Source organism: Haematobia irritans, chromosome 1 (assembly GCF_050003625.1).
Source record: "Haematobia irritans isolate KBUSLIRL chromosome 1, ASM5000362v1, whole genome shotgun sequence".
Lineage (NCBI taxonomy): Eukaryota > Metazoa > Arthropoda > Insecta > Diptera > Muscidae > Haematobia > Haematobia irritans.
The window spans coordinates 150,060,958-150,133,046 of record NC_134397.1 but is presented as its reverse complement, the minus strand read 5'-3'; the positions used below and the strand labels follow the sequence as shown (position 1 = coordinate 150,133,046).

General features: G+C 30.4%; 2 protein-coding genes across 3 annotated transcripts in view; one reads left to right on the top strand and one right to left on the bottom strand.

The window, feature by feature from the left end:
• Positions 1-12,398: 12,398 nt before the first annotated feature.
• LOC142232471 (uncharacterized) lies at positions 12,399-55,081 on the bottom strand. Its single transcript, XM_075303267.1, has 3 exons — positions 54,984-55,081; positions 49,652-50,180; positions 12,399-13,825 (listed from the first exon to the last, which is right to left on the bottom strand). The coding sequence occupies exons 1-2, from the start codon at positions 55,079-55,081 to the stop codon at positions 49,787-49,789; spliced, it is 492 nt and encodes a 163-aa protein (XP_075159382.1). The 3' UTR covers positions 12,399-13,825; positions 49,652-49,786.
• A 10,872-nt stretch (positions 55,082-65,953) lies between these two features.
• stops (SOCS domain-containing protein stops) overlaps positions 65,954-72,089 on the top strand; it is a 160,151-nt gene continuing 154,015 nt past the window's right edge. For both annotated transcript variants that reach the window (XM_075291888.1, XM_075291887.1), the window contains exons 1-3: positions 65,954-66,101; positions 66,183-66,271; positions 68,643-68,742. In XM_075291888.1, coding sequence (XP_075148003.1) covers positions 65,972-66,101; positions 66,183-66,271; positions 68,643-68,742 — 319 coding nt within the window. In that variant the 5' untranslated portion in view covers positions 65,954-65,971. The remainder of the gene's footprint in view (positions 66,102-66,182; positions 66,272-68,642; positions 68,743-72,089) is intronic.

Here is a 72,089-nt window from a genome sequence, read left to right as displayed (position 1 = left end):
TTGTCAAAATTTTGTGAAAATTTTATTTCCATGGAAAATTTTGTCAAAATTTTATTTATATAGAAAATTTTGTAAAAATTGTATTTCTATAGAAAATTTTGTCAAAATTTTATTTCTATAGAAAATTTTGTAAAAATTTTATTTGTATAGAAAATTTTGGCAAAATTTTATTTCCATGGAAAATTTTGTCAAAATTTTATTTCTATAGAAAATTTTGTCAAAATTTTATTTCTATAGAAAATTTTGTCAAAATTTTATTTCTATAGACAATTTTGTCAAAATTTTATTTCTATAGAAAATTTTACCGAAATTTTATTTCGTTTTGTTTTGTTATTGTTAGTTTTGTTCTTTAATCATTGTTGTTGTTTTTTTGATTGCAGCTTAAAACCATGCATTGACTAAACTACAAGTGTAGCTTAACCAACAGAGGAAAATAATGTTTGTCAAATTTATTTGGGAAAAGCCCTATAGTCTGCAAGATGGTTGGATGGGAGCCACCGTGGTACAATGGTTAGTATGCCCGCCTTGCATACACAAGGTCGTGGGTTCGATTCCTGCTACGACCGAACACCAAAAAGTTTTTCAGCTGTGTATTATCCCACCTCAGTAATGCTGGTGACATTACTGAGGGTTTCAAAGCTTCTCTAAGTGCTTTCACGGGAATGTGGAACGCCGTTCGGACTCGGCTATATTGAGCTTAACATGGAATCGGGCAGCCCTCAGTGATAAGAGAGAAGTTCACCACTGTGGTATCACAATGGACTGAATAGCCTAAGTGAGCCTGATACATCGCGCTGCCACATAACCTAACCTAACTAAGATGGTTGGATGGACACACGTTTCGGAATTACCACATTCCTCATCAGCATCCTCTACTTAGAGCAAAACTATCAACAAATTATCAGAATAAATTCAGGCAGTTCATTAAACCCAACAATGACACACACTTGAACCTCCGAAAATAGGTTTTACATGATAGCCGGCTTAAGCCGAAATAAATTCGTACAAACATATCTCTTTTCCGTTGCCACCGTCAAATCATCGATTTGAGTGCAGTTGGCTGGGTTTATATAGAAAATTTTATTTCTATAGAAAATTTTTCAAAATTTTATTTCTATAGAAAATTTTGTCAAAATTTTATTTCTCTAGAAGAATTTGTCAAAAATTTTTTTCAATATAAAATTCTGTCAAAATTTTATTTCTATCGACAATTTTGTCAAAATTTTATTTCTATAGAAAATTTTGTCAAAATTTTATTTCTTTAGAAAATTTTGTTTAAATTTAATTTCTATAGAAAATTTTGTCAAAATTTTATTTCTATAGAAAATATTGTCAAAATTTTATTTCTATAGAAAATATTGTCAAAATTTTATTTCTATAGAAAATTTTTCAAAATTTTATTTCTCTAGCAGAATTTGGCAAAATTTTATTTCCATAGAAAATTCTGTCAAAATTTTATTTCTATCGACAATTTTGTCAAAATTTTATTTCTATCGACAATTTTGTCAATATTTTATTTCTATAGAAAATTTTATCAAAATTTTATTTCTATAGAAAATTTTGTCAATATTTTAATTCTTTAGAAAATTTTGTCAAAATTTTATTTCTATAGAAAATTTTGTCAAAATTTTATTTCTATAGAAAATTTTGTCATAATTTTATGTCTTTAGAAAATTTTGTTAAAATGTTATTTTTGTAGAAAATTGTTTCAATTTTGTTTCTCTTAGTTGGAGAGGACTATTTTGCAAAATCTACCAAAACATCAAGAATTTGATCAATCTACCAAAGAGTAAAAAATCTACCATTTGAAGTAGAATTTTACACACTGTGGCAACCGTGTTCATAATTGTATATAACCCTCATATGAAGCGATCCCCAAATTTTAATTCTGGCTCTCTAATTACCGCGCAAAAATTCATATCGGTTCATAATTATTTGTAGTCCGGTCAAGAACTGAATTATATACGTATCTCTAATCGACCTTGTTTTTCTAATATATACCCCGTATGGACTAACTTACAATTTAGGAGACGATGTTAAGAAGTCTTAAGTTACCGCAAGCCAAGTAATTTAATTGTGGATGACAATCTTTAGTAGAAGTTTTCTGAAGGGTACAAATGATTCGGCCTGGCCAAACTTACGGACGTATATAATTTTTAAATAAACATTTAATTCAAACAATCAATATTTTAATCAAACTAAAAATTAATTGGAACAATTATTTGGTTCAAATTTTTTTTGTGTGTACACTTACTGAGATATAAGTTTAAAATATATTTTGGCCTTTTTCCAATCTGTTTCCTCTACTTTTGATATTTCAATCCTGCAAAAAAAAATCAATTCACATGAACTAATTAATAAAACGCATATTTGAGTAATAAGTGTCATTTGCATTTATTGAAATAAGATAGGTTCTTTTGTTGGTTTACATCTTTTATTTAGTTTATTATTTTATTTATTTTGTTCTTTTTTTTAACATACATGTTCTTTGTTGGCTCTTAGCAGTGTTTATAATTTTCTTTTTTTTTCTTTTCCTCCTATTTGGTCTATACATAAATATTTGTTTTTCTGCTTATTTTATTTATTTTTATTTTTTGGATGCGTGTTGTTTTATTTGTTCATTCTATTTATTTTTGTGGTTTGAATTTCATACTGACAGGAGTAGAAAAACAATACACAATTTAAAGCTAAATAATTTATTTATCTATGTAGTATGTATAGAGGAAACTCTCGTTTTTTTCTATTTCTTATATATTTTGTGAAAAAAGGGAATGGGAAAAAGAAAAAAATGATAATAAAATGAGGAAACGGAAATATGTTTCTTAATTTCTTCGTATTGCTTTCGACGAGTCTTGGACTTAAGCCAAACAATAAGGGTTGTTAGCTTGAAGTCATTTCTTGGAGTTTTTGAATGAGTGAATGAGAATGAATCATATGCAGAAATGTTTATGTCATGGACTGTTGAATGTGTTCATAGAAATAAATGGAAATGAACATTAAACGGAATCTTGAAATCTGTTATCAGAATAACAGAAAATATTTAATATTTTTTTGTATAATTCCTTCAAATTATTTCTATAGGAAATTTTGTCAAAATTTTATTTCTATGAAAATTTTTTCAAAACTTTTTTTCTATAGAAAATTCTGTCAAAATTTTATTTCTATAGAAAATTCTGTCAAAATTTTATTTCTATAGAAATTATTGTCAAAATTTTATTTCTATAGAAAACTTTGTCAAAATTTTATTTCTATATAACAAATTTTACCAAGATTTTATTTCTATAGAAACTGTTGCCCAAATTTTATTTCTATAGAAAATTCTGTCAAAATTTTATTTCTATATAAAAAATATTACCAAGATTTTATTTCTATATAAAAAAATTTTACCAAAATTTTATTTCTATAGAAAATTTTGTCAAAATTTTTTTTCTATAGAAACTGTTGCCAAAATTTTATTTCTATAGAAAATTTTGTAAAAATTTTATTTCTATGAAAATTTTTTTAAAACTTTTTTTCTAGAGAAAATTCTGTCAAAATTTTATTTCTATAGAAAATTCTGTCAAAATTATATTTCTATAGAAAACTTTGTCAAAATTTTATTTCTATAGAAAATTTTGTCAAAATTTTATTTCTATAGAAACTGGTGCCAAAATTTTATTTTTATAGAAAATTCTGTCAAAATTTTATTTCTATAGAAAATTTTGTCAGAATTTTATTTCTATAGAAACTGTTGCCAAAATTTTATTTTTATAGAAAATTCTGTCAAAATTTTATTTATGTAGAAAATTCTGTCAAAATTTTATTTCTATAGAAAATTCTGTCTAAATTTTATTTCTATAGAAAATTTTGTCAAAATTTTATTTCTATAGAAAATTTTGTCAAAATTTTATTTCTATTTAAAAAATGTTACCAAAATTTTATTTCTATATAAAAAAAATTACCAAAATTTTATTTCTATAGAAAATTTTGTCAAAATTTTATTTCTCTAGAAAATATTTAATATAGAAAATATTTTTTTGTATAATTCCTTCAAATTATCTTCGAGGGAAAAGGTACATTTTTTTGAACCACCTACATTGAAATGTTTAAAGACAGATATAAGTAGAAGTGTCATCAACCATATTGGGAAGTTTGACAACTGCTGAAAGAAATGATTTAGAATAGCTTAGATCATGGTAAAATTTAGAATTTCTCCGATATTACAAAGTTTTCTTCACTTTTTTGTGTTAAATGAATCGTGTTGCACTAACAACATTTTTGCAATTTTGAAATCCAAATTTTTTCTTCAGACATCAGGCGGATTATCACGGCTCCTCTTTTCCACCTAACCAGTGTTGTTGTAGAAAATAGTACGGTCGCAATAACTAAAAATGTAAAATTGTCACGCGTTATTGCTCAAAATCTGAACGTGAATTGGATATGTTTCAGTAGTTAAAAAGAAAAAAAAAACTAAAAAAAAACATCCGACAAAATCATAAAATCTAGACTGAAATACTGTATAAGTCAGCGGAATTGGTTGTTGGAAGATTGGAAAAAGGGTGCCCAGCACAAAAAAAAGGTTGTTCCGCAAACATTTCCTTTAAAGCACATCCCGTAATCCCCCATCAATTTTTTCCACATCTGATGCAGTCCTTTTGGACAAGTCTTAAAAAGTACGGAATTAGTCCGTTTTAGGTGAAAATTTAAGTTTTGGACAACTAAATTTCGCATAAAAGTATAGAAAATCAGTAAAAAGAAATTAAAAAAAAAAAAAACAAAAAAATCCATACCCGCTGGGATAGTTTCAAATCCCGTTTGACTTTTTCTTCTTTTGAGAAGAAATATATTTATACAAAAATATGTGACGAAAAAGTAAAATAAAAAATATCTATAACATAAACGGACGGACGGACGGACGGACGGACAGGCTCAGATCGACTTAGAATTTCACCACGACCCAGAATATATATACTTTATGGAGTCTTAGAGCAATATTTCGATGTGTTACAAACGGAATGACAAAGTTAATAAGCCCCCCATCCTATGGTGGAGGGTATAAAAAATCTTTTTTGTGTGTGCGGGCTATATCAAGACGTGGATCGATATACACCATATTCGCCGTACTTATGTGTCCTCCAAAAATACCTCCAGATTTTGAATTTCAGGCAAATTGGATTAAAATTGCGATGTCTAGCAGCCCAAGAAATCAAAGGAGGAGATCGGGCTATATGGGACGTATATCAGAATGTGGACCAAATCACACTATATTCGGCACACTTATTTATGCACCAAAAATACCACTAAATTTTGAAATTCAAGTAAATCGGATTTGGGATGTCTAGAAGCTCAAGAGCCTAAATCGGGTGGTCGGTTAGTAGGGGGGCTATTTCAAAATCTGGACCGATATAGCCCATCTTCGAACGTGACCTGCCTGCAGTCGAGTTTATGTAAAATTTCAGCACGATAGCATCATTATTGACGGACATGATTATATCATAGCATGGCAGGGATGGTAATGGCAGGTAATCGCCATAACTGCCGATGGTTGCTCCCCACACAGCACAGAAAAAATTTTCACGAAAATTTTTCCAATTAAAATCTTAATTCAGTTTTAAAAAATATTCAATTTAAAATTTACTTTAATTAATTTAATTTAATGCAACAAATTTTTTAATTGAAGCAAAAATTAAACACAAAAATTAATAGAATCAATTAATTAATTTTAATTGGATCAATTAATTGTTTAATTGACTTTAAATTAATTTTTTTATTGATATTATCATTTCTATAATTGAAGACATTTAAATTAAAAAGTTAATTGGATCAATTAATTTCGTTATTTAATCAAAAAAAAAAAACTTTTTTGTGTGTGGGGGCTTTATAAAGACGTGGATCGATACACACCATATTCGCCGTCTAGAAGCCCAAGAAGTCAAATGAGGAGGCCGGAACGTCACGTTCGAAGAAGGGCTATATCGGTCCAGAGTAAAATTCATCCGATTCGGTTGAAATTTGGTATATATATATATATATATATATATATATATATATATATATATATATATATATATATATATATATATATATATATATATATATATATATATATATATATATATATATATATATATATATATATATATATATATATATATATATATATATATATATATATATATATATATATATATATATATATATATATATATAATTTTATTGCTATAGAAAATTTTTTAAAAATTTTTTCAAAATTTTATTTCTATAGAAAATTTTGTCAAAATTTTATTGCTATAGAAAATTTTGTCAACATTTTATTTCTATAGAAAATTTTGTCAAGATTTTATTTCTACAGAAATTTTTTTCAAAATTTTATTTCTATAGAAAATTTTGTCAAAATTTTATTTCTATAGAAAATTTTTTCAAATTTTATTTCTATAGAAAATTTTTTCAAATTTTATTTCTATAGAAAATTTTTTCAAATTTTATTTCTATAGAAAATTTTTTCAAAATTTTATTTCTATAGAAAATTTTGTCAAAATTTTATTTCTATAGAAAATTTTGTCAACATTTTATTGCTATAGAAAATTTTGTCAAAATTTTATTTCTATAGAAAATGTTGTCAAAATTTTATTTCTATAGAAAATTTTGTCAAAATTTTATTTCTATAGAAAATTTTTTCAAAATTTTCTTTCTATAGAAAATTTTGTCAAAATTTTATTTCTATAGAAAATTTTTTCAAAATTTTATTTCTATAGAAAAATTTGTCAAAATTTTATTTCTATAGAAAAATTTGTCAAAATTTTATTTCTATAGAAAATTTTGTCAATTTTTTTTTATAGAAAATTATGTCAACATTTTATTTCTATAGAAAATTTTGTCGAACTGAATTATATACGTCTTTAATCGGCTTTTTTTTTTGTTTAATATATCCCCCGTATGGACTACCTTGCAATTTAGAAGACGGTGTTAAGGATCGTTTAAGATACCTTGCCATTGGCAAGTGTTACCGCAACCCAAGTAATTCGATTATGGATGACAATCCATGGTGAAGGGTACATAAGATTCGGCCTGGCCGAACTTACGGCCGTATATACTTGTTCACATATCAGTTTGGGGCTTTATACCTTATAATATTAGGTACCCTTTAGCGAAAACAGAGCGCAGTGAATTTTTTATATGTATGAAAAACTATACGTTCTAAGGGTTTGCGAATGTGGAATTTATTCTTTGAAATGAGGTTTTTTTGCCATCCATTTCATTTCAAAGCCATAATATTAATTTTTTTATCGGTATATGAAATGATCTGAAACTATTTCGCATAACTAAAATTTTGCACATTGTTTTTTGTGTGTTTTTGTTAATGTTTTAATGTTATTATATTTTAATAGATTAAGAGGTGATTACTTAAAATACTATAAAGCTATTATCAGTTTCAGTTACTTAATATGAATTAAGTGTTAGAGGGATTTCCAAGTAAATTTTTTATGTATATTTTTTTTTGTAATATTTTTCATTTGTCCGTTTGTTTGGTATATTTCTCTTAAATTATGTTAGATTAATGTAGCTTAAATTTCTATAGATTATATATTTTATTATGTTTTTTTTTGGTTTTTGTTTGGGGGAGTTCAGCAAGAGTTATAGAGTTTTAGTTCTTGTAAAATATTTCAAGTATTGGTTAAGCTAACAGAATGTTCATATCTAAATTTATATATATAGATTTTGTGTATACATACATATATGTATACGTATATAAATATATATGTATATGAAATTTAAATTGTATTTTGTTATTTAGAGATTGTTTCATTGGTCTGTGGTAGTTACAAGAGTTGTTTTCAATTCGAGTGGTACGTTTTTTTGTTTGTATGGTAGATTATTTTTTATCTTTTTTCGTGGTTTATAATATATGTATATATAGTTAAGTTTGGTTGTTGTTGTAGATGTTAGTTTCTATTTGCTTTTATTTAATTTATTCTACTTTATATTTTTATATATTTGTTTTTATTTTTTTTCGCTATATAAAGTGCCCTCCTGTTCGCTGGTTATTAACGTGTTAATAATATTTTGCCATAGTGTAGTTTTCTGCATTAGTTTTACTTTTACATATACATTATTAATGCTTTTTTATGTATTGGTAAAGATTATGGTTTGTAGATTGCATCACTTCATAGTTGTTAATTTTGTTCTTGTAGTGGTTGTGCTTAATTTTTAATATTTCTATTTATTATAGTTCCTACTTAGTATTTTTATTATTATGATTTTGTTTTTTAAATTATTTTTCTTATAATAAAAAATTAGAGTTTTTCTATATTCTGCTGCTAGAGAACTATGAAGTGGTCAAGGACTTATTGTAAAATTATGTAAATTAAAACTTTAATTCGGCTTAGGACATTAAACAGTACATTGAATGTTTGGAAACGAAAAAATGTGAATACATTCAATTGGAGTCTATGTAAAAAGATGGTCGAAAACAAAAATAAATAAATAACAGAACACAAAAAAAAAAAACAAAAAACAAGTATATACAGCCAAAACACAGAAAAAAAATATCACGAAAATTTTTCCAATTAAAATTTTAATTGAGTTTTAAAAAATATTCCATTAAAAATGTAATTGATTCAACAATTGTTTTTTTATTGAAAAATCAATCACAAACATTAATAGTATCAATTAATTTTTTAATTGGATCAATTAATTTTTTAATTGACCTTCAACTAATTTTTTAATTTATACTATCATTTCTGTGATTGAAGACATTTCAATTAAAAAATTAATTGGATCAATTAATTTCGTGATTGAACCAGAAAAAAAAATTTTTTTGTGGGAAGTTCGATCGAGCCAAATCTTAAATACCCACCACCATGAATCAAATAAAAAATTTCCTCTGAAAACTAAAATCTAAAAGAATCTTAAACATCGAACGTTATTTAATTATATACGAGCATAATTAAATAACGCTTTTATTTGAAATCTAAATTCTATAGATTTTACCCCGAATGAATACGAGAATTAAAATCTCGAAATGTTACATTCAATATCGGGTAATTTGGATTACCACCTTATGTCCCCTAAAAAGGGAAATCGGAAAAACGGTCTATATTAAGACTTGAAAAAAATGAACTTATAAAAACTAAATTCGACACCGGTTTTTGTGGGCCTAAAATATTTCTAGATTTTAAATTTGAAGTACGCTTTATATATATGGAAATTGATATTTTATATTTTTGAGTTTTAAAAGTTTCTCTAAGTGGTTTTAATGTAATGTGAATCGCCCTTCGGACTCGGCTATAAAAAAGAATTCCCTTGTCTTTCAGCTAAACATGGAATTGACAGCTCTCAGTAATAAGAGGACTTCACCTCTATGGTAGCAAAATGGACTGAATTGTCTACACCCTCAATAAAAATCCTTTAATTACTTTCTTTTTTTAAATAAAATCTCTTCATAAATTGTTAATGTTGTTCTTTCTTCTTTTCGAAAAATTTGGACTTATAGACACTCGATCCAGAAATATTCTACAAAATTTTGAAGAAAATTTTGACAAAAAACTAAAAGAATCTTATTCTGCAGGTTTTGATTTAATTAATTAGAAACTTTTGTAATAATTTTATTTCTTTAGAAAATGTTGTCAACATTTTATTTCTATAGAAAATTTTGTCAAAATGTTATTTCTATAGAAAATTGTGTCAAAATTTTATTTCTATATAAAATTTTGTCAAAATTTTATTTTTACAGAAAATTTTGTCAAAATGTTATTTCTATAAAAATTTTTTCAAAATTTTATTTCTATAGAAAAGTTTGTCAAACTTTTGTTTCTATAGAAAATTTTGTCAAAATTTTATTTCTAAAGAAAATTTTATCAAATTTTTATTTATATGGAAATATTTGTCAAAATTTAATTTCTATAGAAAATTTTGTCAAAATTTTATTTCTATAGAAAATTTTGTCAAAATTTCATTTCTATAAAAAATTTTGTCAAAATTTTATTTCTATAGAAAATTTTGTCAAAATTTTGTTTCTATAGAAAATTTTATCTCTATAGAAAATTTAACAAATTTTTATTTATGTGGAAATGTTTGTCAAAATTTTATTTCTATTGAAAATTTTGTCCAAATTTTATTTCTATAGAAAATTTTGTCAAAATTTTATTTCTATAGAAAATTTTGTATAAATTTTATTTTTATAGAAAATTTTGTCAAAATTTTATTTATATAGAAAATTTTGTCAAAATATTATTTCTATAGAAAATTCTCTATTCAACCGTCGAACGGAACGGACGTGTTTTTCAATAGCGGATAAATTCATCGTAATAGGTACCTACTAAGAATTTCAAGTGTGGTGGGATATTAAGCCACCATGCAGCGAAATTCCAAGTCATCCACTGGGTTGCTAACTTCAGGACCCAGTGGACGGGTATCGACTGGAGTTATAAATCTGGGCAATGACCAAGAGTTAGGCCCAATTAGTCGACCTGTAGACGGGTCGACAGGTGACGACACTATGACAAGTCGAACTTTTTCTAAGGTAACGACATAAAAAGGAGGTATTCCCTCACGAAAGAGTTTCAAGGAACGCAGAAATGCTTTGTTTATCCTAAAGAAGTTAGGATCAGTCGACCCAAGCACGCTGTCGGCTAAACAAAGCGATTCCTTAAAATGGGCTCAAGGAATTCTTGAGACTGGAAAAAGGGAACGATCGCCGGATGAGCTGCCATCCTCCAAAAGGGATCAAAGATCGTTTGCCTCAGTTGCTAAAGACAGCCTTGTGATGGCTATCATTAATAAAGGAGCATTGGACGGTATGGTTCCAAAGCAAAAATGGGGGAAATTGAGAATGCTCTGTCTGTCGTCTACTCACAGGTGCTGCAAAAGTTTCCCGGACCAGATCCTCGACACCAAGAGGCTGGTTGGTATCAAGGACGATTTAAGCTAGTCGAATTTGAGGACCAGAGGTCTATAGAATGTTTTAAAGCTGCTCTGATACTAATTGGTGAAGTTTGGGAAGGAGCTGCTCTAGAGTTAGTCGAGAAGAAAGACATACCGGCTAGACCTAGAGCACATGCGTGGATACCTGCAAACCCTTCTGACCCTGAATCTATTTTAAATAGACTGAAACGATGCAATCCAGATCTTCCAACAGCTAATTGGAAGGTTGGCCGTTTGGATGAAGTGGATGGACCAAGACGGCATGCAGTGTTTATATTAAACACTCAGTCTTTGCCACATCTAGCAAAGTCCCAGGGCCGTGTATGTTATGGCTTTCATTATATCCAAATGAAGGTATATAAAAACGATCAGCTAAAGGATTCAGAAATGGACAATCCTCTGTCTGAATCAGAAGTAAGCGGATCCTCTTGCGAAGTCGAGGGAGATACCAAAGATGAAGACATGGATAGACACCGTATGCGAGAGGAGGTTTCTATTGCCTCAGAACTCACCAAAGTTGAACCTATGGTTATTGCGAGAGTCACCGAGATCTCTGAAGAGAACATTCTTGATGACTCGATTGAAGCGGCTGATGTGACGGTTGTTGAAAATCTCGATGGTCTTACGGATCCTCCAGATAAATCTTCATCATTGTAAGGCTGCATGCGCTGCCTTAAAAGTTCTCCTGATGAAAGGGGACATAGATATAGTTCTTATTCAAGAACCATATGTTTATAGAAACAAAATATGTGAATGAAATGTTGTCAAAATTTTATTTCTATAGAATCTATTCTATTTTTGACAAAAGATTCTATAGAAATAACATTTTGACAACATTTTCTATAGAAATAAAATTTTGACAAACGTTTCTATAGAAATAGAATTTGGACAACATTTTCTATAGAAATATAATTTTGACAAAATTTTTTATAGAAATGAAATTTTGAAAAAAATTTCTATAGAAATACATTTTTGACAAAATTTTCTATAGAAATACAATTTTGTCAAAATTTTATTTCTATAGAAAATTTTGTCAATATTTTATTTCTATAGAAAATATTGTCAAAATTTTATTTTTATAGAAAATTTTGTCAAAATTGTATTTCTATGGAAAATTTTGTCAAAATTGTATTTCTATAGAAATTTTTTTCAAAATTTCATTTCTATAAAAAATTTTGTCAAAATTTTATTTCTATAGAATCTTTTGTGAAAAAATGTTGTAACAAACGAATTTTTTTAGTGATAAAAGTTTAAAATTTTCGAAGAAATTCAAAAAACTTTAACAAAAGAAAAAAGTTTTCGGTAGACGTTTTCTAAACGTTTTTTTTTTCGTGGAGTTGCTCATTAAATATAAAGAGGCAGTAACTAATCGAACTAATATTCCTTAATCTAGTAAAAAATGAGTTGTATATTAATTGAAATTTGCCATTTCTATTCATTATTCTGCACTCCAAATATTTCTGTAGTCATTATAATACCACTGTGGTAGTGATAGGTTAGGTTAGGTGGCAGTCCGATGTATCAGGCTCACTTAGACTATTCAGTCCATTGTGATATCACATTGGTGAACTTCTCTCTTATCACTGAGTGCTGCCCGATTCCATGTTAAGCTCAATGACTAGGCACCTCCTTTTTATAGCCGACTCCGAACTGCGTTCCACATTGCAGTGAAACCACTTAGAGAAGCTTTGAAACCCTCAGAAATGTCACCAGCATTACTGGGGTGGGATAATCCACCGCTGAAAAAATTTTTGGTGTTCGGTCGAAGCAGGAATCGAACCCACGACCTTGTGTATGTTATAGTGATGGATACACAAAAAATATGCCTTTGTAAATTTAATATTGGACGGTGTGAAAATTTAAAATCATCTTAAATTATATTCCCCAAAAAATGAGTAAAAAATATATGTAATAAATATTTACTATTTCCTATATGTCTTGGTATTCGTAATGGGCCAATATAAAGAAAGTCACATAACAAAGTATAAAAAGTATATTAAAATCCGTTTTTTGTTTCTAATAAACTCAACTCGTTAAGTTTTTCATGAAGTGTTGACTATTAAAATACTATTTTCGTGTCATGTTGATTGTGAAGAACTTTTGCACTTCACAAAGTTCCTTTATGTGTATGTTGTGTCTGTGTGTTGGGAATAATAGTAATAGCTACTCTAGTGGTTATTGGTTCGATTCAATCTAAAGTTATTTACAGTGGTTTTTGCTTTTATTTTTATTTTTCTTTTCTTTTTTGTTGTTAAAAGTGTACTTTTATTTTTGGTCTATAGAATTACAGTTTATGGTTATTAGTTTTTCTTTTGTTACTACTACCAAGGAAACCTTTACATTAAAATAGAAATCACAAGGAGTTCAAATAAGGAACAAGTATGAGGAAGCATTACTTTTAAATGGACTGGAATGGAAGGTATACCAAACAAAAGGGAGGCTTATAATCTAGGAAATTGTAAAGAGAGAATAAGGACAAATAGAGAGAGGAAATAAGATATGTTTTTTATCTGTGTGAAATGAGTGGGAGTGTTTGTTTAGCACGTGAAATCTCATTTCCTTCTAAGTATTTGCATACACCCAAACACACACACTTAAATATCATCTGACTTCCGCTCCGCTAGTCTGCGGTGTATGAGCAAGAGTTTATAAAGGTTCTCATTTCATTTATAAGCATAACAGATGATATGCTTCATGGTTTTGTTGTTAGTGCAAGGTACGGGGGATGGGTGTGGTATGGATTTTGGTTTGCAAAAGGCAGTTATGTTCTGTTTGAAAAATTATTATGGTTTCTTTTTTATGATTATTTTTTTTTTTTGTTATTCTTGTTGCTGTTAATATAAGCTTAATTTCTAATTTACTTTTGCTCATTTTCATATTTTCTTCTTGTGGTTGTTACGAAATCCTCTTTTATGCGTTCGATCTGTTTGCATGTGGGGAAAAAAGAAAGAAAAAGAGAAAAAGGAAATACGTTTTTTTTATTTATTTAAATTTCACTCAGGCATATTCTCTTGATCCATAATGTTATAAATTAATATCTTTAAATATATATGAGTATATGTAGGTGTATAAGGTGCATTTGTGTGCTTTTGGATTATTTCTATGGTTTATGATTTGGGGAAGCAGTGGTGGCATAATAGAATTAAGATAATATAAATTGTTCACACTTTTATTGAAGGCACTTCAGTTTCAAGTTTTTATACCCTCCACACGGACGAAAAAGACAGTTTTCATATGTTTGGATGTAAAAATTATATGTTTCGAACTCAAAATTTTTAAATGTAAGCCTATAATTTTCATAAACTAGCATAACATGTTTGAGACATATATGTTAATATGTCAGAACATATTATTTTGGGACATAAAATGTTTGTGAATATAATATGCTTAGATGCAAACATGTATTAATTTGGAAACAGCCCATAAACATATATGTGTTTAGAAAGAGAGACCTAGAGAGTATGTTGCAAGTAAAATAATGGAAGTAACCAATTGACGCCTTAAAAATATATCCACACAAAGAAAATTTCATTAAAATTTTTTTCTACCAGTGTATGTCCTAAGGTGAAACATAATATGTTTGAACAATACAAACAATATTTTGTTTGGACCAATCCTGAAAATATATATGCTTGAAACAAAATGTGTTTGGGGTATATGTTACAGTAGCGATTTTTTTTGAGGGTACACCATAGGATGGGAAGTATATTAAATTTGTCATTCCATTTGTAACACATCGAAATATTGCTCTAAGACCCCATAAAGTATATATGGATGCCCTCATTCCAGAGTGCGCTAAGTCGACTTAGCATGTTTTGATGGAGTTCGCTGTTTTTTATTCGGATTGATGTGAATTGCATCCTGTCAAAAGTTCGAATTTATTGGACATTTCTATCAAAAGTTATGGTTAATATTGTACTTAGCCTGTGACTAAAATTTAAAAAAAAATGTCCAACCCAAAAAGGGCAAAAAAGTTTGTTCGGTCTAAAGTGGTCTAAGTCATTTTTAGCTATGTTCTATTATCACTAATTTGAGTTCGTACATACACAGAAAAAAATTTCACGAAAATTTTTCCAATTAAAATTTTAATTGAGTTTTAAAAAATATTCAATTAAAAATTTAATTGATTCAACAAATTTTTTAATTGAAACAAAAATAAATAGTATCAATTAATTGTTTAATTGGATCAAGTAATTTTTTAATTGGCCTTCAATTCATTTTTTAATTGATACTATCATTTCTGTGATTGAAGACATTTCAATTAAAAAATTAATTGGATCAATTAATTTCGTGATTGAACCAGAAACAAATTTTTTTGTGTGTACTAAAAAAAAAATTATAAAAAATATGATTTTAAGACCGAAAATAAGGGAATTTCTATCCTATACGGGTTTTGAGAAATTTCAAAAAACAAAACTTGTTTCCTGTAAAGTTCACTTTTTAGACTTAGCGCACTTTGGAATGTAGACATCGATATATTCTGGGTGATGGTGAAATTCTGAGTCGATCTAAGCATGTCCGTCCGTCTGTTTAAATCACGCTAACTTCCTAACGAAACAAGCTATCATCTTGAGACTTGGCAAAAGTAGTTGTTATTGATGTAGGTCAGATGGTATTGCAAATGGGCCATATAGGTTCACGTTTACGTATAGCCCCCATATAAACGGACCCCCAAATTTGGCTTGCGGAGCCTCTAAGAGAAACATATTTCATCCGATTTGGCTAAAATTTAGTACATGGTATTAGTATATGGTCTTTAACAACTCAGCAAAAATTGGTCCACATCGGTTCATAATTATATATAGCCCCCATATAAACCGATCCCCAGATTTGGCTTGCGGATCCTCTATGAGAAGCAAATTTCATCAGATCCGGTTCAAATTTGGTACATGGTGTAAGTATATGGTCTCTAACAACTATGCAAAAATTGGTCCACATCGTTCCATATTTATATATAGCCCCCATATAACTCGATCCCCAGATTTGGCTTGCGGAGCCTCTAAGAGAAGCAAATTTCATGCGATCCGGCTGAAATTTGGTACATGGTGTTAGTATATGGTCTCTAACAACTATGCAAAAATTGGTCCACATCGGTCCATAATTATATATAGCCCCCATATAACTCGATCCCCAGATTTGGCTTGCGGAGCCTATAAGAGAAGCAAATTTCATGCGATCCGGCTGAAATTTGGTACATGGTATATGGTCTTTAACAAAGTAAGCAAAAATTGGACCACATCGGTCCATAATTACATATAGCCCCCATATAAACTGATCCCCAGATTTAGATTGCGGAACCTCAAAGAGAAGCAAATTTCAAATTTAGTATATGATGTTGGTATATGGTTTCTAACAACCAAGCAAAAATTGGTCCACATCGGTTCATAATTATATATAGCCCCCAGATTTTACCTCCGGAGCCTCTTGGAAGACCAAAATTCATCTGATTCAGTTGAAATTTGGTTCGTAGTGTTAATATATGGCCTCAAACACCCATGCAAAAATTGGTCGAAATCGGTCCATAATTTTATAAAGCCCCCATATAAACCGATCCCCAGATTTGACCTCAGGAGCCGCTTGGAAGATCAAAATTCATCCGATTTGGTTGAAATTTGGTACGTGATGTTAGTATATGGCATCCAACAACCATGCAGGAATTGGTTCATATCACTCCATAATTATATAAAGCCCCATATAAACCCATCCCGAGATTTGGTTTTGGAGCCTCTTGGAAAAACAAAATTCATCCGATCTGGTTGAAATTTGGTACGTGGTGTTAGTATATGATATTTAAGAACCATACAAAAAGTGGTCCATATCAGTCCATAATCATATATAGCCCCCATATAAATCTATCCCGAGATTTGGTTTTGGAGCTTCTTAGAGGAGCAAATTTCATCCAAGTCAGTTGAAATTTGGTACATTCTGCTAGTATATGGCCGTTAACAACCATGCCTAACTAGCTCCATATCGGTCTATAGTTATATATAGCCCTCAGAAAACGATGTTAAGAGTTTTAAGATACCTTGCCATCGGTAAGTATTACCACAACGCAAATAATTCGATTGTGGATGATAGTCTTTCGCAGAAGTTTCTACGCAATCCATGGTGGAGGGTACATAAGATTCGGCCAGGCCGAACTTACGGCCGTATATACCTGTTTTTAAATAAAATCTGTTCATAAATTTTAATGTTATTCTTTCTTCTTTTCGAAAAATTTCGGCTTATAACCACTCGATCCATAAATATTCTACCAAATTTTGAAGAAAATTTTGCCAAAAGACTACCAAATAAAAGAATCTTATTCTACAGGTTTTGATTTAATTAATTAGAAATCTATGTCAACATTTTATTTCTATAGAAAATTTTGTAAAAATTTTATGTCTATAGAAAATGTTGTCAAAATTTTATGTCTATAGAAAATTTTGTCAAAATATTATTTCGATAGAAAATTTTGTCAAAATTTTATTTCTATAGAAAATTTTGTCAAAATTATATTTCTATAGAAAATTTTCTCAAAATTTTAATTCTATAGAAAATTTAGAAGTACCTCTTAGATGGAGAAGAATATTTTGCAAAATCTTCCAAAACATCAAGAATTCTACCAATTTACCAAACAGTAAAAAATCTGTCATTTTTGGTAGACTCGTGTTCATAATTGTATATAGCCCCCATATAAAGCGACCCCCATATTTCAATTCTGGCTCTATAATTACCGCACAAAAGTTTATATCGGTTCGTAGGTATTTCTTCCCTTTATATCCCGGTCATGAACTGAATATATGCGTATTTAATCGACCTTTCTTTTGTCTAATATATATCCCGCATGGACTAACTTACAGTTTAGAAGATGATGTTAAGAAGTTTTAAGATGCCTTGTCATCGGCCTCAACCTCAATTGTGGACGACCGTCTTTAGTAGAAGTTTCTACGCAATCCATGGTGAAGGGTACATAAGATTCGGCCTGGCCGAACATACGGCCGTATATACTTGTTTTTTTTCTATTATTTGTCTACAATTCAAGCAGATCCTCATTCACAGCATACAGCAATTCACAATCTTTGTGAAACCTTACAGGTGAAATTGTCTATGTGGAGTAATCTGTACACCATATTGTACGGGGATTATGCTATTGCACTTTGCCTCCATGTAATTGTCGTTTTTTATTTTAATGGTTCACAAACGTATGTATTTGTAAAATCGGTTTTTAAAGCAATCTTAGATAAGTGGATTGCCAAAACCATATGTAGTGTAAATACAAGAAAGTAAAGTCTAAGGTCGTATAGGATGAGAATTACCTTACGGAAAATGGAACAACTCCAGGACGGGTACAGGACCAGTCAAAGTTCTGGTCAAAACGTATGAGCGGGACGAGTCACTTTAACATATGTTTCTCATTGACTTGTTAAAATTTACAAATTAGGACCCTACTGGGACTTATTCCAACGGACACGTAGTGGGGCAATTCCTCATGAACCAGTCTGGGTCAAGCTCTAACCAACCTCATTCCATTTTGAGTGTCAGAAAGGAAAAACTTTCGGAATATATTGTTAAACATATTATCATTTTACAACTAGCGTAACCGGGCCCGCTTCGCTGCGTCTTCAGAAGCGTATTTATAGGATAATTTTGCGTTAACTTTGTCGACCATATCTTTCGACCTCAAACCAGATTCGAAAAGATTTGAACTTTTTTAAAGAGTAGGGTCAGGAGAGCTCTGGCACAAAAACTGAGGAGAGGGTGTTCCCTTTCCAACCAATTTTTTTTTTAATTATGATCTGTTGAAGTCCCTGATCAAAAATATATATACTCTGTATGGTCGGAAATCTATATTTCTATGTGCTACAAACCCAATGGCCCTATGGGTTCAATGAGAACCCTATGGGTTCAATGAGAAAAAAGTTATACAAATTTCCTAAATTTTCTAAATTTTACCAAAATTGTATTCAATACGAAGTTACGGTGTTTGTACAAATTCTAAATCCAATTTTCTTCTTAAAATACGATATTTTCTTAAACAAAATTAAAATTATGTTTAAATTTTTTTTTTAAACATCTGTTGTTCAAAAGTAAAAAAATGTCGGAAAAAACATCAAATTTTAGATTCACTTTATGATTTGTGCACATTGCCTACCTTTGGCATGAATTATGGTCTTCAAACAGCCGACAAATCTACCACACGCTGCACGAATATGGATCACATTCGATGAATACGAGCACAAAAAAAAAAAAAAAACAAGTATATACGGCCGTAAGTTCGGCCATGCCGAAGCTTATGTACCCTCCACCATGGATTGCGTAGAAACTTCTACTGAAGCCGATGGCAAGGTATCTTAAAACTTCCTAATACCGTAATATATACCACATAGTCCATACGTGGTATATATTAAACTAAAAAAGGCCGATTAAATACGTATATAATTAAGTTTAAAGTTTCTATAGAAATAACATTTTGGCAAAATAAAATAGTGACAACACTTTCTATAGAAGTAAAATTTTGACAAAATTTTCTATGGAAATAAAATTTGGAAAAAAATTTCTATAGAAATAAAATTTTGACAAAATTTTCTATAGAAATAAAATGTTGACAAAATTTTCTATAGAAATAAAATTTTGACAATGTTTTCTCTAAAAATAAAATTTTGGTAGATTATTTTTGGCTCGAGTGGCAACCATGATTATGAACCGATATGGACCCATTTTTGTGTGATTGGGGATCGGCTATATATAACTATAGACCGATATGGACCAATTTTGGCATGGTTAATAGCCTTATACTAACACCACGTTGCAAATTTCAACCGGATCGGATGAATTTTGCTACTCCAAGAGGCTCCGGAGATCAAATCTGGGGAACGGTTTATATGGGGGCTATATATAATTATGGACCGATAATGACCAATTCTTGCGTGTTTGTTATAGACCACATTCTAACAGCATGTTCCAAATTTCAACCGGATCGGATGAATTTTGCTCCTCTAAGAGGCTCCGGAGGTCAAATCTGGGGATCGGCTTATATGGGGGCTATATATAATTATGGGTCGATGTGGACCAATTTTTGCATGGTCATTAGAGAACATATACCAACACCATGTACCAAATTTCAGCCGGATCGATTGAAATTTGCTTCTCTTAGAGGCTCCGCAAGCCAAATCGGGGGATAGGTTTATATGGGGGCTATATATAATTATGGGCCGATGTGGACCAATTTTTGCATCGTTGTTAGAGACCATATACTAACACCATGTACCAAATTTCAGCCGGATCGGGTGAAATTTGCATCTCTTAGAGGCCTCGCAAGCCAAATCGGGGGATCGGTTTATATGGGGGCTATATATAATTATGGACCGATGTGGACCAATTTTTGCATGGTTATTAGAGACCATATACTAACACCATGTACCATATTTCAGCCGGATTGGAGAATATTCCGGAGATAACTGCAATAATCTGAGGACTTTATGCCGGACTCAAAATAGGTTTGTTTTAGTTCATTGTACTTTACAGGAAGTTTATGATATTGTGAGTGATTTGAAGCGGAATAAATCTCCTGGATATGATAATATATCATCAAATGTTGTTATTGAGTTCAAGGAGTATTTATGTCCATATTTAGTAAAAATATTTAATGTTATGGTTGACTCAGGAAATTACCCCAAAAGTTTAAAAATTAGTAAGGTTATACCAATTCCGAAAGTTGGAGGTGCACTTTCTATTGATCAATTTCGACCAGTGAGTATTTTATCAATCGTTGACGTGGTATTGGAGAAATTATTACATAGAAGCATATCTAAATACCTAGATGATAGTAACACAATATATAGATACCAATTTGGTTTTAGGAAGGGGTCTGGAGTAGAAGAGGCTACTATGAATCTATTGAATTTTGTATGTAGGAGTTTGGATCAAGGATATAAGGGTGTTGGTGCCATATTTTTGGATCTCACTAAAGCTTTTGATATAATTGATCATGATATACTTCTTGAAAAATTATATTACTATGGGATTCGAGGAAGAGAATTATTGTTACTACGGAGTTTCTTGTATAATAGGAAACAGTTTGTACAAGTTTCCGGCGAAAGGAGTAGTATGTGTGATGTGAACAGTGGAGTACCTCAAGGTAGTTGTTTAGGGCCGCTGTTGTTTGCAATTTATATAAATGATATTTCAAATCTGGGATTGGAAGGGTGTATGTTTATGTTTGCGGATGACATATGCCTTCTTTATCCGTACAGAAACGAGCTTGTTTTGAAAATTTCAATGGAGCGTGATATGTGTTTAGTCCTAGAGTATATGAGGATTAACAAGATGGTATTAAATGCGTTTAAGACCAAGCTAATTAGATTCAGACCGAATTCACATCAACTTCGCCAGGACTTTTCGATATCTATAGGTGAGCATGAGGTTAAGGAAGTGAGCGAAGTAAAATACTTAGGACTACATTTGAGGTTTAATTTATCTTGGGACTTGCATATTGCTTTTATAAGAAATAAGGTATCCCCGGCTGTTGGGATTTTGAATAAACTTAGGTATGTCTTAAACACTGAAACCAAGATGATGATATATCAAGCATTAGTTCACAGCCATATTGGGTTTTTGGCGGGAATCTATGGTCACAAAAACTCAACTGAGTTACAATCACTGCAACGCATGCAGAACAAGGCACTAAAAGCGGTTCACAACTTGCCGCAGAGATATTCTACAGTGGATTTGTATGGGAAAATTTGCAACACAATTTTGCCAGTACATTATCTGTATAGATATCAGATACTTATTTATGTTTATAAATCATTGAATAATATAGGATATCACACTATTGGATTTTATCAGAATCAGATTACGTTTAATACAAGGAATAGAACACAATTACGAGTAGCTAGATGTAGGTTGGAGATGTCCAGACAACGAGTAGAATGCATTGGTTGCTCCTTGTTTAACAGATTACCGGTTGATGTAAGGAACTTGTTACGGCTATCGCAATTCAAACGGAATTTGAAGAATCATTTACTACGTAATGTTCAGGAATTTTTGAATTAATTTGTAATTTGAATTATTTACAATAATCAACTGTATTAATATTAAAATATTATATAGTTTTAGGTTACTTCTTAATTAAAAACTTTAGAGTAGTTGTTATCTTGCCAACTTGCCTCAAAAATGTCTTAAAGGCGCTGAGGCTATAAAATGTATTGTTATGTTTTTAATTGAAATTTTAAATAAATAAAAAAAAAAAAAAAAAAAAAATTACTTCTCTTAGAGCAATCGCAAGCCACGGGAGCCACCGTGGTGCAATGGTTAGCATGCCCGCCTTGCATACACAAGGTCGTGGGTTCGATTCCTGCTAAGACCGAACACCAAAAAGTTTTTCAGCGGTGGATTATCCCTCCTCAGTAATGCTGGTGACATTTCTGAGGGTTTCAAAGCTTCTCTAAGTGGTTTCACCACAATGTGGAACGCCGTTCGGACTCGGCTATAAAAAGGAGGTCCCTTGTCATTGAGCTTAATATGGAATCGGGCAGCACTCAGTGATAAGAGAGAAGTTCACCAATGTGGTATCACAATGGACTGAATAGTCTAAGTGAGCCTGATACATCGGGCTGCCACATAACCTAACCTAACCTAAGCCAAATTTGGGGGTCCGTTTATATGGGGGCTATACGTAAAAGTGGACCGATATGGCCCATTTGCAATACCATCCGACCTACATCAATAACAACTACTTGTGCCAAGTGTCAAGTCGATAGCTTGTTTCGTTCGGAAGTTAGCGTGATTTCAACAGACGGACGGACGGACGGACGGACATGCTCAGATCCACTCAGACTTGAAACTTGGCACAATTAGTTGTTATTGATGTAGGTCGGATGGTATTGCAAATGGGCCATATCGGTCCACTTTTACGTATAGCCCCCATATAAACGGACCCCAAAATTTGGCTTGCGAGGCCTCTAAGAGAAGCAAATTTCATCCGATCCGGCTGAAATTTGGTACATGGTGTTAGTATATGGTCTCTAACAACCATGAAAAAATTGGTCCACATCGGTCCATAATTATATATAGCCCCCATATAAACCGATCCCCCGATTTGGCTTGCGAGGCCCCTAAGAGAAGCAAATTTCATCCGATCCGGCTGAAATTTGGTACATGGTGTTAGTATATGGTCTCTAACAACCATGCAAAAATTGGTCCACATCGGTCCATAATTATATATAGCCCCCATATAAACCGATCCCCCGATTTGGCTTGCGAGGCCCCTAAGAGAAGCAAACTTCATCCGATCCGGCTGAAATTTGGTACATGGTGTCAGTATATGGTCTCTAACAACCATGCAAAAATTGGTCCACATCGGTCCATAATTATATATAGCCCCCATATAAACCGATCCCCCGATTTGGCTTGCGAGGCCTCTAAGAGAAGAAAATTTCATCCGATATGGCTGAAATTTGGTACGTGATGTTAGTATATGGTCTCTAACAACCATGCAAAAATTGGTCCACATCGGCTCATAATTATATATAGCCCCCATATAAACCGATCACCAGATTTGACCTCCGGAACCTCTTGGAAGACCAAAATTCATCTGATTCAGTTGAAATTTGGTACGTGGTGTTAATATATGGCCTCAAACTCCCATCCGAAAATTGGTCGATATCGGTCCATAATTATATATAGGCCCCATATAAACCGATCCCCAGATTTGACCTCCAGAGCCCCTTGGAAGAGCAAAATACTTCCCATTCGGTTGAAATTTGGTACGTGATGTTAGTATATGGTATCCAACAACTATGCAGGAATAAGAAGTTTTAAGATACCACAACCCAAGTAATTCGATTGTGGATGACAGTCTTTCGTAGAAGTTTCTACGCAATCCATGGTGGTGGGTACATAAGATTCGGCCTGGCCGAACTTGCGGCCGTATATACTTGTTTGGATTTGAAATAGTTGGCAATGTCAAAAGACTTTCTTGACAGACTGTATACTTTATGGGGTCTTAGAGCAATATTTCGATGTGTTACAAACGGAATGACAAAGTTAATATACCCCCATCCTATGTTGGAGGGTATAAAAATTAATAGTATCAATTAAGTTTTTAATTGGATCAATAAATTTTTTAATTGACTTTCAATTAATTTTTTGATTGATCATTTCTGTGATTGAAGACACTTTAATCAAAAATTTATTGGATGAATTAGTTTCGTGAATGAAGACAAAAAATATTTTTTTGAAGACAAAAAATATTTTGTCTTATTATTGAATTTTTTCTGTGTATTGAACGATAAAGAGAATAGTATAACGAAGATTATACAATTTTTAAATTTGAATTTTCGTTAAAAAAAAAATCTTTACAATTATGGAATAATATGTGCTTCAGTGTCTTTGAATTGTTTATCTGATTTGTATAAACCAATGCATTTATTATGATATCTTTCTGCAAGAGAGTCTAATTGAGTTAATTATGAAGTTTATATAAAAGGCGAACTTAATCCTTCAGCTGATGTTAAATACCACAACTAAAACAAATTCTGAGGCCGGTGAAGAAAAATGCAGATGTAAAACTCCTACGTGTCGAAATTCTAGTTGCCTGAATCCTGTCAGTTTCAAGCCTTGTAGGTTTACGTTTAAGTTTGAAATTTCTTTTATTTCATCAAATATTTATACTAAAAACTTTATTCATAAGTCTTATTTTGAGGTATCGAAATTTTCTGCATGACAGCTAGGAGCCAAAACAAAGTTTGAAAGAATATTCTATCCCGGAGGACCTTATTGGCATTCAGCTTTAGGAAAATTTTGTACAAACACACACACCCATACGACCACTTAAAATGTATTAAAGGCTTATAAGTATATGTGGGCAGGAAAACGTATTTGGATGAGTATTAGTAGAAAAGAGATTGAGGGTTTACCAGGATATATACAGGATACCCAAAATTGAATGAACCCATGCATGTATGTTTTTGTATTTTCATGTGTGTTTTTGTTAACCGCAAAAGTTTGGCTGATTTGTCTTGGTCCTTTTTTTTTTTGTTGTGTGTGGATATTGATGAGGGAAACTTTTTTTTCATATGGTAAAATTTTATTAATAAATTATGATGTATTAGGGGGAAAAAAAGAAGAGGAAACACCTATTCGTATACTCAGTATGTGTGTGTTATCCAAATATCAGTATAACCCAAACAGGATGTCATCTTGTCAAAACATATTAATATTCTGTGAAATAATATTTTCCAATTCAAGTTTTGTGTGTGTGTGGGTGTTTTTTGTAATTTTCTGAGGTTGACCCTCGGTGTCAGTTGATAATTTAATATTCAATTTTTTTATGAATTTTATACTGGATATAGGGGATCAAATTTCATGAAACGTTACTTGACTTAAAAATCATAAATATTAAATGTAGCCCGAAGAGTTGTGTCCAGATAATGTCAGTTGAATGGAATGTTCATTTGGTGAGTTCATGTCACAGAAGTTGTTTGAAAGTAAATTACTCGAATTCAGGATAACCATGTGTTTTGGCTCAAATTGAATTGGTTTCCAAGAGCTCAAGTTTTGGTATTCCAAAAATTTTTGTTGAAATTGACATTTAATTCGACAAAATGAATTGACTCAGACACGTCAGTTAAAGCGAAATTTTTGGTTATCATGGAGTTATGTCAGATGAAGCACTTATGTTATCTAACACTTATCCGTTTATAAGTCTCAAAAATATCCATATATTGGTTCGATAACCGTTGATAATTTCTACAAAGTGGCAAAAAAATGGAGTCACACGCAACTAAATTCGTAGTTCGGGAGAGTAGCTTATGCATATTGAACGAAAAACTAGTCGAACGAAAAGCAGTTACTTGAATTCTAATCAATTTGGCCTTTTCTTTTTTGAAAGTTCATTTCATTTATATGTGAAGACATTGATTATCAAAAATGGCAATTTTTTGCCTAAGAATCATAGCTGCCACATTTGGTATAATTTTTCCAAAAATTGTAGATTTTTTACTGTTTGGTAGAATGGTAGAAAAATTTTCGATAGAAATAAAATTTTGCGAAAATTTTTATAGAAATAAAATTTTGCAAAAAAAATCTATAGAAATAAAACTTTGCGAAAATTTTCTAGAGATATAAAATTTTGCGAAAATTTTCTATAGAAAGAAAATCTTGACAAAATTTTCTATAGAAAGAAAATTTTGCAAAAAATTTCTATAGAAAGAAAATTTTGCAAAAATTTTCGATAGGAAGAAAATTTTTCAAAAAAATTTCTATAGAGAGAAAATTTTGCAAAAATTTTCTATAGAAAGAAAATTTTGCAAAAATTTTCTATAGAAATAAAATTTTTGGAAAATTTTCTACAGAAATAAAATTTTATGAAAAATTTTTATAGAAATAAAGTTTTCTGAAAATTTCTCCCAAGAAATTAGCATATAAACCCAAGTTTTCTGAATATTTTTTTATAGAAATAAAATTTTGCAAAAATTTCCTACAGAAATAAAATTTTGGAACATTTTCTATAGAAATAAAATGTAATGAACATTTTCTATTTAAATGAAATTTAGTGAAAATTTTCTATAGAAATAAAATTTTGTGAATATTTTCTATAGAAATAAAATTTTGCAAAAATTTTCTATAGAAATAACATTTTCGGAAAATTTTCTATGTAAATACAATTTTGCGAAAAATTTCTATAGAAATAAAATTTTGCAAAAAATTTCTATAGAAATAAAACTTTGCAAAAATTTTCTAGAGATATAAAATTTTGCGAAAATTTTCTATAGAAAGAAAATCTTGACAAAATTTTCTATAGAAAGAAAATTTTGCAAAAATTTTCTATAGAAAGAAAATTTTGCAAAAATTTTCTGTAGAAATAACATTTTTTTAATATTTTTTTATAGAAATAAAGTTTTCTGAAAATTTAGCAAACATTTTCTACAGAAATAAAATTTTGCGAAAATTTTCTATAGAAATAAAATTTAATAAAAGTTTTCTATTCAAATAAAAGTTTGTGAACATTTTCTATAAAAATAAAATTTAATGAAAATTTTCTATGGAAATAAAATATAATGAGAATTTTCTATAGAAATAAAATTTAATGAAAATTTTCTATAGAAATAAAATTTTGCGAAAATTTTCCGTTGAAATAAAATTTTGCGAACATTTTCTATAGAAATAAAATTTTTCGAAAATTTTCTATAGAAATAAAATTATGCGAAATTTTTCCGTAGAAATAAAATTTTGCGAAAATTTTCTATAGAAATAAAATTTTGCGAAAATTTTCTATAGAAAGAAAATTTTGGAGAATTTTCTATAGAAATACAATTTAATGAAAATGTTCTCTACAATTTGTGAATATTTTCTACAGAAATAAAATTTTGCAAAAATTTTCTATAGAAATAAAATTTTGGGAAAATTTTCTATATAAATAAAATTTTGCGACAATTTTCTATAGAAATAAAATTTTACAAAAATTTTCTATGGAAAGAAAATTTTGGGAAAATTTTCTATGGAGAGAAAATCTTGAAAAAATTTAATAGAAATAAAATTTTTGGAAAATTTTCTATAGAAATAAAATTTTAGTTTTATAGAAATAAAGTTTTGTAAAAATTTTGTATAGAAATAAAATTTTGCAAGAATTTTCTATAGAAATAAAATTTCAAAAAAATGTTCTACAGAAATAAAATTTTGCGAAAATTTTCTGTAGGAATAAAATTTTATGAAAATTTTCTATAGAAATAAAATGTTGTGAAAATTTTCTGTAGGAATAAAATTTAATGAAAATTTTCTATAGAAATTTTTTTTTTCGAAAATTCTTTATATAAATAAATAAAATTTTTGGAAAATTCTCAATAGAAATAAAATTTTTGGAAAAATTTCAATAGAAATAAGATGTTGCGAAAATTGTCTATAGAAATAAAATGTTGCGAAAATTTTCTATAGAAATAAAATTTTGGGAAAATTTTCTATAAAAATAAAATTTTGCGAGAATTTTTTTTTGAAAGAAAATCTTGACAAAGTTTTCTATAAAAATAAAATTTTGCAAAAATTTTCTATAGAAATAAAATTTTGCAAAAATTTTCAACAAAAATAAAATTTTGCTAAAATTTTTTATAGAAATAAAATTTTTGTTGTTTTTTTGATTTCAGCTTAAAACCATACATTGACTTAACTACAAGTGTAGCTTAACCAACAGAGGAAAAGAATGTTTGTCAAATTTATTTGGGCAAAGCCCTATAGGCTGCAAGATGGTTGGATGGACGAACGTTTCGGAATTACCACATTCCTCATCAGCATTCTCTACTTGCAGCAAAACTATCAACCAATTATCAGAATAAATTCAGGCAGTTTATTAAACCCAACAAGCCGGCTATCACTGTAAAACTTTTTTTCGGAAGGTTCAAGTGTGGTTCATTGTTGGGTTTAATGAACTGTCTGAATTTATTCTGATAATTGGTTGATAGTTTTGCTGCAAGTAGAGGATGCTTATGAGGAATGTGGTAATTCCGAAACGTGCGTCCATCCAACCATCTTGCAGTCTATAGGGTTTTGCCCAAATAAATTTGACAAATATTCTTTTCCTCTGTTGGTTAAGCTACACTTGTAGTTTAGTCAATGTATGGTTTTAAGCTGAAATGAAAAAAAAACAACAACTATGATTAAAGAACAAAACCAACAATAACAAAATAAAACGAATGAAATAAAATTTTGCGAAAATTTCTATATAAATAAAATTTTGCAAAAATTGTCTATAGAAATAAAATTTTGCGAAAATTTTATATAGAAATACAATTTTGCGAGAATTTTTTATAGAAAGAAAATTTTGACAAAATTTTCCATAGGAATAAAATTTTGCAAAAATTTTCTATACAAATAACATTTTGGGAAAATTTTCTATAAAAATAAAATTTTGCAAAAATTTTCTACAAAAATAAAATTTAGCTAAAATTTTCTATAGAAATAAAATTGTGCGAAAATTTCTATATAAAAAAAATTTTGCAAAAATTTTCTGTAGAAATAAAATTTTGCGAAGATTTTCTATAGAAATAAAATTTTGCGACGATTTTCTATACAAAGAAAATCTTGACAAAATTTTCTATAGGGAGAAATTTTTGCAAAAATTTTCTATAGAAATAAAATTTTGCGAAATTTTGGAAAAAAATAAATTTTTGCGAAAATTTTTTATAGAAATAAAATTGTTAGAAAATTATCTATAGAAAAAAAAATTTGCGAAAATTTTCTATGGAAATTCAAGAGATATTTAAACATTGTTGCTATTTTTTCATACTAACCACAAAAAATTGATGAAAAACCTCAAAACAAAGATTTTTTAATTTGGTAGTTTCGTGGTAAAAGTTTCATCAATATTGGTAGATTATGTTTGGCACGAGTGGCAACCGTGCTCAGAATCCATTCAAATGTTAACAATGTTTTCACTTTTTCACTTAACACATATTATATACACCCAGAGAAGGAATATGATCACCTCAAACATGTTTTAAGAGCAAAATGTTATTTTTGGGTGGTGACCATGTAACATGGTTTTCGCAACCATGTTATTTTCTCGGAAATCATGTATCTGATTTCGGCAAGCAGGTTATATTTGACGAGAAAACAACATTTTAGTGACAAACATGTTACATGGTCACCATACAAAAATAACATTTTGCTCTTGAAACATGTTTGAGGTGATCATATTCCTTCTCTGCGTGTAGGTTCATTTCTACTCGACAACAAAATACGAAGTGTTTTGCTTTTCAAAATAGAGGAACCCAAATGAATTTTCTTTCGTTTAAAAGAGGAAAGAGCACATTTGGTAGATATACAAGAACCGGAGACGTCTACGTACTATTTAACATTTACTTTGCATACTTTTAGGCGGGTCAAGTGCCGTATACAAAATAATGTATAAGAAGGGGAAAGTGCTAACAACTATAGTAACTGAAGTGTACACTCGATTACATATTATGGCAATAACGGGACTTGGGATAAAAATTTACAAAAAAAAAAAATAAAAACGTGACACAACTTGACAAAAGAAGTGACACAAAAGTATCACTGCTTCTAAAAAGCGGCAAATGTGCTACTAAAGTGGAAACGGTACCACTACATACGAGTGAATGTGAATATAGTGAAGTCAATATGACCTCCAGTTCGGCTGAGCAAAATCTGATGTACCGTGGAATATGGATCACATATTTAGAAAATCATATGGGGGAAAAAAGGGGCAGAAAAATGCAAAGACGCAATAAAAAGTGGCACGGAAATACCACTGCTTCAAAAAAAATGGCAAACGTGGCACAACGGCAAGAATGCATGTTTACGAATATGATGAAGCCAATACGCCTCCAGTTCGGCCATGCATTAACTGCTATTCCTACTCATTTCTAATTAAAGCTTATTGGCCTTAATATAAGTAACAAAACCATTTCACTTTTCTTTGTGATGCCCTTGGTCAAAAATTATTATGAGATTTCTTGAATAGCTATTAGTGCCTTTCTATGTGCCGTATAATTGAATTCTATTGTGTACTTTCAGAAGTGAAAAAGTTTTTTGTTATAATTCTTAATTACTCTTCAATGCAATTATAAATTTATGATGAACTTATGCCATGCCAAGACCATGCCTTAGGCTATGTAATTTCAAATTAAGCATACACCATTGGCAAGTATGTATAAATATATAAAATAAAAGTTTTCTCAATTAAGCAGGATTATTTTAAGAAATGACATTTAACTTGATTTTGTATGAATTGTATGAATGCCAAAATATACCAACTGGTCTTCTGCAACATCAACACCAACTCTATCAATATTTGCCACTAGAAGTCATTAAATGAACTATGTACATTCAAATATTTAAATAGAAAGGACGCAAAGGTAATGACAAGATGGAGAAGACTATGCCATTTGTTAATCTAGTCCTAGGAATTAATTTTTGCTCTTTGCTCAATTTCATTTATATGGTCTTTTGGACTTTGGACTTTAATTGAGTGTTAAATTTATTTGAATTTTATTTATACAACAAATCGTCGTACTAATTTCAATGGACATTCAGTATAAATAATTTAATAGAAACTATGTTGTGCAGTAAGAAATAGATTCTGTGCTCATGAATAGAAACACTGAAAGAAAAATGAAAATTTTATAGTTAGCTCATACTTTTTATTAAACAAGAAAAATAATATATATTTTTTTTATTCAGCAACGAAAAACCAATGGCAGAAATGAACGAAGAAAAATTTAAAAAGGTTTAGTCCGGGAACCACAGTGATGCAATGGTTAGCATGCTCGCCTTGCATACACAAGGTCGTGGGTTCGATTCCTGCATCGATCGAACACCAAAAAGTTTTTCAGCGGTTGATTATCCCACCTCAGTAATACTGGTGACATTTCTGAGTGTTTCAAAGCTTCTCTAAGTGGTTTCACTGCAATGTGGAAAGCCGTTCGGACTCGGCTATAAAAAGGAGGTCCCTTGTCCTTGAGCTTAACATGGCATCGGACAGCACTCAGTGATAAGAGAGAAGTTCACCAATGTGGTATCACAATGGACTGAATAGTCTAAGTGAACCTGATACATCGGGCTGCCACCTAAAGAAACTTTTGGCGAAAACCAAATGTTCCATGTTCGGGATAATTTAATACCTTCAAAAGTTTTATAAAACGAATAAATTTAGCGGATGTGTATAAAAATTTTGGAAGTGCTGTTTCATGCGTCATCGATGCGTTCCTCAAAGGTAGTTTAATAAGAGCACGGCAGGATCTGGACGTTCCGCTTCATCTAAGGATTTTTCAGGACATTATTTATCGACTTTCGCAAGCACTAGCAAATCTCCATCAAAGACCCGTAAGATTGATGGGCATTTGATCACAATAGTAGAAAATGTGATGAAAATTATCCTTTAAAACTATTGGAAATGTATGATCTTTCCACCTCAAATCTTCAATTAAAACAAGTATATACGGCCGTATGTTCGACCAGGCCGAATCTTATGTACCCTCCAGCATGGATTGCGTAGAAACTTTTACGAAAGACTGTCATCCACAATCGAATTAATTGGGTTGTGGTATCTTAAAACTTCTTAACATCGTTTTCTAAATTGTGAGTTAGTCCATACGTGGTATATATTACACAAAAAAGGTGTGTATAGGTAAGTCTACGAACGATTACGAATCGATATGGACTTTTGCACGTTACGTAGAGAGCCAGAATTGAAATATGGGGACTATATACAATTATGAACTTGATAGGGACCAATTTTTGTGTGATTGGGGATCGATTTATCTGAGGGCTATATATAGCTATAGACCGATATGGACCTAGTTAGGCATGGTTGTTAATGGCCATATACTAGCACAATGTACCAAATTTCAACTGACTCGGATGAAACTTGCTCCTCCAAGAAGCTCCAAAACAAAATCTCGGGATCGGTTTATATGGGGGCTATATATGATTATGGATTGATATGGCATGGTTGTTAAATATCATATACTACCACCACGTGCCAAATTTCAACCGGATCGGATGAAATTTGCTTCTCCGAAAGGCACCCGGGGTCAAATCTGGGGATCGGTTTATATGGGGGCTATATATAATTATTGACTGATTTGAACCAATTCCTGCATGGTTGTTGGATACCATATACTAACATCACGTACCATATTTCAACCGAATCGGATGAATTTTGCTCTTCCAAGGGGCTCCGGAGGTCAAATCTGGTGATCGGTTTATATGGGGGCTATATATAATTATGGACCGATATGGACCAATTTTTGCATGGTCATTAGAGACCATATCACCATAACACCATGAACCAAATTTCAGCCGGATCGGATGAAATTTGCTTCTCTTAGAGGCTCCGAAAGCAAAATGGGGGGATCGGTTTATATGGGGGCTATATATAATTATGGATCGATGTGGACCAATTTTTGCATGATTGTTAGAGACCATATACTAACACCATGTACAAAATTTCAGCCAGCTCGGATGAAATTTGCTTTTCTTAGAGTGTCTGCAAGCCAAATTTGGGGGTACGTTTATATGGGGGCTATACGTAAAAGTCGACCGATATAGCCCATTTGCAATACCATCCGACCTACATCAATAACAACTACTTGTACCAAGTTTCAAGACGATAGCTTGTTTCTTTCAGAAGTTAGCGTGATTTCAACAGACGGACGGACGGATGGACATGGTCAGATCGACTCAGAATTTCACCACGACCCAGAATATATATACTTTATGGGGTCTGGGAGCAATATTTCGATTTGTTACAAACAGAATGACAAAGTTAATAACAGGTTGGCTGACAAGTCCCCGATCCAACAAAGAACAAGTATATACGGCCGCAAGTTCGGCCAGGCCGAATCTTATGTACCCACCACCATGGATTGCGTAGAAACTTCTACGAAAGGCTGTGATTTAGTCCATACATGGTATATATTAGACAAAAAAGTTATGTATAGTTAAGTCTACAAATAATTATGAATCGATATGAACTTTTTGTACGTAGAGAGCCAGAATTGAAATATGGGGGTCGCTTATATGGGGGCTATATACAATTATGAACTTGATATGGACCAATTTTTGTGTGATTGGGGATCGATTTATCTGAGGGCCATATATAACTATAGACCGATATGGACCTAGTTAGGCATGGTTGTTAACGACCATATACTAGCACAATGTACCAAATTTCAACTCACTCGGATGAAATTTACTCCTCCAAGAGGTTCCAAAACCAAATCTCGGGATCGGTTTATATGGAACTATGTACGATTATGGACTGATATGGACCACTTTTGGCATGGTTGTTAAATATCATATACTACCACCACGTACCAAATTTAAAGCAGATCGGATGAATTTTGCTTCTCCAAAATGCACCGGAGGTCAAATCTGGGGATCGGTTTATATGGGAGCTATATATAATTATGGACTGATAGGAACCAATTCCTGCATGGTTGTTGGATACCATATACTAACATCACGTACCAAATTTCAACCGAATGGCAAGAATTTTGCTCTTCCAAGGGGCTCTGGAGGTCAAATCTGGTGATCGATTTATGTGGGGCCTATATATAATTATGGACCGATATCGACCAATTTTTGCATAGGAGTTTGATGCCAAATATTAACACCACATACCAAATTTCAACTGAATCAGATGAATTTTGGTCTTCCAAGAGGTTCCGGAGATCAAATCTGGTGATCGGTTTATATGGGGGCTATATATAATTATGAACCGATGTGGACCAATTTTTGCATGGTTGTTATAGACCATATACTAACATCACGTACAAAATTTCAGCCGGATCGGATGAAATTTGCTTCTCTTAGAGGCCTCGCAAGCCAAATCGGGGGATCGGTTTATATGGGGGCTATATATAATTATGGACCGATGTCGACCAATTTTTGCATGGTTGTTAGAGACCATATACTAACACCATGTACCAAATTTCAGCCGGATCAGATGAAATTTGCTTCTCTTAGAGGCCTCGCAAACCAAATCGGGGGATCGGTTTATATGGGGGCTATATATAATTATGGACCGATGTGGACCAATTTTTGCATGGTTGTTAGAGACCATATACTAACATCATGTACCAAATTTCAGCCGGATCGGATGAAATTTGCTTCTCTTAGAGGCCTCGCAAGCCAAATTTTGGGGTCCGTTTATATGGGGGCTATACGTAAAAGTGGACCGATATGGCCCATTTGCAATACCATCCGACCTACATCAATAACAACTACTTGTGCCAAGTTTCAAGTCGATAGCTTGTTTCGTTCGGAAGTTAGCGTGATTTCAACAGACGGACGGACGGACGGACGGACATGCTCAGATCGACTCAGAATTTCACCACGACCCAGAATATATATACTTTATGGGGTCTTAGAGCAATATTTCGATGTGTTACAAACGGAATGACAAAGTTAATATACCCCCCATCCTATGGTGGTGGGTATAAAAACGTATTTTTTGTCAAAATTCGTTTTTATTATTCAACATAGTTCCCTTCAAGAGCGATACAACGATTATAAAGACCTTCCAATTTTTTTGATACCATTTTGGTAGTACTCCTTCGGTTTTGCCTCAAAATAGGCCTCAGTTTCGGCGATCACCTCTTCATTGCAGCCAAATTTTTTCCCTGCGAGCATCCTTTTGAGGTCTGAGAACAAGAAAAAGTCGCTGGGGGTCAGATCTGGAGAATACGGTGGGTGGGGAAGCAATTCGAAGCCCAATTCATGAATTTTTGCCATCGTTCTCAATGACTTATGGCACAGTGCATTATCTTGGTGGAACAACACTTTTTTCTTCTTCATATGGGGCGGCCAAACGGATTTCGACCTTCAAACGCTCCAATAACGCCATATAATAGTCACTGTTGATGGTTTTTCCCTTCTCAAGATAATCGATAAAAATTATTCCATGCGCATCCCAAAAAAACAGAGGCCATTACTTTGCCAGCGGACTTTTGAGTCTTTTCACGCATCGGAGACGGTTCACCGGTCGCTGTCCACTCAGCCGACTGTCGATTGGACTCAGGATTGTAATGATGGAGCCATGTTTCATCCATTGTCACACGTCGACGGAAAAACTCGGGTGTATTACGAGTTAACAGCTGCAAACACCGCTCAGAATCATCAACACGTTGTTGTTTTTGGTCAAATGTGAGCTCGCGCGACATCCATTGTGCACAGAGCTTCCGTACATCCAAATATTGATGAATGATATGACCAACACGTTCCTTTGATATTTTTAAGGCCTCTGCTATCTCGATCAACTTCATTTTACGGCCATTCAAAATCATTTTGTGGATTTTTTTGATGTTTTCGTCGGCAACCACGTCTTACGGGCGTCCACTGCGTTCACCGTTCTCCGTGCTCATTTCACCACGCTTCAATTTTGCATACCAATCAGTTATTGTTGGTTTCCCTGGGGCAGAGTCCGGAAACTCATTATCAAGCCAAGTTTTTGCTTCCACCGTATTTTTGCCCTTCAGAAAACATTATTTTATCAAAACACGAAATTCCTTTTTTCCATTTTTTTTTCACAACAACAAAAGTTGCTTCACAAAAGACGCACTATCTCACAAACTAATTGACTTACAGACGTCAAATTTTGACACGAATCATTTGAAGGTTGGTACTATATAAAAATAATATGCATTTAATACTAGCGACGCCATCTATGTATCAGACCGGGGACTTATCAGCCAACCTGTTATACCCCAATCCTATGGTGGAGCGTACAAAAAAATTCAATAAAACAATTTTATTAGTTTTTCAGTGTACCCACCTATACATAGAGTATCCCATTGGTATTTACATACATATGCATTTGTTTAACTTTAATACTGTTTGGATTTATCTTTCATTGCCATGACAATCATTCATTATTCACTAGCATAGCACACGTATTTTATTCGATTATTTCGATGTGACATTAGTTTCGTTGAAAGGATATGTTTGCACATATACACCCGTGCACTCGACAGGGGTTTGTACCTCTTCATCATGATGACCATGATTGGCAGACGGGGCTAGGGGGGCTTGAGACAATCAATACATACTGCTTGTATATTTGAAATGCTCCATAGTGGCCAATGCTTAGTTTAGTATTCATTAACTAATTATTTATTTGTTTTCGACAGAATAAACAGTCATTTATCTTGGTCTATAGAAGATCTATTGTTTTGTGGAAAACCTAACGATTGATTCTAATTAAATATGCTACTTTAATTAAAATATTTGTTACCCACTAAGGTTTGAGATATAGAGAGAGACTCTTGTAGTGAGTTGTAACGAATGAGCACGAGTTTTGCATTGAAATAAAATGTCACAAATGGACAAATAGGATTTTTATTTTAAAGTTTTAGTTTAGTTTTAAAGTTAAGGTTGGTGGTGCACACTCTCTGGAAACAGAAAATATTCAATCGATTAATAATATATGTCTAATTAATTGTTTTTATATACATCACCGTAGTACAAGTTTCAAATTTTGTTTATAACACACCGATATATCGATTATCAACCATATGTGATATATATATTCTTGATCGAGGTGAAAATGTATCTGGTGCGTAAATTAGTAATGCGGGATTGACAACAGATGGCATCGGGCAGAACTGTAATATTCATTTCACAACCTCACTTCGTAGCTTTAGTTTTCAAAATGAGTCATTTGGCCAGGGTGTAATCAACACAGTTGTTTCTTTTTTGCCCCTCAATATCCCAGTAAAAGAAAAAACAAACGTTACAAAAAAGTATTAAAGATTTTATCCTTAGGTCCAGAAGTGGTTTAAAATTGGCGCAGAATCCATGGACTTGTGATATTTAGGAGGGATGTCCACCATTTCAACAGCCGTCGCACTGAATTTGCATCACTTTTTAAGGTGTGTTATTGAGCTTAACATGGAATCGGGCCAAACTCAGTGATAAGAGAGAAGTTCACCATTGTGGTATCCCAATGGACTGAATAGTCAAAGTGAGCCTGATACATTGGGCTGCCACCTAACCTAACCTAAGGTGTGATCCGAATTTAGTGTTTTGGATGTGAATTAAAATTTTTTGTGACACTTTGCCAATTCAATAATTTTTATAATTTTTTACGATTGACATCAAATGCTTTCAAAAATTCGCAATTTTTCTAGAATGGATTAAGCATTTTTTTTTGACAAAATTTAATTTATTTGTATCATTTTATTAATTCATTAATGTTGAATTAAAATAAATACATGTGTGGTTAAAATAAATGACATCTTTGGAAGATATTGGAGGGATGTGCATATCGTGTTAGCAAAATAGCACTTACGGGAAGCTGGCGACCTGCTGCCGTAAAGGTAACAGAGGATATGTTTCAAAATAGATGGGAAAAAGTAGCAATCCGATATGATATACATCCGAAAATGTTGTCCGTATGCTTGTTGTTATTGCGCTACAACGTTCAGTAATGAAGGCAACGTGTTGACATTTGACATACATTCGTTTTCTGTGTCGCAGGAAAATTTTTGCAAAATATTCCTCACCAACTAATTTTGACAAAATTTTTTATAGAAATAAAATTTTGACAAAATTTTATATAGAAATAAAATTTTGACAAAATTTTCTTTAGAAATAAAATTTTGACAAAATTTTCTATAGAAATAAAATGTTGACAAAATTTTCTTTAGAAATAAAATTTTGACACAATTTTCAACAGAAATAAAATTTGGACACAATTTTCTATAAAAATAAAATTTTGACAAAATTTTCTATAGAAACAAAATGTTGACAAAATTGTCTATAGAAATAAAATTTTGACAAAATTTTAAACAGAAATAAAATTTTGACACAATTTTCAACAGAAATAAAATTTGGACAAAATTTTCCATAGAAATAAAATTTTGACAACATTTTCTAAAGAAATAAAATTTTGACAAAATTTTCGATAGAAATAAAATTTTAACGAAATTTTCAACAGATATAAAATTTGGAAAAAATTTTCTTTAGAAATAAACTTTTGACAACATTTTCTATAGAAATAAAATTTTGCAAAATTTTCTATAGAAATAAAATTTTGACAAATTTTCTATAGAAATAACATTTTGACAAAATTGTCAACAGAAATAAAATTTTGCAAAATTTTCAACAGAAATAAAATGTTGACAAAATTTTCTACAAAAATAAAATTTTGCAAAATTTTCTATAGAAATAAAATTTGACAAAATTTTCTAAAGAAATAAAATTTTGACAAAATTTTCAATAGAAATAAAGTTTTGACAAAATTTTCTATAAAAATGAAATTTTTAAAAAATTTTCTATAGAAATAAAGTTTTGACAAAATTTTCAACAGAAATAAAATTTGGACAAAATTTTCAACAGAAATAAAATTTGGACAAAATTTTCTGAAGAAATAAAATTTTGACAAAATTTTCTATACAAATAACATTTTGACAAAATTTTCTATAGAAATAAAATTTTGACAAAATTTTCCAATGAAATAAAATTTTGACACAATTTTCTACAGACATAAAATTTTGACAAAACATTCTATGGAAATAAAATTTTGACAAAATTTCCTTTATAAATATAATTTTGACCAAATATTCTACCGAAATAAAGTTTTGACAAAGATTTCAATAGAAATAAAATTTGGATAAATTTTTCTATAGAAATTAGATTTTGACAAAATTTTCTACAGAAATAAAATTTTTACAAAATTTTCTATAGAAATAAAATGTTGACAAAATTTTCTATAAAAATAAAATTTTGACCAAACTTTCTATACAAATAAAATTTTGACAAAACTTTCCATAGAAATAAAATTTTGACAAAATTTTCTATAGAAATACATTTTTGACAACATTTTCTATAGAAATACAATTTTGACAAAATTTTCGTTAGAAATAACATTTTGACAAAGATTTCAATAGAAATGAAATTTGGACAAAATTTTCTATAGAAATTAAATTTTGACAAAATTTTCTAAAGAAATAAAATTTTGACAAAATTTTCTATACAAATAACATTTTGACAAAATTTTCTATAGAAATAAAATTTTGACAACATTTTCCAATGAAATAAAATTTTGACACAATTTTCTACAGAAATAAAATTTTGACAAAACAATCTATGGAAATAAAATTTTGACAAAATTTCCTTTATAAATATAATTTTGACCAAATATTCTACAGAAATAAAGTTTTGACAAAGATTTCAATAGAAATAAAATTTGGATAAATTTTTCTATAGAAATTAGATTTTGACAAAATTTTCTACCGAAATAAAATTTTTACAAAATTTTCATAGAAATAAAATGTTGACAAAATTTTCTATAAAAATAAAATTTTGACCAAACTTTCTATACAAATAAAATTTGGAAATAAACTTTTGACAACATTTTCTATAAAAATAAATTGTTTACAAAACTTCCCATAGAAATAAAATTTTGACAAAATTTTCAACAGAAATAAAATTTTGACAAAATTTTCAACGGAAATAAAATTTTGACAACATTTTCAACAGAAATAAAATTTGGACAAAATTTTCAACAGAAATAAACTTTTGACAAAATTTTCGATAGAAATAAAATTTTGACAAAACTTTCTATAGAAATAAAATTTTGACAAAATTTTCTATAGAAATAAAATTTTGACAAAATTTTCTTTAGAAATAAAATTTTGACAAAATTTTCTATAGAAATAAAATGTTGACAAAAATTTTCTATAGAAATAAAACTTTGACAAAATTTTCTATAAAAATAACATTTTGACAGAGTTTTCTATAGAAATAAAATTTTGACAAAATTTTTTATAGAAATAAAGTTTTATTGTTATTTTTGATCTCAGCTTAAAGCCATGCATTGACTAAACTACAAGTGTAGCTTAACCAACAGAGGAAAAGTATGCTTGTCAAATTTATTTGGGCAAAGCCTTCGGGAGGTTCAAGTGTAGTTCACTTTGGGTTGAGTGAATTACCCGAATTTATTCTGATAATTGGTTGATAGTTTTGCTGCAAGTAGAGGATGCTGATGAGGAATGTGGTAATTCCGAAACAGCTGTACATCCAACCATCTTGCAGTCTATAGGGCTTTGCCCAAATAAATTTGACAAGCATACTTTTCCTCTGTTGGTTAAGCTACACTTGTAGTTTAGTCAATGCATGGGTTTAAGCTGAGATCAAAAACAACAATAACGATTGAAGAGAAGCCAACAATAACAAACAAAACGAAATAAAGTTTTGACAAAATTTTCAACAGAAATAAAATGTTGACAAAATTTTCTACTGAAATAAAATGTTGACAAAATTTTCTATAGAAATAAACTTTTAAAAAATTTTCTATAGAAATAAAATTTTGACAAAATTTTCTATAGAATTTTGACAAAACTTTCTATAGAAATAAAATTTTGACAAAACTTTCTATAGAAATAAAATTTTGACTAAATTTCCTATAGAAGTAAAATTTTGACAAAATTTAGGAATAAAAGTTTGCCAAATATTGTTTTTGTTTGGTAGTTTTTTGGTAAAATTTCTCAAAATTTTGGTAGATTATTTTTGGCTCGTGTCTTACACCCTCATAAACATTTGAATTGACAATTCGATGCATTGACCTATGTTCAATCCTTCGTCAAAAGTGTAACTAGTCTTCATTAAAAATAAAAAGTGATATTGGTGAAAACAATTATTGTTTTTTAGTTTCCCCTCCTTCCTGAATAGCGTCGTAGGTATCTAAAGTGAATTAAATGTTCTGAATGAATTCAAACTTACCACTCCCTAAAAAAAAAATCGCTTCTCTAACATATACCCCAAACACATTTTGCTGCAAGCATATATATTTTCACGATTGGTCCAAACAAAATATTGTTTGTATTGTTTAAACATATTATGTTTCACCTTAGGCGTACATTGGTAGAAAAAACATTTAATGAAATTTTCCTTGTGTATATATATTTTTAAGGCGCCAGTTGGTTACTTCCATTCTTTTACTTGCAGAATACTCTCTAAGTCGCTCTTTCTAAACACATATATGTTTATAGGCTATTTCTAAATAAATATATGTTTGCATCCAATCATATTATATTTACAAAACTTTTTATGTCCCAAACATAATATGTTCTAGCATATTAACATATATGTTCCAAACATGTTATTGTGTTTAAAAATTAGACTTCCAAACCTATAATTTTTACACCCAAACATATGAAAAACAGTCTTTTTCGTCCGTGCATAGGAATTTTGCACACAATCTACGCTGAATTAATGAACAATCCTTTTTCATCCACACGCTCTCGTCCAAAGAAGAGAGAAAATATTCTCAGAAAACGGTTACGGAAATGTCCATTATTTACATTAGCATTGATGTCTGATAACGGTGCCTATGAAGTGTCATTGTTTGCATTAACTTTTCTGGGTCCGCACTGTTTGACTTGTCCATTGACAGTAGCATTAATTTTTCCTCTCGATTATTATTTTACTTTGATGTAATATGACGATGATGATTATGATGTTTTTAAGACACATGACACAAGAAGGAAATTAATTTATGAATAAAATTACAGCTCTTGTTGGTGTTTCCATTGGCTTTTGCAAAGGACTTAAAAACGATTCTTACTTACCACATTTTGTGGCCAGTGAAAATATTATAAATTCTCTGTTACTCAAAACACACAAAGTTAACTATTTACAAAGGCAGTGAAGTATTAAAGCATAAGTGTCAAAAGTGTTTAAATAATTATTCGTAAACTTATGAAATATAATTAAGACGAAATTAAGGCAAGACTTTTTATTTTGAATTATTTTTAAGGCCATTAAAATCCTTTTAAGCACAGACATCTGTGTGTTATTGTCGGGACCCGCAAAAACGTTGGTGACTCACACGTGTGTCACGCTTGACAAATCAAATAAACAGATATCGCACATGAGCGAGAGTTACGAAAATAATTAGTTGCATGGTCATTAGAGACCATATACTAACACTACGTATCAAATTTCAACCGGATCGGATGAAATTTGCTTCTCTTAGAAGCTCCGCAAGCCAAATCGGGGGATCGGTTTATATGGGGGCTATATATAATTATGGACCGATGTGGACCAATTTTTGCTTGGTAGTTAGAGACCCTATACTAAAACCATATACCATATTTCAGCTAGATCGGATGAAATATGCTGCTCTAACTTTGCAATACCATTCGACCTACATCAATAGTTTCGATAGTTTATTTCGTTGGGAAGTTAGCGTGATTTCAACAGACGGACGGACGGATTGACGGACGGTTATGCTTAGATCGACTCAGAATTTCACCACGACCCAGAATATATATACTTTATGGGGTCTTAGAGCAATATTTCGATGTGTTACAAACGGAATGATAAAGTTAATATACCCCATTCTATGATGGAGGGTATAATAATATGATTTTGAGAAGCGATGCGAAATCCCACACGACTTAGAAGACTGAGAAATTCAGTTCTCAAATTTGATTGTGAATGTGATTTAGTGGACATATCGTTCTGAAATTTGGCGCTACTTCCTGTTTTATCTGCAGGCCTAGCCGTCGTTTAAGCCGACCCTTCGATTTGCTTTTATGTGTATTTAGACCCCGAAAATTTTATCTGATTTGCTGAAAATGGCTGATCTCCTGATTTCACTCTGAAATAGAAAAATCCAGAGGTATTTAAGGATCACAACAAGGTATGCGAATATTGTCCGTTGTTTTGGCCCCATATAGACCGATCTCCAAATTTAAATTATTGTGCTTCTAGACACCGCAATTTACTTTGGCAAAATAGTAGTGTGGGAAAAAATCAAAACCAATGAATTAAAAAACTAATATCAACATCCAATACTTATATGACATGTCTAATATATGATATGATACATAAAATATGATCTTTTCAAATCTAACATATTTCCTTGCATTTAAAATGCATGCATCCTATATCATCCTTATTTGTCATTGCATAATTTGGAAATGTTTATACGATAGTGGCAACGATTTTCCTATTAGTAGATCAACACATGAGGAGCTTACGATTTATACATTATGGCATTACTCCTTGAATACTTTATAATAATCATCACACAATAAGAAAGGATATTCATTTGCATATTACTTCAAAAAAACAACAACGACCGGATGGGTGGGGATGTGAGTGTGTTTTTGTATGTGTAAATGACTGTGTTTATTCGACCCAGTAGTTTGTGAATAAAAGTGAATTTGCATAGGAAGCAAGTGGAAATCCATACAAATGTAGGTATTATGCACTCAGATGAACAGATGTATTCAGAAGTAGCAGATTCATATGATCTGCGTACATCCTTGGCAGAGTGTATATTGGAATATTGCAAAGTGTGTGTAGCATTATGAACTTTTATGAAATATTTTGCACGTATCCTGCTGTTTACACGCTTGACTACACTAATAACCAAAATTTTATAAGTTATAGATTCTGTATATAAATGAAAAATATGCTTATTTTTATTCAGAAGTTTTGTTTTTGACAATATTTTTTTAAAGAAATAAAATCTTGTCAAAATTTTCTATCAAACTACAATGTTGGCCAAATTTTCTATGGAAATACAATTTATACAAAATTTTCTATAGAAATAAAATTTTGACAAAAAATTCTATAGCAATAAAATTTTGACTAACAATGTCTATAGAAATACAATTTTGGCAAAGTTTTCTCCAGAAGTAAAATTTTGACAAAATTTTTTTATAGAAGTAAAAATTTTGACAAAACTTTCTAAAGGAATAAAATGTTGGCAAAATTTTTATAGAAATAAAATTTTGACAAAATTGTGTATAGAAATAAAATTTTTGACAAAATTTTCTATAGAAATAAAACTTTTGACAAAATTTTCTATAGAAATAAAATTTTGACAAAATTTTCTATACAAGCTTAATTTTGATAAAATATTCTATAGAAATAAAATTTTGACGAAATTTTCTGTAGAAGTAAAATTTGAATAACATTTTCTATGGAAGTAAAAGTTATGATAAAATTTCTGTAGAAATAAAAGTTTGACAAGATTTTCTATGGAAATAACATTTTGTTAAAATTTTCAGTAGAAATAACATTCTGATAAACTTTTCTATAGAAGTAAATCTTTGACAATATTTTCCATAGCAGAACATTTTTGGCAAAATTTTTTTTAGAAGTAAATTTCTGACAAAATATTCTATAGAAATAAACTTTTGAAATAATTTTATACAGAAATAAAATTTTGGGAAATTTTCTATAGAAGTAAATTTGTGACCAAACTTTTTATAGAAATAAATTTTTGACAAAATTTTCTGTAGAAATAAAAATGTGAGAGATATTTCTATAGAAATAAAATTTTGACAAAATGTTCTATAGAAATAAAATTTTGACAAAATGTTCTATAGAAATAAAATTTCAACAAAATTTTCTATAGAATAAAATTTTGACAAAATTTTCTATAGAAATAAAATTTTCTATAGAAATAAAAATTTGACAAAAATTTTTTATAGAAGTAAAAGTTTTAAAAATTTTTTCCATAGAATTAAATTTTGGCAAAAACTTCTATAGAAATAAAATTTTGACAAAATTTTTTATAGAAATAAAATTTTAACAAAATTTAACAAAATTTTTGTAAAAATTTTCTAAAGAAATAAAATTTTAACAAAATTTTCTATAGAAATAAAATTTTGACAAAATTTTCTATAGAAATAAAACATTGACAAAATTTTCTATAGAAAAAAATTTTTGACAAAATTTTCTACAGAAATAAAATTTTAATAAAATTTTGACAAAATTTTAACAAAATTTTCTATAGAAATAAAATTTTGACAAAATTTTCTATATAAGCTAAATTTTGATAAAATACTCTATAGAAATAAAAATTTAACAAAAAATTCTATAGAGTTAAAAATTTGACAAAATTTTTATAGAAATAAATTTTTAACAAAATGTTCTATAGAAATAAACTTTTGACAAAGTTTTCTATAAAAAAATAAAGTTTTGACAATATTTTCTATAGAAAGAAAATTTTGATAAAATTTTTTATAGAAATAAAAATTTGCCAAATTTCCTATAGAAGCTAAATTTTGATAAAATTTTCTATAGAAATAAAATTGTGACAAAATTTTTATAGAGATAAAACTTTGACAAAATTTTCTAAGGAAAAATAATTTTGACAAAATTTTCTATAGAAATACAGTTTGCACAAAATTTTCTATACCCTGTTCCACAGTGTGGCGCAGGGTATAATAAAATGTTGACAAAATTTTTCTATAGAAATAAAATTTTGACAAAATTTTCTGTAGAAATAAATTTTTAACAAAATTTTCTATAGAAGTAAAATTTTGAGAAAAATTTCTATAGAAATAAATTTTTAACAAAATGTTCTATAGAAATAAAATTTTGACAAAATTTTCTATAAAAATAAAATCTTGCAAATATTCTATAGAAATAAAATTTTGAGAAATTTTTCTATAAAAATGAAATTTTGACAAAAATTTCTATAGAATTGGCTTCTATAGAAATTTTGGTAATATTTTCTAACGAAATAAACTTTTGACAAGGTTTTCTATAAAAATAAAATTTTGACAAAATTTTCTATAGAAAGAACATTTTGACAAAATTTTTTATAGAAATAAAATTTTGCCAAATTTCCTATAGAAGCTAAATTTTGATAAAATTTTCTATAGAAATAAAATTTTGATAATGTTTTCTATGGAAATAAAATTGTGAGAAAATTTTTATAGAGATAAAATTTTGACAAAATTTTCTATAGGAATAAAATTTTGGCAAAATTCTCTATAGAAATAAAATTTTTACAAAATTTCCTATAGAAATAAAATTTTTACAAAAATTGTTATGGAAATAAATTTTTGACAAAATTGTGTATAGAAATAAAATTTTTGACAAAATTTTCTATAGAAATAACATTTTCTATAGAATTAAAATTTTGACAAAATTTTCTATACAAGCTAAATTTTGATAAAATATTCTATAGAAATAAAATTTTGACGAAATTTTCTGTAGAAATAAAATTTCTGACAAAATTTTCTATAGAAATAAACTTTTGAAATAATTTTATACAGAAATAAAATATTGGGAAAATTTCTTTAGAAGTAAATTCGTGACAATATTTTCTAAGGAAATATAATTTTGACAAAATTTTCTATAGAAATACAGTTTGCACAAAATTTTCTATAGAAATAAAATTTTGACAAAAACTTCTATAGAAATAAAATTTTGACAATTTTTTTTTTCTTTTCCTCTGTTGGTTAAGCTGCACTTATAGTTTAGTCAATGTATGGGTTTAAGCTGAAATAAAAAAAAACAACAACAATGATTAAAGAACAAAAACCAACAATAACAAAACAAAACGAATGAAAAAAAATTTTTATAGAAATAAAATTTTAACAAAAAGTTCTATTGAAATAAATTTTTAAAAAAAATTTTTCTATAGAAATGAAATTTTAACAAAATTTTCTATAGAAATAAAATTTTGACAAAATTTTCTATAGAAATAAAATTTTGACAAAATTTTCTATAGAAATAAAATTTTAATCAAATTCTCTATACAAGTAAAAGTTTTGATCAACTTTGTTGTAGAAATAAAATTTTGACAAGATTTTCTATGGAAATAAAATTTTGATAAAATTTTGTGTAGAAATAACATTCTGATAAAATTTTCTATAGAAAAAAATTGTGACAAAATTATCTTTAGAAGTAAATTTTTGACAAAATTTTCTATAGGAATAAACTTTTGAAATAATTTTATACAGAAATAAAATTTTGGGAAATTTTCTATAGAAGTAAATTCGTGACAATATTTTGTATAGAAATAAAATTTTGAGATAAATTTCTATAGAAATAAAAGTTTTACAAAATTTTCTATAGAAACAAAATTTTAACAAAATTTTCTATAGAAATAAAATTTTGACAAAATTTTCTATAGAAATAAAATTTTGACAAAATTTTTTATGGAAATAAAATTTTGACAAAATTTTCTAAGGAAATATAATTTTGACAAAATTTTCTATAGAAATACAGTTTGCACAAAATTTTCTATAGAAATAAAATTTTGACAAAAACTTCTATAGAAATAAAATTTTGACAATTTTTTTTTTCTTTTCCTCTGTTGGTTAAGCTGCACTTATAGTTTAGTCAATGTATGGGTTTAAGCTGAAATAAAAAAAAACAACAACAATGATTAAAGAACAAAAACCAACAATAACAAAACAAAACGAATGAAAAAAAATTTTTATAGAAATAAAATTTTAACAAAAAGTTCTATTGAAATAAATTTTTAAAAAAAATTTTTCTATAGAAATGAAATTTTAACAAAATTTTCTATAGAAATAAAATTTTGACAAAATTTTCTATAGAAATAAAATTTTGACAAAATTTTCTATAGAAATAAAATTTTAATCAAATTCTCTATACAAGTAAAAGTTTTGATCAACTTTGTTGTAGAAATAAAATTTTGACAAGATTTTCTATGGAAATAAAATTTTGATAAAATTTTGTGTAGAAATAACATTCTGATAAAATTTTCTATAGAAAAAAATTGTGACAAAATTATCTTTAGAAGTAAATTTTTGACAAAATTTTCTATAGGAATAAACTTTTGAAATAATTTTATACAGAAATAAAATTTTGGGAAATTTTCTATAGAAGTAAATTCGTGACAATATTTTGTATAGAAATAAAATTTTGAGATAAATTTCTATAGAAATAAAAGTTTTACAAAATTTTCTATAGAAACAAAATTTTAACAAAATTTTCTATAGAAATAAAATTTTGACAAAATTTTCTATAGAAATAAAATTTTGACAAAATTTTTTATGGAAATAAAATTTTGACAAAATTTTCTAAGGAAATATAATTTTGACAAAATTTTCTATAGAAATACAGTTTGCACAAAATTTTCTATAGAAATAAAATTTTGACAAAATTTCTCTATTCAAATACAATTTTGACAAAATTTTCTGTAGAAATAAAATTTAAAAAAAAATTTCGATAGAAATAAAATTTTGAAAAATTTTTTTATAGAAATAAAATTTTAAACAAATTTTTATAGAAATAAAATTTTAACAAAATGTTCTATAGAAATAAATTTTTGAAAAAATTTTCTATAAAAATAAAATTGTAACAAAATTTTCTATAGAAATAAAATTTTGTCAAAATTTTCTATAGAAATAAAATTTTGACATCTTCTATAGAAATAAAAATTTCACAAAAATTTTTTTATAGATGTAAAAATTTTGACAAAGTTTTCTATAGAAATAAAATTTTGACAAAATTTTATATAGAAATAAAATTTTTGGACAAAATTTTCTATAGAAATAAAATTTTGACAAAATTTTCTATAGAAATAAAATTTTGATAAAATATTATATAGAAATAAAATTTTGACAAAATTTTCTGTCGAAATACAATTTTAATAAAATTTTCTATACAAGTAAAAGTTTTGATAAACTTTTTTGTAGAAATAAAATGTTGACAAGATTTTCTATGGAAATAAAATTTTGATAAAATTTTCTGTAGAAATAACATTCTGATAAAATTTTCTATAGAAAAAAATTGTGACAATATTTTCTTTAGAAGTAAATTTTTGACAAAATTTTCTATAGGAATAAACTTTTGAAATAATTTTATACAGAAATAAAATTTTGGGAAATTTTCTATAGAAGTAAATTCGGGACAATATTTTCTAAGGAAATATAATTTTGACAAAATTTTCTATAGAAATACAGATTGCACAAAATTTTCTATAGAAACAAAATTTTAACAAAATTTTCTATAGAAATAAAATTTTGACAAAAACTTCTATAGAAATAAAACTTTGACAAAATTTTTCTATACAAATAAAATTTTGACAAAATTTTCTGTAGAAATAAAATTAAAAAAAAAAAAATTCGATAGAAATAAAATTGTAACAAAATGTTCTATAGAAATAAAATTTTGAAATTTTTTTCTATAGAAATAAAATTTTGACAAAATTTTTTACTAATCACAAAAAATTGACGAAAAACTTCAAAATAAAGCTGTATTAAATTTATGAAATTTTTAGTAAAATGTTCTTACAATTGTGGAAGATTATTTTTGGCACGAGTGGCAACCGTGGTGGCTCATTAAACTTTTAGATTATCAATATTGCCTTCAATGTGAGTGTTTCTAGCCATGTGAAATATATAAAATTTTCCTATAAAAGTGCAAGCTTGTATATCAGTGAGAGGACATTTAAATATATGTGTGTGAGTTGTATATATGTGTTCATACTTAGTACAACCAAAGATGAATTAAAATAAATTACCTGGTCGTTGGGAGGAGCAATTGCAGAAGAAGAAATTTATATTTCATGCAATTGTATGTGCTGTTGCACATGGCTGAAGGAACGCATTCTTTAGAGTATATTTCAGCAGCAACAGGATGACTCTTTGCACATATTCTATGTTTCAGTTGATGTTCCAACAGCAGCCTCAACCGTTGATGTTGCCGAGGGCGATGTCGACGATGATGGTTCAGAGGCAATGCTAGTATTGGATGTCTTACGTGATGTAGATGCATATGTCCTCACTGCAGGTGTGGGAGGCTGTTGTTGTTTTTGTTGTTGAACATTTGACGCCGTTGTGAATGTCGTTGCCTGGTTAACTATTGTCGGTGTTGGTGGTGGCAATGGAGAATCAACAGCTCCACTTGTACTGCCTCCAGCACTACCAGTTGTGGTGGTATTACGTGTTAAGAACCAACAGTTCATCGGTGTTGGTTTACCTTTCATGACAACTGGACCACGATATTCCAAATTGAATGAATCATCCTGGTTGATCTCTTGACAAAGTAATCTGTAAATGTGTAATAAAGAAATATTGAGATAGTGTGTGTAATCATTTGGATTATGCATTCGCAATGCAGATATGTGGTTGTAAAATAGTATGTGGTTCAAATCTCTTAGAAAGCTTGGGGGGCTATTAGTAGTAGCTTTAAATTGCAGTACTCTAATGTATTTTCAGAAGAAACAAGTATTAAAATGTGGGTCCATTATTTTTTTTATTTTATTTATTTTATTTGGAATTTTCAACCTTTTAAAAATTTGGAAAAATTGAATTTTCAAAAAAAATTAAAATTTTTGAGTTGCGGTAGAACCGAATAATTCACACACACACACATTATATTCACCAAGAGCATGTAAAAATAAATTTTAAAACATATAACATTGTCTATGCATAATCTCAGAATTACTATAGAAATATTTTTCACTAAAATTCGAAAAAGGCTAACATCAAAAGTCCATTTATATGGGGCCATATTAAATTATAAACCGATATTAATCAATTTTTGCATGGTTGTTATAGGCTATATACTAACTCAACGTACAAAACTGTAATCGAATCGGATGAAATTTGCTTCTCCAAGAAGCACCGGAAGTCAAATCTGGGGATCGGTTTATATGGTGGCTATATATAATTATTGACCGATATGGACAAGTTTTGCATGGTTGTTAAAGGCTATATACTAACACTATGTATCAAATTTCAGCCAGATCGGATGAAATTTGTTTCTCCAAGAGGCTCCGTAAGGCAAATCTGGGGGTTCGTTGATATGGGGGCTATACGTAAAAGTGGACCGATATGGCCCATTCGCAATACAACGACTTGTGCACAGTGCACAATAACAACGACTTGTAAACAGTTTCAAGTCGATATCTTGTCTCGTTAGCGTGATTTCAACAGACGGGCGGATGGACATCGCAAGATCGACTCAGAATTTCATCACGACCCAGAATATATATACTTTATGGGGTCTTAGACCAATATTTCAACGTGTTACAAACGGACTGACAAAATTAGTCCGTTAGTCCAACGTAAGCTTAGGCTTAAGTGAACAGCAACAAACATTGGAAGTCCCGAGCTGGTTGAAATTTGGTACGCGATGTAAATATGTGACGTCGAACTACCATGCAAAAATCGGTCCATAATTATGTATATTCTCATTTAAACCGATCCCCAGATTTGACTTCTAGAGGTCCTTAGGGTAGCATATATAATCCGATCCTGTTGACTTCAGTTCATAATTATATGTAGCCATGGTTGCCACTCGTCAAAATTTTATTTCTATAGAAAATTTTGTCAAAATGTTATTTCTAGAGAAAATTTTGTGAAAATTTTATTCTTATAAAAAATTTTGTCAAAATTTTATTTTTATAGAAAATTTTGTCAAAATTTTATCTCTATAGAAAATTTTGTCAAAATTTTATTCTTATAGAAAAATTTGTGAAAATTTTATTGTTATAGAAAAATTTGTTAAAATTGTATTTCTATAGAAAATACTACCAAAAGTTTATTCCTATAGAAAACTTTGTTAAAATTTTATTTCTATAGAAATTTTTGTCAACATTTTACTTATATAGAACATTTTGTCAAAAGTTTATTCCTATAAAAATTTTTGTTAAAATTTTATTTCTAAAGAAATTTTTGTCAACATTTTATCTCTATAGAAAATTTTGTAAAAATTTTATTCTTATAGAAAACTTTGTTAAAATTTTATTTCTATAGAAATTTTTGTCAACATTTTACTTATATAGAACATTTTGTCAAAATTTAATTTCTATAGAAAATTTTGTCAAATTTTTATTTCTATAGAAAATTTTGTCAAAATTTTATTTCTATAGAAAATGTTGTGAAAATATTCCTATAAAAAATTTTGTTAAAATTTTATTTCTATAGAAAATTTTGTCAAAATTTTATCTCTATAGAAAAATTTGTTAAAATTTTATTCTTATAGAAAAAATTTGTTAACATTTTATTCTTATAGAAAAATTTGTCAAAATTGTATTTCTATAGAAAATATTGTCAAAAGTTTATTCCTATAGAAAATTGTGTTAAAATTTTATTTCTATAGAAATTTTTGTCAACATTTTATTTATATAGAAAATTTTGTCAAAAGTTTATTCCTATAAAAAATTTTGTTAAAATTTTATTTCTATAGAAATTTTTGTTAAAATTTTATTTCTATAGAAGTTTTTGTTAAAGTTTTATTTCTAAAGAAATTTTTGTCAACATTTTATTTATATAGAAAATTTTGTCAAAAGTTTATTCCTATAAAAAATTTTGTTAAAATTTTATTTCTATAGAAATTTTTGTTAAAATTTTATTTCTATAGAAATTTTTGTTAAAATTGTAATTCTAAAGAAATATTTGTCAACATTTTATTTCTATAGAAATTTTTGTCAAAATTTTATTGCTATAGAAAAGTTTGTCAAAAATTTTATTTCTATGGAAAATTTTGTCAAAATTTTATTTCTAAAGAAAATTTTGTCAAAATTTTATTTCTAAAGAAAATTTTGTCAAAATTTTATTTCTATAAAAATTTTTGTAAAAATTTTATTTCTATGAAAATTTTTGTAAAAATTTTATTTCAATAAAAAATTTTGTAAAAATTTAATTTTTATAGAATATGTTGTCAAAATTGTATTTCTATAAAAAATTTTGTCAAAATTTTATTTCTAAGGAAAATTTTGTCAAATTTTAATTTCTATAGAAAATTTTGTCAAAATTTTATTGCTATAGAATATTTTGTCAAAATTTTATTGCTATAGAAAATTTTGTCAAAAGTTCATTGCTATAGAAAATTTTGTCAAAATTTTATTGCTATAGAAAATTTAGTCAAAATTTTATTGCTATAGAAAATGCTGTCAAAATGTTATTGCTAGAGAAAATGTTTGTTTGCCAAAATTGTATTTATATAGAAAATTTCGTCATACTATTATTTCTATAGAAAATTTTGTTATATTTTATTTCTATAGAAAATTTTGTCAACATTTTATTTCTATAGAAAATGTTGGCAAAATTTTATTTCAATAGAAAATTTGGCAAAATTTTATTTCTAAAGAAAAATTTGTCAAAATTTTATTTCTAAAGAAAAATTTGTCAAATTTTAATTTCTACAGAAAATTTTGTCAAAATTTTATTTCTAAAGAAAAATTTGTCAAATTTTAATTTCTACAGAAAATTTTGTCAAAATTTTATTGCTATAGAAAATTTTGTCAAAATTTTATTGCTATAGAAAATTTTGTCAAAATTTTATTGCTATAGAAAACTTTGTCAAAATCTTAATTCTATAAAAAATTTTTACAAAATTTTATTTCTAAAGAAAATTTTGTCAAAATTTTATTTCTAAAGAAAATTTTGTCAAAATTTTATTTCTAAAGAAATTTTTGTCAAAATTTTATTTCTAAAGAAAATTTTGTCAAAATTTTATTTCTATAAAATTTTTTGTAAAAATTTTATTTCAATAAAAAATTTTGTCAACATTTTATTTCTATAGAAAATTTTGTCCAAATTTTATTTCTATAGAAAATTTTGTCAAAATTTTATTTCTATAGAAAATTTTTTCAAAATTTTATTTCTATAGAAAATTTTATTTTATAGAAAACTTTGTCAACATTTTATTTCTATAGAATATTTGTCAAGATAATTATCAACCGATATGGACCAATTTTTGCATGGTTGTTAAAGAATATATACCAACACCATGTATCAAATTTCAACCAGATCGGATGAATTTTGCTCCTCTTAGAGGCTCCGAAGGTCAAATCTGGCGATCGGTTTTTATGGGGGCTATATATAATTATGGACCGATATGGACCAATTTTTGTATGATTGTTAGAGACGAGATACTAACACCATGTACCAAATTTCAAGCAGATCGGATGAAATATGCTACATCGGGCTGCCACCTAACCTAACCTAACCTAAGCTACTCTTAAAGGCTCCGCAAGCCAAATCTGAGGGTCAGTTTATATGGGGGCTATACGTAAAAGTGGACCGATATGGCCCATTTGCAATACCATCCGACCTACATCAATAACAACTACTTGCTCCAAGTTTCAAGTCGATAGCTTGTTTCGTTCGGAAGTTAGCGTGATGTCAGCAGACGAACGGACGGACATGCTTAGATCGATTCAGAGTTTCACCACGACCCAGGATATATATACTTTATGGGGTCTTAGAGCAATATTTCGATGTGTTACAAACGGAATGACAAAGTTAATATACCATCCATCCTATGGTGGAGGGTATAAAAAGGATTGGAAATGCTGTCAAATTGTCACAGATGACACGTGGCACTGCTTTCGCTAAAAAAGTACCAAAGTCTTAAATTTGTCCACACTGTTGCAGGAATAATACTTAAGGATACCAGGAGGAAATTTATTAACCTCTATCCATTCCATAAAAGGCAATACGAAATACATAAAAAATGTAATGGAGAAAACATGCACATGCATCCATATCTATACAAAAGGTATCTATATACAAAGGTAACCAATGTTGATGGATTGAAATAAGAAATGATTTTTATGTTCAAAATATATTTCACAGCCATTTGTTGTGCTGATGTAGCAATACAATTCCGTATACGTAAAAGTAATCATCACAGATAATGCGTTAAGTTCGATTCAATGTTAAGAGTAAATCTAGAATATCCTTCTTTCATTCATGTTAGTACAACTAATGGCTGAGCATTCATCTTCAATTTATTTTCATCCTTAAGGAAATTTCAAAATTCAATAGGAAGAAGCGAGGTGTATGGGAGGTAAAATAAAAGTGAATCATTACTGCAGTCGAAGATATGAGAAAATAGATTACGGCCTTTTGAACATTGGATTTTGCGAAGTCATTTCCATGGAAATATTGTGCGAGCTGGGCTTGTGTAACTGCCACCATTTGGAAAATATGCGAAACATTTTTTTTTTGCTGAGTTTATGTGGTCAATCCAAGACTTTTACTTTCTGGGAAAAATATTTTATTTTTTCATATGCCCAACCCAATGTACTATCCATGGTTTTGTGTTACATAAAAGAATATGTAACAATCCGAACTGTCTAATACATCAAGAATGTCGACTGACATCAGAACGATTTATTCAATTCTTTGTTAGGAATTTACTTTTGTATTTTAGCATTGAAATGTTCAATATATCATAGTATTATGGAACAAGTACTCAATTTTGAAAACTCTTTAGGTTATGAGTAAATAATATTTATTTAAATTGTATATGAAGAAATTTATTAAATTCTATTGCCAAGAGGCCTATTAAGACTAGAAAAAAAAAACAAGTATAAATATACGTCATTAAGTTCGGCCCAGCCGAATCTTAAATACCCACCACCATGAAGGAAGTAGAATAGAACAGAATTTCAGGTAGATTCGATGACAGATATTCTCCCTAGCAAACGTTAATATTCCCGAAGTTACATTTAGAGTTTCTACATCAGACTCTCGATTGATGCGACCCAGTTTTGTTTGAGTTTTAAATGAATCATAAATATCTCGTCAAAATAGGCTCGAAAATCCGATAGAATAACGCGTTTCATATGATTTGAAATCTAAATTTTATAGATGTTTACCCCCCGGATTCTAGACATCCCAGAAATAAATTCGGGAGGTAGGTCTATTTTGATGGTCCTAAAATACCTCTTCTAATTTCAGGCAAATTGGAAGCCCAAGGAGTAAAGTCGGAAGATCGGTCTAAATATATGGGGGCTACATTAAAACGTCGACAGATACACCCCATTTGCGACATACCAATTTATGGTCCTAAAATGGGGAGCCACCGTGGGCAATGGTTAGCATGCCCGCCTTGCATACACGAGGTCGTGGGTTCGATTCCTGCTTCGACCGAACACCAAAAAGTTTTTCAGCGGTGCAGTATCCCACCTCAGTAATGCTGGTGACATTTCTGAGGGTTTCAAAGCTTCTCTAAGTGGTTTCACTGCAATGTGGGACGCCGTTCGGACTCGGCTATAAAAAGGAGGTCCCTTGTTATTGACCTTAACATGGAATCGGGCAGCACTCAGTGATAAGAGAGAAGTTCACCTATGTGGTATCACAATGGACTAAATAGTCTAAGTGAGCCTGATAACAGGTTGGCTGATAAGTCCCCGGTCTGACACATAGATGGCATCGCTAGTATTAAATGCATATTATTTTTACATAGTATCAACCTTCAAATGATTCGTGTCAAAATTTGACGTCTGTAAGTCAATTAGTTTGTGAGATGGAGCGTCTTTTGTGAAACAACTTTTGTTATTGTGAAAAAAAATGGGAAAAAAAGAATTTCATGTTTTCGTGTTTTGATAAAATACTGTTTTCTGAAGGGAAAAAATACAATGGAAGCAAAAACTTGGCTTGATAATGAGTTTCCGGACTCTGCCTCATGGAAATCAACAATAATTGATTGGTATGCAAAATTCAAGCGTGGTGAAATGAGCACAGAGGACAGTGAACGCAGTAGACGCCCGAGGGAAAACATCAAAAAATCCACAAAATGATTTTGAATGACCGTAAAATGAAGTTGATCGAGATAGCAGTGACCTTAAAGATATCAAAGGAACGTGTTGGTCATATCATTCATCAATATTTGTATATGCGGAAGCTCTGTACAAAATGGGTGCCGCGCGAGCTCACATTTTACAAAAAACAACAACGTGTTGATGATTCTGAGCGGTGTTTGCAGCTGTTAACTCGTAATACACCCGAGTTTTTCCGTCGATATGTGACAATGCATGCTCCATCACTACACTCCTGAGTCCAATCGACAGTCGGCTGAGTGGACAGTGACCGGTGAACCATCTCCGAAGCGTGGAAAGACTTAAAAGTCCGCTGGCAAAGTAATGGCCTCTGTTTTTTGCGATGCGCATGGCATAATTTTTATCGATTATCTTGAGAAGGGAAAAATCATCAACAGTGACTATTATATGGCGTTATTGGAGCGTTGAAGGTCGAAATCGCGGCAAAACGGCCCCATATGAAGAAGAAAAAAGTGTTGTTCCACCAAGACAACGCACCGTGCCACAAGTCATTGAGAACGATGGCAAAAATTCATGAATTGGGCTTCGAATTGCTTCCCCACCCACCGTATTCTCCAGATCTGACCCCAGCGACTTTTTCTTGTTCTCATACCTCAAAAGGATGCTCGCAGGGGAAAAATTTGGCTGCAATGAAGAGATGATCGCCGATACTGATGCATATTTTGAGGCAAAACCGAAGGAGTAGTACCAAAATGGTATCAAAAAATTGGAAGGTCGTTATAATCGTTGTATCGCTCTTAAAGGGAATAATAAAAACGAATTTTGACAAAAAATGTGTTTTTCTTTGTTAGACCGGGGACTTTAGCTAACCTGTTACATCGGTCTGCCACCTAACCATGGTCCTAAAGTACCTCTAGATTTTCAATTTCAGGCAAATTGGATAAAAACTACGGCTTCTTTAAGCCCGAGAAGTAAAATCTGGAGATCGGTCTATATGGGGGCTACACCAAAAGATGGACCGATACGCCCCATTTTCGGCACACCTATTCTTTATCCTAGAATACCTCTAGATTTCAAATTTCAGACAAATCGTATAGAAAATACAGTTTCTAGAAGCCCAAGAAGTAAAATCGGGAGATCGGTCTATATGGGGACTATACCAAAACTGGACCTATACACCCCATTTTCGTCACACCTTTTTGTGGTTCTAAAATAGGTCTAGATTTTCAATTCCAGGCAAATCGGATAGTAAATACAGTTTCTAGAAACCCAAGAAAATAAAATCGGGAGATTGGTCCATATGGGTGCTACATCAAAACATGGACTGATAGGCCCCATTTTCTGCACACCTCTTTATGGTCGCAAAATACCTCTAAATGTCTAATTTAAGGCAAATTGGATAAAAACTACGGTTTCTATAAGCCCATGACCCCACATCGGGTGGTCGGTTTATATGGGGACTATTATATCAAAACCTAGACCGATATAGCCAATCTTCGAACTTTACCTGCCTGCAGACAAAGGACAAGTAGATATGTGAATATATATACTTTATATAGTCGGAAATCGATATTTCGATGTGTTACAAACGGAATGACAAACTTATTATACCCCCGTCACCATTCTAATTATACCCTCCACCATAGGATGGGGGTATATTAACTTTGTCATTCCGTTTGTAACACATCGAAATATTGCTCTAAGACCCCATAAAGTATATATATTCTGGGTCGTGGTGAAATTCTGAGTCGATCTGAGCATGTCCGCCCATCCGTCTGTTGAAATCACGCTAACTTCCGAACGAAACAAGCTATCGACTTGGCACTTGGCACAAGTAGTTGTTATTGATGTAGGTCGGATGGTATTGCAAATGGGCCATATCGGTCCACTTTTACGTATAGCCATCATATAAACGGACCCCCAAATTTTGCTTGTGATTGTTCTACGAGAAGCAAATTTCATTCGATCCGGCTGAAATTTAGTACGTTGTGTTAGTATATGGTCTCTAACAACCATGCAAAAATTGGTCCACATCGGTCCATAATTACATATAGCCCCCATATAAACCGATCCCCCGATTTGGCTTGCGGAGCCTCTAAGGGAAGCAAATTTCATCCGATCCGGTTGAAATTTGGTATATGGTGTTTGTATATGGTCTCTAACAACCATGCAAAAATTGGTCCACATGGATCCATAATTAATATAGCCCCCATATAAACCGATCCCCCGATTTGGCTTGCGGATCCTCTAAGAGAAGCAAATTTCATCCGATCCGTCTGAAATTTGGTACATGGTGTTAGTATATGGTTTCTAATGACCATGCAAAAATTGGTCCACATCGGTCCATAATTATATATAGCCCCCATATAAACCGATCACCAGATTTGACCTCCGGAGCCTCTTGGAAGACCAAAAAATCATTTGATTCAGTTGAAATTTTGTACGTGGTGTTAATATATGGCCTCAAACACCCATGCAAAAATTGGTCGAAATCGGTCAATAATTGTGTATAGGCCCCATATAAACCGATCCCCAGATTTGACTTTGGAAGAGCAAAAGCATCCGATTCGGTTGAAATTTGGTACGTGATGTTAGTATCCAACAACTATGCAGGAATTGGTTCATATCAGTTCATAATTATATATAACCCCCAATGAACCGATCCCCAGATGTAACCTCTGATGTCTTTTGGAGAAGCAAAATTCATCCGATCTGGTTGAAATTTCGTACGTGGTGGTAGTATATGATATTTAACAACCATGCCAAAAGTGGTCCATATCTGTCCATAATCATATATAGCCCCCATATAAATCGATCCCGAGATTTGGTTTTGGAGCCTCTTGGAGGAGCAAATTTCATCCGAGTCAGTTGAAATTTGGTACATTGTGCTAGTATATGGCCGTTAACAACCATGCATAACAAGGTCCATATCGGTCTATAGTTATATATAGCCCTCAGATAAATCGATCCCCAATCACACAAAAATCGGTCCATATCAAGTTCATAATTCTATATAGCCCCGATGTAAGCGACCCCCATATTTCAATTCTGACTATCTACGTACCGTGTAAAAGTCCATGTCGACGATGTTAAGAAGTTTTAAAATACCACAACCCAAGTAATTCGATTGTTTATAACAGTCTTTCGTAGAAGTTTCTACGCAATCCATGGTGGAGGGTACATAAGATTCGGCCTGGCCGAACTTACGGCCGTATATATTTGTTTTAAAATATTTTATTTATCAAAATACCATACAATTTTTTAATTCACATCAAAAACACTGAATTCGGATCACACCTTAAGAAGTGATGCATATTCAGTGGAACGACTGTTGAAATGATGGACATCCGTCCTATGACAAGCCTATGTTAAATTCATCGCTTCTGTGCCAAACTTGCACCACTTCCGGATCCAAGAAGAACATTTTCAGTACTTTTTTGGCGACACTTTTTTCTGTTTCTGAATTTCATTTATATTTAATTTATTTAACAAAACGATTCAATTAATAAAATTTTCCCATAGTCGAGGGGACCAATTTTAGAGGTCTGTTATTGGGGTTCCGATCCAACTAGGGTTACGGATATTTTGTTATTTGTGTTATCTCACCCTTTTATGCAATCAGATATTGTTCATCCCTTTGTATGGAAGGTACGTGAAGGAGTGGTCCAATCGGAATAAAACTTCGCATTTGTCTTAGTTTTGACCAGCAGTAAAGCCCTTTAAAGTTTCTGTGCCTCTTTCTATTTTTGTTCATTCATTGTAAGGGATCGAAGTATTGTGCGCCGACACTTTGGTATTTTTTAGTGCCAAACTTACAATCCAACATGTCCCAGGCGGATGGAGACTCAGAGATTTTGGTGGTCATTTATGCTTTTGTAAGCTTGTATACAATAAAATGGACGGTCACTGAAATAAAACAATCATACATACATAATTGTATGATTTGATTGCGCCAGATAAGCATTTTTAGATATTCGTTCAGTGAGTAGGCAATTATTTAATGAATGGGTGTCCAACTCAAAATTTTGGATGAGCGTGAAGCAATCAAGTTAGCAAAAAAAATCCAAGAAGGAAAATCGGAAGAGTACATGTTTTTCTCCAAATCCATTTTTATACCCTGCGCCACACTGTGGAACAGGGTATTATAAGTTAGTGCATATGTTTGCAACACCCAGAAGGAGACGAGATAGAAACATGGTGTCTTTGGCAAAAATGCTCAGGGTGGGCTCCTGAGTCGACATAGCCATGTCCGTCTGTCCGTGAACACATTTTTGTAATCAAAGTCTAGGTCGCAGTTTTAGTCCAATCGACTTCAAATTTGGCACAAGTATGTGTTTTGACTCAGAATGGAACCCTATTGATTTTGAAAGAAATCGGTTCAGAGTTAGATATAGCTACCATATATATATTTCGCCCGATATGGACTTATATGGCCCCAGAAGCCAGAGTTTTACCCTAATTTGCTTAAAATTTTGCACACGAAGAACAATTAGTACTGTAGTCAAGTGTGCCAAATTTTATTGAAATCGGTTCAGATTTAGATATAGCTCTCATATATATCTTTCGCCCGATATGGACTAATACGGTCCCAGAAGCCAGAGTTTTACCCCAATTTGGTTGAAATTTTGCACTAGGAGTACAATTAGTAGTGTAGTCAAGTGTGCCAAATTTGGTTGAAAGCGGTTCAGATTTAGATATAGCTCCCATATATATGTTTTTTCTGATTTCGACAAAAATGGTCAAAATACCAACATTTTCCTTGTAAAATCGCCATTGCTTAGTCGATAAGTTGTAAAAATGACTCTAATTTTCCTAAACTTCTAATACATATGTATCGAGCGATAAATCATAAATAAACTTTTGCGAAGTTTCCTTAAAATTGCTTAAGATTTAAATGTTTCCCATATTTTTGTACTAACATTGTGTTCCACCCTTGTGCATTAGCCGACTTAAATTTTGAGTTTATAGATTTTGTAGAAGTCTATCAAATACTGTCCAGATCTAGTGATATTAAAATGTATTTAATGTATTTGGGACAAACCTTTATATATAGCCCCCAACACATTTGACGGATGTGATATGGTATCGAAAATTTAGATCTACAAAGTGGTGTATGGTATAATATAGTCGGCCCCGCCCGACTTTAGACTTTCCTTACTTGTTTGATTTGAATTTTTTTATTTTTATTATTAACATGGTTATTTACATTATTATTACGCCAATACCTTTCGTAATTAAAATTTACATAATACTCGCTTTATTTGTTGTAGAACATTCTAAAATTTTCTTTACAATTCCACTGTACTGCGAGTATCTCACTTAAGTGTTCAACACTGAACATACTCTCAGTGAGATACAATGAATAAAGAGACTATTTGAGAATAATAAGAGAGTAACAATGCAATGCACTTCTCATTCACACATTCCAGCTGGGAATGACAGCCACAAAGTAAACTGTCAATTTAGTCAGTCAGTATTACTTTCGCGAAATAAACACTCGGACGTATACAAAGAAAAAAATCTAAAGAAACTTAATAGAATAATTACAAAAGATGGAAAAAATAAACCAAAGATAATAAAGAACAAAAGAATTCAGTGTTAAGTAAAGTGTGTATGTGCCCTCAAACGACAAGACCAATAGATAAAAGCCAACAATTATAGTTTTATGTTAGCAATTCGAGAGTAGAGTATTTGTCTATTGGTCCTCACGATATACCTTGAAAAGTGGCAATTTAATGTTTACATTTGTTTTTTTTTCATTGACAATTGGAAATTCTTTTTCTTCGTTTATGTTTTTAAATGGAAATTTGTGGAATATTTGTAGAATAATAAGAACAAAACAAAAAAAACTCACCGTCTTCACAGTGTTGTCTTATGAATTTTGTTTTGTTTACCACCCACCCCTCTTTTATTGCTGTGTGAGGTATTACTACTTTCGTTAGCATGATGATATCTTGCCACCAAGAAGGGAGGGCGGTGATAACAACAATAGAGCGCATGGCTATGCGCAGTGTTGCCACATGAACATTATTCTGGGAGAGAACTATAAAGAAACCATATATTGTCAAACAGGGTGTTGCATTAAAATGTGTTGAAAATGCAGTTGCGTAGAATGATTACGAAATTTCATAATAATTTCAATTTTGACTTTATTTAAATTTCCCGTTTTATTTTATTATTTTTTTAAATTTGAATATTAACATCAATTTTAATTTAAATAAATTTTAATTTTATTTTAAATTTGGAATTTCAATTTTCATTTTAATTTTAAATTTTAATAAATTTTAATTAAATATATATATATATATATATATATATATATATATATATATATATATATATATATATATATATATATATATATATATATATATATATATATATATATATATATATATATATATATATATATATATATATATATATATATATATATATATATATATATATATATATATATATATATTGAATATAAAATTGAAATATAAAATTTGAATAAAAAATAAGAAAAACATGGGATACCCTTCATTATTAACATTGTCATTCGTTTGTAACACATCGAAATATTGCTCTAAGACCCCATAAAGTATATATATTCTGGGTCGTGGTGAAATTTTGAGTCGATCTAAGCATGTCCGTCCGTCCGTGTGAACGAAACAAGCTATAGACTTGAAACTTGGCACAAGTAGTTGCTATTGATGTAGGTTGGATGGTATTGCAATTGGCCATATCGGTTCACTTTTACGTATAGCCTCCATATAAACGGACCCCCAGATTTGGCTTGCGGAGCCTCAAAGAGAAGAATATTTCATCCGATTCCGCTGAAATTTGGTACATGATGTTGGTATATGGTCTCTAACAACCCTGCAAAAATTGGTCCACATCGGTCCACAATTATATATAGCCCTCATATAAACCGATCCCCAGATTTGGTTTGCGGAGCCTCTAAGAGAAGCAAATTTCATCTGATCCGGTTGAAATTTGGAACATGGTTTTGGTATATAGTCTCCAGAAACCAGGAAAAATTTGATCCACATCGGTTATTAATTATATACACAACGGTTATTAATTATATATAAACCGATCCCCAGATTTGGCTTGCGGAACCTCTAAGAGAAGCAAAATTTCATCCGATCCGGTTGAAATTTGGTACGTGGTGTTAGTATATGGTCTCTAACAACCATACCAGAATTGGTTCATATCGGTCCATAATTATATATAACCCTTATATAAACCGATCACCAGATTTGACCTCCGGAGCCTCCTGGAGGAGCAAAAATCATCCGACCAGGTTGAAGTTTGGTATATTTCGCTACTGTATGGCCGGTAACAACCATGACAAAAGTGGTCCGTATCGATCTATATTATATATAGCCCCCAACTAAACTGATTCCCAATCACAGAAAAATCTCGATTACGTCTCGAGCGAAATATATTCTACCAAAAATTTTATTGCCATAGAAAATGTTGTCAAAATTTTATATTTCTATGGAAAATTTTGTCAAAATTTTATTTCTACAGAAAATTTTGTTAACATTTTATGTCTTTAGGAAATTTTGTCAAAATATAATTTCTATACAAAATTTTGTCAAAAATTTATTTCTATAGAAAATTTCGTCAAAGCAAGAGGCTCCGACTTGGCTTGCGGAGCCTCTAAGAGAAGCAAATTTCATCCGATCCGGCTGAAATTTGGCACATGCTGTTAGTATATGGTCTCTAATAACCATGCAAAAATTGGTCCACATCGGTCCATAATTATATATAGCCCCCATATAAACCGTTCCCCAGATTTGACCTCCGGAGCCCCATGGAAGAGCAAAATTCATCCGATTCGGTTGAAATTTGGTACGTGATGTTAGTACATGATATTTAACAACCATGCCAAAAGTGGTCCATATCAGTCCATAATCATATATAGCCCCCATATAAACCGATCTCGAGATTTGGTTTTGGAGCCTCTTGGAGGAGCAAATTTCATCCGAGTCAGCTGAAATTTGGTACATTGTGCTAGTATATGGCTGTTAACAACCATACCTAACTAGGTTCATATCGGTCTATAGTGATATATAGCCCTCAGATAAATCGATCCCCAATCACACAAAAATTGCTCCATATCAAGTTCATAATTATACATAGCCCCCATATAAGCGACCCCCATATTTCAATTCTGGCTCTCTACGTACCGTGCAAAAGTCCATATTGATTCGTATTTATTTGTAGACTTACCTATACATAACTTTTTTGTCTAATATATACCACGTATGGACTAACTCACAATTTAGAAAACCGTGTTAAGAAGTTTTAAGATACCACAACCCGAGTAATTCAATTGAGGATGGCAGTCTTTGATAGAAGTTTCTACACAATCCATGGTGGAAGGTACATAAGGTTCGGCCTGGCCGAACTTACGGCCGTATATACATGTTAATATTACTAATAACTAAAGCTAGAACGTGTAAAACTCCCGAATATGGCAATATTTTGTTTTGAAATTCGCTGGAAATTCGCAAACATGAACTCTCTTGGTTTTAATTAGTTCACATTACCGCGAGTGCACTGTATATTCTTGCTAGTTTTCTCATTAAAATTTTGTAACACCCTGTGGTACTAACGTGTTGATGCCCGGCACATTGACTTGACTTCCAATCCCATGTTTCTCTGCTCTCTTGATGAGATGAGAGGAGGTAACGACATTAAAGGAAAGCGCCAGAAAGTAGACTTTTGTTATCGCAACAGCTGGGTACAGTATTTAGTTTTGTTTTGAATTTCGAGGTGGCAAATAAACTGAACCGGCATTTTGCTCAAAGACAAAACAGAGAGTCTTACATCAGTCAGTCATAATAACAACAGAGAGAACATAAATGAGAACAGTTTTCGAAATTGGCTTTTTCGGGGTGAAAGAGGATTAGCTGTTCACAATTTTTTAGATGCATAGAGGCGGTTGTTTTTAAATCTCCATATAATCGTAAACATTGAAGAAAAAACGAAGTAATTCATAAAATATCTTTTGATGTATTTGAATAACACTGTAATAGTTGTAGGAAATCGATAGAAAGAATGAATGACAAATATTATGTGATGGCAAAGACCTGATTGTAAAACAGAATTGGAAACAGAGACATTAAGTGAATCGTTGAATATAATTGTGCTACACTATGTATGGCTTCCATGTTATGTTTTAGACCCAAGAAAAGATATAAAGCTTATGAGTGTGAAAATGGCAAATTTCCTTTAGTTTCCTATTATAATCGTGGTTCTACAGATAGATAACAACATTTCCGGTTGCTTTGTTGGAGAAGGTGCTGGAGAAGGTGCTGAAGGAAAATGGATTTTATTTTTGAATGTTTCTACACTGATACTTTGGAGAAAATCAGCCGTAGCGGTCTCCAGGATCGTTCATCCCGTCGTGATGTTTTGGATCATTTAAATGCTATCATTGGTGGTTGCAGTGATGGTAAGACAAAGTTACAAATTACTACGAAAATGTAACGAAGGTAGAATGGTGTAACGTGTTTCCTTTTACTTTTGTTCTCAGGACACAATATGCAAGCGGATGAAGTGGCCCGTATAGCGGTTCTGTCTGCAGTCCGATATCATCGTGATCAAAAGGATGCCAATGGCGATGTAAGTATACTCGAACTATGTTCAATTACTACATAGTTTATTGCGAACCACTTGTTGTACAAAATGGATATAGCGACGTACCTTGTAATGAATGGTCTAACTGAGGTGAAAGAGGCGGTGCATCCAATTCAATAAATTTTATTGGGTGACATTAAGAAACTAATGAATATATGAAGTTTGACTTTACCAAAAGGCCTACAATAATTGAAATTCGTAGATTTCCAGTATTGGCAGCATTGATGTTAGGTTAGATAGGCTCACTTAGACTATTCAGTCCATTGTGATACCACAGTGGTGAACTTTTCTCTTATCACTGAGAGTTGCCCAATTCTTTGGAAAGCTATATGACATAGAATTGGAAATTTTTAGTTGGAGATTTTCCACAATCTTTTCAGTTTTACTAACAATACTGTGAATCCGAAAAGCAGAGGCCAAAAAATACTTCGCTAAAAATACACTGCATACGAATGGTAAAATATAAACATTTGTTCTTCTCTCTGCCATTTGAAACACATTGCAATATTCGTCTGACACTATATATATCGAACCTTCTTAGTCGTGACGGTATTCTAAATAGACTTGGCAGTATCCGTTTGTCCATGCGTCCTCTTGAAGCTTAGCACAAACATTTTTATTTGTGAAGTTTACAATCTTTGGTTCTAGCATTTAAATGTGAATAAATCTTTTATTTCTCGTAGCATTGCTCGCTACTGTTATACTGGCAGTGCTGCATTGCGTCCAAAAAGTGGACGAAAGAAAGCGGTAACAACATCCGAAATGATAGAAAAAGTCTGTGTCAGATTTGATGCATGTGAGTCATAGTTACGCACACTCACGCTTGATATTGTTTGATAGGACTCACAATCACGCACACTCACGCACGAAAATGTCTTGAGACCATATACTAACACCATGTCACAATGGACTGAATAGTCTAAGTGAGCCTGAAATATCGGGCTGCCACTATACCTAACTATACCTAACACCATGTACCCAATTTCAGCCGGATCGGATGAAATTTGCTTCTCTTAGAGGCTCCGCAAGCCAAATCTGGGGATCGGTTTATATGGGGGCTATATATAATTATGGATCGATGTCGACCAATTTTTGCATGGTTGTTAAAGACCATATACTAACACCATGTACCAAATTTCAGCTGGATCGGATGAAATTTGCTTCTCTTAGAGGCTCCGAAAGCCGAAAGGTTGTTAGAGACCATATACTAACACCATGTACCAAATTTCAGCCGGATCGGATGAAATTTGCTTCTCTTAGAGGGTCTGCAAGCCAAATTTGGGGGTCCGTTTATATGGGGGCTATACGTAAAAGTGGACCGATATGGCCTATTTGAAATACCATTCGACCTACATCAATAACAACTACTTGTGCCAAGTTTCAAGTCGATAGCTTGTTTCGTTCGGAAGTTAGCGTGATTTCAACAGACGGACGGACATGCTCAGATCGACTCAGAATTTCAACACGACCCAGAATATATATACTTTATGGGGTCTTAGAGCAATATTTCGATGTGGTGCAAACGGAATGACAAAGTTAATATACCGCCATCCTATGGTGGAGGGTGTAAAAATAATTAGGTTTTGCAATCAACATTAAATTTTTAATTGAATCAATTAAAAAAATTAATTGAAATTTACTAATGAAATCAATTAATTATTATAACCAAGTTTTTTTATGCCCAATTAAAACTGTGATTGATATTATCATTTTCGTGATTGAAGACATTTAAGTTAAAAAAAAAATAATTAAATCAATTAATTAATCAATTATGTTCAAAATGGCCACCAAAATCTTCTGATTACAATCCGTTGGATATTTGCGCCTAAACATTTTAGAGAGTAAGGTTAGCACCAAAAATAACAAAAAGTCCATTATATCAAGACGGTGTTTTGCCACGAATGGGCGCAAATACCGCAGAGCCACTTTCGTTCAGCGTACGATGGCTTTGTCGGCCGCAATTTGTGCCAAATTTAAATTGTTTCTAAAATTTGGTGGCATTGCCGAATCGTTGCCAGAAAAAGGCTTTGTTTAGTGGCCCTACTTTGTCTTAATAAAGGCCGGAACAGTCGGGCAGCCCCAATTGGCTTTCAATATTGCTACAATAAAATCATTCTGCAGGCTTTCCTAATACTTTAAACTCCTTACGATGGTATTATCATAACAGATTTTTATTTAAATAACTTAGGCAATTAAAACTTGTTCCAATTTCAAATTGTCTTAACCATAAATTTATTTTAGTTTTATTTTTTTTCCATATATAAAATTTGTATTAAAATCCCATTTTACCCATTTCCAGCTATGCTTCATAATCCATGTTTTAAAAAAATCTACTGTTTTGTGCTTTCATTTACAGGTATGTCTAATGGGAAAATACCATAACATTTTATACATTGCACTGCGCACTTGCTGGGACTGGGGTGTTAGAGATTCTGCGGTTGTTGTGGTTTTACTAGGTGAGTATGATGGCAATGCATTTTGTGGGTTTATGCATTTGTTTGTTTGCCTAGATTTAATACAAATTATTCTATGTTATATGACCCCTAGTTAAATTATTAAAATATTATGTTTGTAGTGGCAATGATATCAACTGGATTAAGATGTTTTTTAGAGGTGGGAAATATAAATTATTTTTAATTATGGACTGGAAAGATAAAAAGTGGGAATGCTATAAAATCATCATTGGATTATTAAAAATACATAAAATTGATCCAAAGTTTATTAGAGAAGGCTGAATAATCATCGACCTTGGTAGTAATTAATTACTAAAGCAATTCGGTAAATTGGAAGAAGCATTATCAGCATTAATTTCACAAAAAGCCTCATTTTCAATAAGTAGCACAATTATTTTAAAATACATGTTGCACAGAAATGGTAATTAGTGCGGACGCCTTTTTGCCCGATTTTTTTTAAAGTGCAGTGGAACGACTTTTTTAAATTACAGTGAAGGGCGTGGAAGGAGGTTATGAGGTGAATAAGTGTTCCTAGGTTAAAGTGACAGCTCGAATTGATTGAGGCTCACTTAGACTATTCAGTCCATTGTAATAAAGAGTACCTATCTTTTAATATTTGGCGTCTAGACAAAGATCCCCTCCTTTATTTTTCGTTATTTAATCGAGGAGGAGGACCTCTTCTTTGGCCGACTTTTTTGAATTACAGTGAAGGACGTGAAAGGAGGTTATGAGGTGAATAAGAGTTCCTAGGTTAAAGTGACAGCTCGATTTGATTGAGGCTCACTTAGACTATTCAGTCCATTGTAATAAAGAGTACCTAATTTTTAATATTTGGCTGGGAGTGGGGCCTCCTCCTTGCCCTACCGTTTGCATGTTAGACCAAAGTTCTCTGAATTGCTCGATTTAAAGGAAGGTCAAGGCGGTGCCTATACAAAAATGCGCTACTTTATTCTTCGATATTTGATCGGGGAAGATGACCTCCCATTACCCCACATTTTGAAATTTTTTGAAATGTTGCAAATATCTCAGATTTTTTGAAATTTACAGGGAACGTTTGAAAATTGAAAATTTTCTTTGATAGGAATTCTCCTTTGTGCCACACTTTTTTAAGAAAATTAAAATATACATTTAGTGACAGACAACATAGAGAAATCTGTATATATGAATTTCGCAAATAACTTCAAATCCTTTTGATTTTTTTCAGTAGGGGTATTTTATTATCTTATCCTACGAAATATTCTGTGAAGGATATGATTGACTAAGTGAACCTTAACTGTTTCTTAAAAATAGGTATTTTTCAACAAATAATCTTTCAGATAGAAAACAATAGGAAGCGGGCCTGGTTCGGCCCGGTACAGTACGTGTTTTTAAAGACACTATTACATTTGATCAATGGTGGTTGATATTTAAAATTCGTCTCGGCTGAACTTACGGCCGCATATACTTGTATTTTTTTCCAAAAATTTAACGATTTAAATTTTGGTGTAAATTTCGTCTACAAAAAAGTGCTCCAATTGGCAATAATACCATATACTTTCAAAACTCAGATACACAAGTCCTGCTAACCTTGTACTCTACGCTTTAAACATGACATGGATTGTCCAATTTCATAAATATTCATATTTCCGAACTATTTGTGTACACTGTCTGTCAATAAACGTACCAAACACACATTCGAATGCGATTTCATATTCAAAAGTGAATGAAATAATGCGTTTGCTTGCACTCTCCTCATATGTGTAGCCATACATAAATGCATATGTATTTAAGGCAATCCAATATCCTTTTATTTCCTGTTACATATTCAGAAAGATAGACAAGCAAATTGAAAGAGCCATTACAGTTGTTGGCATTGCAGTAATAGCAATATGAAAAAATGTACACTAGGGTGGGTATTTGTGTGGGTGAAATTTTCCCAACATTTTATTCCTACAGAAAATTTTGTCAAAAATTTAATTTTTATAGAAAAATTTGTCAAAATTTTATTTCCATGGAAATATTTGTCAAAATTGTATTTCCATGAAAAGTTTTATCAAAATTTTATTTCTATAGAAAATTTTGTCAAAATTTTTTTTCTATAGAAAATTTTGTCAAAATTTTATTTCAAAATTTTGTCAAAATTTTATTTCTGTAGAAGATTTTGTCAAAATTTTATTTCTGTTAAAAATTTTGTCAAAATTTTATTTTAATAAAAAATTTTGTCAAAATTTTATTTGTATAGACAATTTTGTCAAAATTTTATTTGTATAGACAATTTTGTCAAAATTTAATATTTATAGAAAATTTTGTCAAAATTTAATATCTATAGAAAATTTTGTCAAAATTTAATATATATAGAAAATTTTGTCAAATTTTTATTTCTATAGAAAATGTTGTCAAAATTTTATTTCTATAGAAAAACTTGTCACAATTTTATTTCTGTAGAAAATTTTGTCAAAATTTTATTTCTGTAGAAAATTTTGCCAACATTTTATTTCTATAGAAAATTTTGTCAAAATTTTATTATTATAGAAATAGTTGTCAAAATTTAATTTCCATTGAAAATTTTGTCAACATTTTATTTCTATAGAAAATTTTGTCAAAATTTTATTATTATAGAAAATTTTATTTCTATAGGAAATTTTGTCAAAATGTTATTTCTATAGAAAATTTTTTCAAAATTTTATTTCTGTAGAAAATTTTGTTAACATTTTATTATTATAGAAATATTTGTCAAAATTTTATTTCTATAGAAAATTTTGTCAAAATGTTATTTCTGTACAAATTTTGTTAAAATTTTATTTCCATGGAAAATTTTGTCAAAATTTTATTTCCATAAAAAATTTGGCCAAAATTTTATTTATGTAGAAAATTTTGACAAAAATTTTACTTCTATAGAAAATTTTGTCAAAATTTTATTTCTGTAGAAAATGTTGTCAAAATTTTATTTCTAAGAAAATGTTTGTCAGAACTTTATTATTTTCTATAGAAAATTTTGTCAAATTTTTATTTCCATAGAAAATTTTGTCGAAATGTTATTTCTATAGAAAATTTTTTCAAAATTTTATTTCTAGAGAAAATTTTTTCAAAATTTTATTTCTATAGAAAATTTTGTCAATTTTTTATTTCTACAGAAAATTTTTTTCTATAGAATTTTTTGTGAACATTTTATTTTATTGTTGTTATTTTTTTATTTCAGCTTAAAACCATATATTTACTAAACTACAAGTGTAGTTTAACCAACAGAGGAAAATAATGTTTGTCAAATTTATTTGGGCAAAGCCCTATAGACTGCAAGATGGTTGGATGGACGCACGTTTCGGAATTACCACATTCCTCATCAGCATCCTCTACTTGCAGCAAAACTATCA

What these genes read in the sequence shown, in the direction of transcription:
- LOC142232471 (XM_075303267.1), bottom strand. Translation starts at nt 55,081, where the DNA reads ATGTTTCGCATATTTTCCAAATGGTGGCAGTTACACAAGCCCAGCTCG. An exon ending in AATCCAATGTTCAAAAGGCC is followed by an intron (nt 50,181 to 54,983) that starts GTAATCTATTTT and finishes ACACATTTACAG; the next exon opens with ATTACTTTGTCAAGAGATCA.